This window comes from Anguilla anguilla, chromosome 10, assembly GCF_013347855.1.
Source record: "Anguilla anguilla isolate fAngAng1 chromosome 10, fAngAng1.pri, whole genome shotgun sequence".
NCBI classification, from domain to species: Eukaryota; Metazoa; Chordata; class Actinopteri; order Anguilliformes; family Anguillidae; genus Anguilla; species Anguilla anguilla.
In genome coordinates this window covers 10,306,819-10,369,538 of record NC_049210.1, presented here as the reverse complement: position 1 = coordinate 10,369,538, position 62,720 = coordinate 10,306,819, and the positions used below count along the sequence as shown (strand labels likewise).

Here is a 62,720-nt window from a genome sequence, read left to right as displayed (position 1 = left end):
TCTAATCTTAACATTCCTCTTGTTGCAGGATGTTTACACAGTTATCATTGGAGGAGAGCTATTTCAGTTCAGATTATTGCAAATCAGCAAATAAGCAGCCTAATTTTAATTTTAAAGTATAAATATTTAGTTTTTGGCAGCTTCACCTACAACAATCACAGTGGGGGAAAAAAGTAACGATCTTGTTACCAAATATAGCTTTATTTTGTCAAATGTTGCATGATTTCCCTGCCTAATATGCACTTTGTTAGCTTTTGGTTTAAAAAGCCACCAGAAGCCAAGCTAGTACAAAGGCCAGAGGCTCTAGCCTGATAGTAATGAACAAAGGCCATTTTTGAGACAGCTGATATATGGATTGACATGCGAATGACATACCGTGTCTGCACAGAGGCTCATTAGTGTGATATAAACAGAATATTTCAAAGATGACGAACGGTCGTAAAGCGGGTTATTGATCCGAACGCAGCCGTGCCGCGGCTGCCGTCCCTCCCTCGAAAGTATCTGCTCAATAGTAATGGAGTCGCAGATCCCCGCGGACACAGTTCCCCACCGAAGGAGACCAGCCTGCCTCGGCGCAGGTCAGTTAATAAAACGGTCTGATTCATATGCTGTCGGTGAAAGTGATTGTGAGTGACGGCGTTGCTCTCTCTCCAGACAAGCGGGCAGTGAGCGTATGAATCAAAGAGGGGCGACTGCACGTGGACATTTAATCCTATCAATTACCCATGAGCCATATGCCTCCTTACTCAGAATAATTGAATTGTGTCTGAAACATGATTGCTCGACATAGTTTACATATGGTTCTGTTTAGGCTTAAGCGTATTACATATGAGCGAGGCTATGGGGGGAAAAGGCCTGCGTTGTTCTTTTGGGAAGGGATTTAATGAATGAAGGATTAATACTGTACGGTCAAAGGTAGAATTCTCTTTGCCGTAATGAACAGATGTACAGATGACATGCATTTCCCCATGGCATAATCAGCTGGGTGGTCGGTCCTCATCCGTCAGTATATTACCCATTCCCTATAGGAAAACCTCCAGCACCCTTTAAATATAGATTAATTCCTGTTTGCCCTTGATTCAGTTGAAAGAGGGAAACTTGAGCCAGCTGTTGAATCCTGGGATTGATGTGTGATCCTGTCCTCAGGTGATTAGAGGTGAATCGATTGGCAGATGTCTATCAACGTTTGCACGAGTTTGCTCATCTCCAACCAGGTAGCCTTAGAGACATTATATTTCTGCAAATGACATTACTCTGCTTGGCCAGTGCTGAGCAGCCTGTGGCTCCCTGTGTCTGGTTTGGACATCTTCCGCTAAGAGGTCTGAGTTCTGTCTGTCGACACTGGCATTCAGCGTTATTATTACTGCTGTCACTACTGGTTCCTATGACTGACATCTCTATCGGAGGTAACTATACTGTACTAGTTCTCACAAGTCATTGTAGAGTTTAAAAGGTATTTAAGAACACTTACTGCTCTGAAACGTTTGAGAAAGTACAGAACATACAGTTAAGTGGGACACATCATGCTTTCTACTTTTCTTTCCGTATTGGTACAAAGAAAGCTAGTTTACTGCACAGCAAAAAACTGAAGAGTGAGCAAAGACAGAGTGTCTTTCAAGCCACACAGCCTTGGACTGAGACATGGGTTTGGAAGCTGAACTGAAGAGACATTTTTAAAAGGAAGCCAGTGGGTGACGTACAACGGGAGCGCTCCAAACCTCTCTGGGGACCCACACGTAACAAGCCAGGTATGAAAGCCATCATTGATCACAGTCCAGCACCCAGGTGGGTGGCTGAAAGGCTCTGATTTAGTGTGTGTCTTAGCACAGGAAGTAAAGCCGCAGGGCTTGGAGAGGGGGAGCTGTGTGTTGCCCGCCCAGCTCCATTCAACCCAGTTAGTCTTCTCTTCCCAAGTTTGCTATTTGAGGGGAGATGGATGGGTCTTTTCATTCCTTGTTTTGTTGGCTTGGCAGTTATTTTGGAACAGTGAAGCTTGTGTGCACTTTCCAAAAAGGCAGCTGTTAATGTTAGACCAGCAAAGGCTGTGCTGGCAGAACTGAGGCTTGTGGAAGCGTATGTTCTGTGGGTCTCCCTTTTTGTTTCTACCCCATTACAAATACATTGAGTATATAGTTGTGTGACAATGTGCCCTGCCTTGTATTCTGTTAAAGGGTTAATGAATGAGAATTTGCTGTTATTTCCACCATTTAAAAAAAGAAAGTGACACTGTTCAGAGCTTTTTTAGCCTGTAGCTTACTTTTTAAAAATAAATACAATTACACGTAAAAGGTTAAACAAGCGTTCCAATCTGTTCCACCTGACCTCATTCAATTTAATTAGCAACAGCGGATCAAGGCACTAAAGGATTATTTAACATCGTCGATTTCTTTGGATAACAAGGAGGGCTGTGCCATAATGAGAAAACCGTATGCGTACAGAGGGTGTAGTATTCATAAATGGTTAGCAGAGGGCGCCATTGCAGTACTTTTAATAACCTTCAGCGGCGTTTGATTGATACTGAACCAAAAGAATAACATGTTTATGTACATGAACAAAAACTATTTTGTGGCTATAGCATTCTGTGTAATACCAACAACAATGGCAATAATAAAAGCACAGTCACCATAAAAATTATTTTCTATGGTTTTTGTGAGGAATGTGTACTCACAAAAAAAGATTTATGTCAGCCCTCCTAAGTTTTTTTTCACTCACTTTTTTTTGCCAATTTGTAAACACAGCAATTTTGTTGTTAGCTGCCATCATTTGAAAATTTGTGAGGGCTATTTAAAAAGAACACCATGCACATCAGTACTTTGGCTTCTGTGTAACCATTTTACAAATTCCATGATGACACCAAAACCTCCTTTTTATTAACTGCAGCTTTCAGCTCAACATATGCATGTAGAGTACATTAAGGTTAATCTCTTTGTGTGTTGATGTGAAAATGGTTAAGGTTTACAGTAAGAATATAGAACTCTGAAGTCCAAAATATCTCCACGATTATTTCCATATTGACAGCAAGGAAAATGTACATTACATTACATCTATTTATACAGCTGGACATATCCTTTCAAGATTTTTTGATTATGTATGATTGCCTATATGCATTTTTCAGAAGTGGCAGAAGGACACAAACAATTACTATGCAGAAATCCGACCAAAATTTGGCATTTGGCCCCACTAAACGTCTGCCAGTACAATATTTTTGTGCCGGCAACAGAAACATTAGCGCTAGCACTTGTTATGTTTGTGGTGCATTCTGTTTGCTCTCATTTATTATACATATCTGTACCTTTTAAAGTTCCAAGTCGTGTAAGGAAAGCTTTGTTAAGATCAAACGGGTTGCTGTCACCCGGGGTGTAGATGTCATGGACAACATGTTTGTTCTTCTCTCTTTGAGTCTGAGTGCATCTCTCTCATTTCACCCGTAGGACTGCGGTATCCATGGGGACCTGCTGTATGTGATCATGCTGTTTGGGAAGTGTAAGTCTGAGAGAGACGTGGTGTCTGCTGGTGACAGGAGCTCCTTGTGCAGGAGAGCTGTGCTCTGCCTGGCACCACAAAGCCCTACCATTTGGCATTTCACTGCTGCCATCCTGCCTCTCATTTATGTGGACAATACCACCCCTAGTGGTCATTTGTTGCAACATCACACCAACTTGCGTGAGGTAGCCCTTCAAACTTGTACATTGTAGTGAGGTTTTGCCTGTAGAGCACTTGGAAAATAGTGTGCTCTTTCAGTTTATGCAGACCTTTGGCAAACCTAAAATAAAACTATTTAATGATGTTCTAATGGCCTTTTATCACTTAATATCTAATCCTGAATTTAACTGTGCTTGGCTTTAATCTTTCAGGAGGAACAATTTGCTCATTTTGTTCAAGCAGTTCTGGAAGTTTTTAACACATTAGAGAACACATTATGAAAACAGCATGCATGTTCTGGGACACATGCACCACTGACCTTTCCTTTTATTTCCAGATTTAAAGGTACAATTTAAAATAAAGAATACAGCTAAAATATAATTGTGCTATGTGCCAGAGAGCAAGATTAGTTGTATAATAATGCATGCATCCATCCATCCATTATCATTATCGTGGTCAGGGTCACAGGGGTGCTGGAGACTATCCCAGCATGCATTGGGTGAGAGGCAGGAATACACCCTGGGCAAGTCGCCAGGCCATTGTAGGTTGTGTAATAATGTCTTTAGATATTCAAAGAAATAGATATTCATGGCATAGATGAGGCACACTATCACTATAATCTCTTAAGCGTGCAGGTGAAATCTTCAACCCAGTAAAGTATAAAATAAGTTTATCAGTTGTACATTAGGTTTTTCTTTTTCTTTTTGCTAGTACCCTATATAATTATTGAAATATAACTGTGTCAGGGCTGAGTAAAAGAAACGATAAAAAATACTGTGATTTTCTGCGGCTCTGGAGTCTGAAACGGGGTCAGTGTCTCTGCTTAGTATGCTGTAGCTGCGGCTGTGTGCTTTAATGCTCAGCCGTCCTGTCCTGGCTGTCTATATGCAGACAGTGACATGGAGAGACAGCTCTCACCTCCTCTCCCTTCTCCTGCCTTCTCCCTCCACCTCTGGGTCCCCTCCCCCTGGCGCGAGCTGTTGGGCTGGGTCCGTCTCTGAAAGGCTCCTCCGAACGGCGATAAATAATTCAATGTGAGCGGCGCTGCGTACGAACGAGCCCCGCGACGGGCGGCGGATCGCAGCCTCGCTCTCGGACGCTCGGGTGTGACAGCTGCACCAGAGAGCGCTGGGGAGCAGCCAGCGCCGCACACACGCGCCGCACACACACACATACACACGCGCCGCGCGCATACGCATGCGTGCGCGCGAGTGCAGGCACTCACACAGGCACACTCGCACGCGCGCACACTCAGACACATGCAGCAACCCGGGACTGCCCTCTCTCTTTGCGTCTCCCTCTATCTCTCTCTCTCTTCTCCTTTTAACTGAGCTCGTTCTCTCTTGTCAGGGGAGCAGCATCGTCCACCGCCGGTCGCTGCGAAGTCGCTGTTGGATTTTGGGTCTTTTTCTTTTGCCTGAGAGAGGCGCCCGAAGTTTGAGAAGCCGCGCCGCCTCCCTCTCCAGACCCTCGCCCCCCTCCCCCCCTCAAAGGAAGGATGCCTGAAGCGGGGCCGAGGCGGGTGCCCAGGTGGCCAGGGGTGCCCCACCTGGCTGCCCTGTGCCTGCTCGTGTGCCTGGTGGCGGACTGCGGGGCCAGGAGGGCCCCGAAAATTCCCCGCTGCCCTGCCTCCTGCTCCTGCACCAAAGACAGCGCCTTCTGTGTGGACACCAAGGCCATTCCTAAAAGCTTCCCTCCTGGGATCATCTCCCTGTGAGTATATTCCTGGATACTGTCTCTTTGTCTGTCTGTCTGTCTGTGGATCTCTTACCCATTTGTACTCTTCAGTTGTGCATGCCTTGCTTAAAGAACGCCTGAGAAACATCCATTCTCTGGGAACACTGCATTACATGACAGAGAAGGAATGATCAGTGATGTCACGCACTTAGCTAATGATGACCTCAGCTTCAGTAGGCAGCTGTTCAGGAGTCTTGCAGTCCATTCTTTAAGGATGTGATGTGAGAAACAGTGCTAAAAAGTATATTTGTTATAGCCGCAATCTTATGACATTTAATGCATCAACATAATGTAATGCGGTGTCCTTCTGTTTGTCTGCCAAGAGATACAGCATGATGAATAGCTGAAACAACTCATTTGCATTGATGTGACTGCTGAAATTCTGGTTGTTCTGCACTAACCCGTCCATTTAATTGCACGCTGTGTAATTTATCCAGCTTCAGCTTCAGTAGGGGCTCCTCAGCTGTGGTTGTTGGAGTGTCCTGTTGGTTTCATTAAAACCAGCTATGTTTCTGTGAGGGTGTAAAACAGCAGGCTGGGGGGCCTGGAGATGAGACTCTGGAGAACAAAATGATGGTACATTGGTTGTAAACAAGATGTTTTACTGCTATTTCTCCTGATTTGGACAAGCACAGTATGTTTTCTGTGTAACCAAACACAAAAACACAGAACTACATTAACTAGTTTGAAGACTTGCATACTTCACATTTGTATTTGAAAATTCAAATTAGAGGTTTGATGAGCCTCTCCTTCACTGTCTGGAGAGCAGGCAAAAGAAAAGTGCTTATTCACAGCTGCAGACCTATGATGACCAATACCAACAGTACAGGCACAAATAAAACCTGATTCAGTGCCAGTCCAGCTCTTCACCAAAGATTCAATGTGTGCATTACAGTTAAATAATCATTTACAACTCCATTCTGAATTGCCTTTTAAATATTTTATAAATTAACGTCTTTGGGTAATATTCTATGGTCGGAATGTGTGTGTATGAGTGTGTGTGTGTGTGTGTGTGTGTGTGAGAGAGAGAGAGAGAGAGAGAGAAAGAGAGAGAGAGCGAGAGAGAGAGAGAGAGAGAGAAATATCAATAAAACAAAGCGAGCACCTTCACTGTTCTCTGGGTGATTTGACTGAAGTGGTTGGGGGGACAAGCTGTGGAATGGAAATAAGAGTGTGAGGGACTGCCTCTCTGCGGCTTTGTTCTGCAGCCTCTCTCTCTCCAGGTCCGTGGGATTACTTCAGCCAGCCTGTAATAAGACTGCATTGATTGCAAGGGGCCAAGGGGACTTCAAGCCACAATCCTTGGAAAGACACTGGCCTGGATTCAATCAACGCCTGTCCTTCACTTTGACACGCTGATAAACGAAAGTGTTACTTATGTTCTTCACAGACGCAGTTTAGCAGGTTCGTTTTGGTGATTGCTGAATTTTGGTGACTGCCAAATTGTGTTTTTGAAGAAAAAAATAAAGCAACACTTGAAATTAATCGCAGGTCAAAGTTAAGGATGAATGTTGAATCCAGGCTGCTGTTTTGCTGATCAGACCTAAAGCATGGATTGGTGCAAATAGACGTGTTTTTAGATTAAGATGCCATCCTTAAACTTCAGTGACCCATAAGGCATTTATGTAAGTTGTATCCCAGCAGACCCCATTTCTTTTTAATTCATGGTGGATCTTTTGGGGATCTTTCCTCATTGCAGTGGGAATCAGCCTGTGGATATGATCATTAGAGTTAACATAAACAGAAGATAATTCAAGGTGGAACTGTCCTGGTTTCAGAATGGGGAAGTTGTGAATGTTTGGAAAAAGGGGATGCTTCCTGTCCCAGTTTAAACCCATCAAACCTTTCTAACAAATTGAAGCTGTCAGAAAGGTTCAATCCAAGTGCAGCAGGCAATTACTTAAGAGATGACGTGCTGACTCAACACACAGATTGCATTCTGGGTATTGATATTGAGGGCGATTCTTAGAAGCCTGCATCAAAGTGGCACAGCACTGCCATAAAGACCTCCTAATGTCCCCTTCTGACGCAAGAATGACCCTGTATTTTAGACCAGAGGGACATCTAACAGATGTTGTTCCAAGCGGACGTGCCAACAACAGCACTCTGCCTGCTTTTGTAATGCCCGGTGAGGCTCAACCCATTTTAGGATTAAGGATTCGCAATTAATATAATTAGCTCAATGATTTTCAGCCACAGCTGTGGACTTGACACATGTCCTTTGTGTAAACATTTCACTGTAGTCAAAAATAGGACTGCACTCGTGCTGGTGTATACAATTGTTTAGAAACCTAAGCCAAGGTAAAAAAATAAAAAATAAAAAAAAAAACCAAAAAAACCAACCTGGTCCTCTAGGATTAGCTGTTTGCCTCTGGCCTAGATCTAATTAGGATCTAGTTCGATCAGCGATTACACAATGCATCCCAAAAAATAGCCACGTCTTAAACTGGTATTAGACACAGACATAACTTTGCTTTTGTAAATGTACAATTTAATTTTTCAGGTGTCTACTCAGTTCTGCATCATATACAAATCTTATTTGTTATTTTTCTCATTTCCAATAGCTTCACTCTTTGGAGTTTGGTATTATCTGCAAACTGAACTATTTTATTTCTTGTGTCTTTATCAAAATCTTTTAGATAACAATCTATTGCTAGCCTGTGTTCTACCTTCAGACCAACTTTCATCCTTGCTGATTTCTATTTAATAATGGGTTGCTCATGAGGTACTTTTTTAAAGGTATTTTTAAAATCCAAATATATCTTAACATTATTTAGGTCCAAACTGCAGGTTTAAAAAAGTCTTTACATGGTTTCCCTCTGTCAGTGCAATTCTGGCTATCCCTTAAGATACCCTTTTCTCCTTTTTTGACACTTCATATTGCATCCCTAAATATAGGTTCCAAAATATTTCACAAGAAACAACAATAATAACCTGATTTTTGGATTCCTGGATCAGTGTGATCAATAATCTTCCTAATCTACCTACAAACAGTCCAGGGTGTATTCCTGCCTCTCGCCCAATGAACGCTGGGTTAGGCTCCAGCACCCACCGCGACCCTGCTCAGGATAAGCGGGTATAGATAACGGATGGATTGATGGATGGATTTGTTTTATTCTCAAACACATGACATTTCTAAATTCAAATGAAGAATCTTTTTTTAATTATTTAAATATGTATTGCATCCAAGTCTGGAATGCAGCCATTTAACCTGTTTGAAATGATAATCATTTTAAATGCAAATAGCTGGATGATCATAAATAATTAATAAGACATTCATTATTTTTATTCATTATTCTGCCAGACACCTCTAACCACTGCATTGGAGAATCAGAAAATATGTTGTATCAAGTTAATAGTAATGAAGAAACATGAGTGCTATATTCTGGAGTCAGTAGGTACCAGAGAGACAAGATGCACTATGATGGTGGTAACAATGATGATGATGGAGATGATGATGAGTATATGATGATGGCAGTCATGAGCATAAGAAGGACAGGGATGATGGTGACGAGGAGGAAATGAACGACAAGGATCATCTAAATGATGGTCAAGATAGTGATGTAGATACAGTGTCAATGCTGGTGAAAAGTCATGATGATGATGTATGAAGAGGATGATGATAAAAAATGTAGGAATGATAATAACGCTGATGTGGATGAGAATAAAGAGAATTACAATGTTAATAATGCTTATGATGAAGCTAATGAGAAGGATGATAAAAATCATGCTGGCGGTGGTTGTGATGGTGATGATAATGATGATGGTGATGATGCTATAACCTTGAACAAACAGGGAATTTGTTGTGGTCTCCCCTGCAGGACGATGGTGAATGCGGCGTTCACAGAGATCCCAGAAGGAGCCTTCTCTCACCTTCACCTCCTGCAGTTTCTGTGAGTACACTCTCCTGCCCTCAATTCCCATTGCTCCACATTCACAGAAAGGCAGCAAGTCTTTGCGAATGTGATGTCGGGATTTTCTTCATATTAATTCAGTGTGACAAAGCGATGGTTCCCTTTAGTCGCCACCAGCCAGATGACCTTTCTGAATCCATTTTGAGGATTGCAACAGAAACTGTGCATACATTGACAGCTTCAATCTTGTGAATTGTTCAGCCTCGTCATCGAAACCTACTGCAGTTAGCTGCCCCCCCCCCCAGGTCCTTTGAGAGATGGTTATCAGCAGCAAGCACCATTCCTGTGATGAGACTGGTGCTCTGTGTCAGTGTCCATGTCAGTGTCAGTGTCAGAACTGATGACAGAGGCCCTTCAGTATTGGCCTGCTAAACAATAGGACAACTGTGCCAGCTAATTTCGCAGGCTATGGGTGCATGTGTGTGACCTTATGGTTCTCTACCCTGTTCTCATCTGAAAATTTTGGCAATTTCCCAATGTATAAGGTCACAATCAGATGTTAAGACCACAGAAAACAAAAGGGCTATGGACATTGAAAATATTTTAAAAATATTAAACCATTTGATCATTATTTGGGGCTAATGTACATAATAAAAGAAACATAAACCTATGGATGAAATATCTGTCCTGTGTTCATAATATCTTGAATATTCATAATTATCAGAACTATCGGAACAGTTGGGTTTAAACAGTTTACAGGTGAGTTTTCATGAGTTTTTAAGGCATAACTCTAAGGCATCTCTGATGAGGTACAACTGAGCTGTTCCCCAATACAATTTCTGTGGCACCGATATTGCACAGTCCACTGAGACCACAGATCACTGTTCAGCACTGATTACTATGCAATAGCATTATGTACCCAAATTTATGAGAGCACTTCCAGTAGGTTTATCGTACAATTGTGATTTGCGCTGAAAAGCATGCCCATTATCAGTTATCACTGCTGTCATGGGTTTAAAGCCCCTGTGCTTCAAGGCTGAAAATGAATGCATGATGAATAAATTACTGGCCCAGAAGGAGGACTTCACATGCTTTATAGCAACCGCAGTGCTCTTTTTCAATTTTAACAGCCTAAAGACCTTTGTTATTATATCTTGTTTATGACTATGACGATGATGATGATGATTACAGTGATGATAATGATGATGATAATTATTATTATTATTATTATTATTATTATTATTATTATTAGTCCTGGTAGTTGAAGTAGACACACTAGTATTAGATGTAGTGGTACTCCTGGTGGAAGTGTTATTAGAACTGTTTAGCCTACTTGTTATAGCAAATACACCATCAAACAAAATCTAGAGTGTGATGAGTAAAAAGCGTGCAAGAATGAAATAAATCCAGAACCCGGCATGCTTTAATAGAAAATAAATCAAAACACAAGCATTTTCACACAGTTCAATTTTAAAGCAAGCAGATCTGCAAGGGGGGAGATGCTGCACTCCACGGGAGAAATCACAGATAGTTAGAAATACAGAAGTGAAGTAAATTGAAGAATGTAATGGGGCGTGAAAAGAGGCAGAAGAAGCTAGCCGGGGAAAGGCAGAGGCTTTTCTGTGTAAATGGGGATGTCTTCATTCTCCTGTTTGAAAGAAAGAAAAGCAGAGGAGTGCATTAAACAACTCACATATTCCACGCAAGACGTGCCCGGCTCCCTGTTCCCTGGTGTGTAGTTTTGCAGCACATTTCTTCTGTATGGATGTATGAATCTCTTTCTCTCTCTTTTTCCTCTCTCTCTCTCTTTCTTTCTCTCCCCCCATCTCTCTCTCTCTCTCTTTCACTCTCTCTCTCTCTCTCTCTCTCTAGCCTGCTAAACTCCAACACCTTCACTCTGATAGCTGATGATGCATTCGCCGGTCTCGCCCATCTGCAGTACCTGTAAGTGTCTGATCCCATTCAAAGCCTGCAAAATCATGCATGCACTGCATGTGTAAACACACATTGCAGTGCGTTTATACAATTTGTGTTCATGTAAAATAGACTGATGCCAACCTGTTGTATATCTATGGTGAAAATGTTGTATGGATATTGTATTGTCTAAGATATTTTAGCATTTTAAAAATCTCACTGCACACGGAGCACATATCACAGGGTTGTTGACAGTATTGCTTGAAAATTCAAATTAGATAAAGGTCATTATCTTGAATTATTTAAATATTTAATACTGAATACATGTCTGTGAAACACCCAAAAGCACCCCATTTTTAATTCTCCCAGCGTATCCTCTCTACCAAGGGAAGATGAATGGGCTATTATGCTAATTGATGGGCATGGGGAAATATTAAATTGCTGACGGTCTCGGGCTTGCCTGTCTCTGCGTGCCAGAGGGGCACAGAAGCAGTGCATTAAGTTCCATAAAGAGATTGTGTGGATCTGGCCGCGGCCCAGTTCTAGGCTTCGGTGGTGCCAGCAGCCCCGGGCAACTCCCCTTTGTGAATGTTAATGAGCCCGGATTTTCACATCCAGCGCGATGCCTGGCGCGTGCGGATGCAGCCTGGGTATTAACAAGCCCGCGACCGTCCCGCTGGTGCACGCGCTCAGTACCGGGATGGGCTGAACCAGCAGTGTGGACTGCCCGCTGGAAACACACTTAGAACGTACAGCCGAACCAACGGTGTCCTGTCTCGTAGCTTCCGCAGGGACACAGTCGGATAGTGAGTTGTTCTGTTGATTTGTGCTGGGGTCAATTGATTTGTTTTTTTGTTCAAATTCTCCAATAAGTATTTCCTGTTGGTTATCATGTTTGGTGATGTGATTTTTATAGCATGTTGCATCATCCTGTTGGTATATTTTGAGAAGCAGGTCTGCTTTATTGCTGAAGTTATTTGGGATGGCTTGTTGATGTTTCTGTCCTATAGTGTAGAATTGAATCTACCACCTCTCGAGGCATGAAGACATCTTTAGGATTCTGGTGGTCTAAATCCAGCTATGGACTGCTGAACATTGAACCAAGGGTAGCCGTAAACTTGCTATTTAGACATTCGCTGTGCTATCGACATCACGTCAGCTCTTTAATTGTACAGCCTCAATAATGGATGATAGCAGCAGGAGGAAAGCGATGGGCTGATGTGCTGACCAGCCACTTTTGCCATCAACAGGTTTCACCGAGACATATCAATCGGTTGCTTTAATGCAGTGAACGACTAGCGTGCTTTTCACAGTTCAAAATGACAGATTTCTACTCCCTCTCTTTCTTAGCTAACATTCAAGGTCAGAACTGCTGGTACAGTATCCCTTCCTTCGTGGCTCCCATCAAAGCTATTTAAAATTCAGGTGGTGGTCTACTCTGATGCCATGAATCCCACTTAATGTCTGCAGATGATGATCAACTGAGGGGAAAGCTTTTAAATGGAAATAAATAAATAATAAATAAACAAGGAATAAATACAGACATCATTAAACTAAAATGTTTAACAAGACAAATGTTACTTTTTAAATGAGGGGTGTAGGATGTATGTGCTTGGTAAGCCAATCTATTAAAATGCTCTTAATTGAATTATGCTCCTCTGCTGACCCATAGCAGTGTCACTAAGAGGTGGAAGCATTTCTTTGAATGTGCACTGTGAATGCCAATGCAAGAGAAGATGCTGCAAGTGATGGAGGACCGTGTGTTTGATCGATCCATTTCTCTTGGGGCTGTCGGCAGCTCATCAATCAATTAAGCTGTTTGGTGACTGGTCCACCTTGTCAAAGACAGGTGCTGTGCGTGCATTCTCACAGAGCTCCAATATATCTTCTGCTCAGGCGTGATAAGATAAGATTTTAATGAAGTTATCCTTTTGAATTATGCTTTAGCTCATATATTTGCCATAAGTACGTCCTGTGTGCTGACACGCTCTTTCCTTCTCCCTTTATATTTCAGGCTTATATATTTGCCATAAGAATGTCTTGTGTGCTGACGCTCTCTCCTTCTCCCTTTATATTTCAGGTTCATAGAAAACAATGACATTCAGGCCCTGTCCAAGCACACTTTCCGGGGACTCAAAGCACTGACTCACCTGTGTGTACCCCCTTTCCTCCTTTAGTACTGGCAGACTTGGTTTCAGAGAATTCTGATAAGTCTTTACTCGCATTAAGCTCTCTAGCTATTAGGCATCCTTTGAATATGCTGGACCTAACTCAGTAAAATGAAACCTGCTGTTTATGAGTGGAAAATAAAAAGTGAAGGAAGGTCTAGCATGCTTTTAATTACTTTAGGGTCATCAAGTACAACAATAGTAAACATTCTCTGCCTATATATGTGACATCTAGCAAAATATGCTTTGAAGGTATTGCTTTCATGGCAGTTAGTCACTGATTTTGCCTTAGGACACATGCTTGATATGAAAATATACAAGTTCATTGCTGTAATATGTGAAACCGATGTCCCAAATATGTGCAGCGGCACTTTACCTAATCTGTGCTGTAAGAACATTTTCCAGCACACGCTTCTGAATGGAACTGCACTGCACTGGGAAGGCTCATTTTAGGTGTAACGTATACAGCAGCGAATGACTCCTGAGGAGTCAAATTGAGTTGCTGAGGATTCAAACAGCCAAATAGAAAGCACGTAGAAAATGTTTGGAGGAAGTTGTGCAGATAGTTGCATCCAGTCGTTGAAAGCTTTAGAAATCCCATGACTACATCACAACTCAGATCCTTTAGCTCAGGATAATCTACTTAACAAAGATGTTCATCCCAGTGGGAGTAGAGGTCTGATTGTTTCAGGCCTGTCTGTTTTGGTCTGAGCAACAATGGTTTGTGTTGGCCAGGGAATGTGTGCATGGATGTTGGGATTTAATCCTGGTCCTCTCCACTTGCAGATCCTTGTCCAATAACAACCTGCAGGTCCTTCCTAGAGACCTCTTCAAACACCTGGACATACTGACAGACCTGTAAGCATGCATCCCTCTGCATACATTATGTGTTGCCTTGAATCTTCACTGAAGGCCTGTCCTATTTATAAACAGCATGTTGGCAAGTAAACTGCATGGTGTGGATGAATTCTTAGCAATGCTGATGGCACACATGAGTGATAATCCTCTGTTCATCATCCTGAAGTTTTGTTGCCTGTTTTGATAAGGCTTTTAGTAAGGGTGTCTCTGGAGACAGTGGCTGAGACCCCCCCGGTTCTGTCCTGTGGGTTTCTAGAGATCTGCGGGGAAACACTTTCCGTTGCGACTGTAAGATCAAGTGGCTGGTGGACTGGATAGAGAAGACTAACACCTCAGTGCCAGCCATCTACTGTTCCAGCCCCTTCGAGTTTCAGGGCAGGCGTGTCCATGACCTCAGCCCACGCGACTTCAACTGCATCAGCGCAGGTCTCTTGGGGAATGCAGTGGGAAAGTGACTATTTTGGGGGTGTGAATATGTATAAAGTTTTGTATTCGTGACTGGACAGTTCTCCTCTCTTTTGTATCCCACTAGACTTTGCAGTGTATGAGACCTTCCCCTTCCAGTCAGTGTCCGTGGAGTCCTACGAATTCAACGATGACCAGTTTGCGGTCTTCGCCCAGCCAGACACAGGAATGTGCACGCTGTTCGTCTGGGACCACGTGGAGATGGTCTTCAGGAAGTACCATAACATCACATGTGAGTCTTCATGTCAAACAAGACCAGGTCAAAGCTAGTATATGGCTGGACCTAACACATATGATCTGGCCGACCAATGGTGTAACTTCATCACTCACTCAGTCACTCACTCAGTCACAGACATTTGCGTTTGTAGGGCTGGCCCCACTGCTGCGGTCCAGCCAAAAATAGCTTATTTCTTTCACTGATTTCTCCAGAGCAGTATTTTTTAAATGAGTAAGGTCTATCTTCTCCATGTACATATTTTATGGTCAGCAAGTTTTGGTGTTATGAAGGAAAGTTTCGTGATGTGATCAATAAATAGTATTATGGCAAGAAAGATGCTTGACACTGTTATCACAACACCACTGCTACCACATACCTTTTTCATAAGCCCTCCATAAGTCCTGTGACCATTATCATGCATGATAGCTTACATGCAATCAGATAGCTATAAAAGCACGGGCTTCATCTTTCATTTTTGCCTGCAAGACAGGGAAAATCGATTTATTTTTTCTTTGTTCTGAAACCAGAAAACATCCTGGTGTTTTAGATTGTACTTTAGGGAAAATACAGTCCTACGCCCAAACTCTAAATCATCTTTGCTGGTCATGGCTGGTAAAATGCCCGTATAATCTTTTTCTGTCTAGAGTAGATGTAGTCTTTTTCAAACTAATGGACTGGAAGTTAGGCTGAGGGTGGGGGGAAGGTCAAGGTTTCCAGGCTGTATCACAGAGGGGCTGGTGAAGAGAGATAAGAGAAATGGAGAGAACCAATCACCCGCTGTGTACACCCATCAATCACACAAGGGCTGCAGAAGAGCTCTGAAACTGAGTACACTTGTCAGGGACAGAAAATGTCTGCAGCCATACAGAAGACTACTGTCACCAATATCCATAATTCAAATATCTTCACAAGCATAGCACAAGCAAGTGGAGATACATATGCCTTTCCCTACCACTTTCTCTTAAAATTATATTTAAATGTCTGTTCTATGAAAAAGGCACATCAATACTTTAAGTGAGAAACACAGCGCACTGTATACTGGTCTTCTAATTCACACATTCACAAATTGAACTTTTGCCTGCTCATGAGTTCTGGGGATGATGATGACGATGATGATGATGATGTTGCTGACTATGCTGATGCTGATATATGTCTTTCTCAGCTCGTTCAGCCATCTACTGCAAGCCTGTGGTGATTAATAACACTCTGTACATGGTAGTGGCTCAACTCTTTGGTGGATCCCACATCTACAAGTGAGTTCCCACTGCTTTCACTTGTGCCATACAAAAAGCACAGTTGATAGTTCAGTATGTATTCCTTGTACATGTGTTCATCTGACAAATTAAAAAAGGGGTTGCAGTTGTTTAGTCAGTCTGTGAAATCATGGTATCTGATGGAACTTAGCCAATGACCACTAACTCCATTGGCCCACACTTGGCAGGTGGGAAGAAGACCCTCAGCGATTTGTTAAGATCCAGGATATAGACACTACTCGTGTCCGCAAGCCCAACTTTGTGGAGACCTTCCAGCTGGAGGGTGACTGGTATTTTGCAGTGGCTGACAGCTCCAAAGCTGGCTCCACCAGCCTATACCGCTGGAACAGCAATGGCTTCTACTCCCATCAGTCCCTCCATCCTTGGCACCGCGACACCCACGTGGAGTTCCTGGAGGTGGACGGTAAGCCCCGCCTCATCCTCTCCAGCGCCTCCCAGCCCCCTGTTGTCTTCCAGTGGAACCGCAGCCAGCGGCAGTTCGCCTTCCACTCCCAAATCTCAGACATGGCGGACGTGCAAATGGTAAAGCACTTCCGAGTGCGCAAGGTGGTCTACTTGTGTCTCACACGCTTCATTGGGGACTCTAAAATCATGCGCTGGGAGGGCCAGCGGTTCGTGGAGGTTCAGACGCTGCCCTCTCGCGGCTCCATGGCCGTATACCCCTTCACCGTGGGCACCCGCCAGTATCTCATCCTGGGAAGCGACTTCTCGTTCTCCCGCGTGTACCTGTGGGATGACCTCACCCAGAAGTTCCAGCCTTTCCAAGAGCTCAACATGCGGGCCCCACGAGCCTTCAGCCTGGTCTCCATTGACAACAAAGACATCCTACTGACTGCCAGCTTCAAAGGCAACACCCTGGCCTATCAGCACCTGTTGGTAGACCTCAGTGCCAAGTAAACCTTTCACTCCACAGAGCAGAGAGTTGGGGTGGGAGGCCTACTGTCTCGGTGTTGGAGGAACTAGGTCAGTGTTGTAATAATTAAATCCATTTGGGTGTTGGTTTGTTTATCTGTTAACTATGTTTCAGCAACATAAGAAGATCAATTTAATCCAACTATATTCTTTTTTCCCAACATGCCTGATAGAAAACAAACAACAATGGTCTGTAGTTTTCATTTCATACATGTCAACAATGTCATGTATGTAATCCCATCAAAGTAATGCTATGACTGTGAAAGGTCAAATAACATATCCAAAGGCACTATAACATGTAATATTTTATTTTATAGAGAATCAATGGAATCTTCATTTTAATGTATTATTAATATTAAATTAACTTTCTCTTCTTGTAAAGAAACATATTTAGGAAAAATTACAAAGAGAGAACTTATTTTTCAAATCACAGAGAGAATTTGTAGATAGTGTTAGTACTGCTTTAGACTCCTTTAATTGCTAGTGATTGACCAGTGATATTATAAAAGGTATCAACCAAATTTAAACCTTGAATTACACTGAGCTGAATATATATAAAGAGACAACACGAAGAGGAAATTCTTCATAGATAAAAACATGCTGAAGTACTGAATGTCCAATCACTTTTTATACTTAATATTCTTCAATTATATAATGAAAGCATGCCAAACTATTGACCTATTTTCTACTGCAGTAGACTGTTAAAAATAGGCTGTAGAAGTCCGTCACTATGCTCATGGACCTCTTATATAAAATGACTATAACACCTCCTTAAAAACTAATTAATTATTATGACTAATAAACAGAAATATAGTTTGATCTGCATATATTAAATTCACAAAGTTTACTTTTCAGAAATATGAACTCTTGGTTTACAAGCCATATTAATAGTGCTTGCTCATTCTTAAACACATACAGGGAGAAAAAAGCAATATTTTACCTTGTGTTTAATTTTTTGTTTTACAATTTTTTTTTCAGAAGATCAATTGATTTTATGACTTATTTTTTTAGAGTCATCTCCTCCTTAATCATTTCCGCTGATGACTGTAAAGCTATAAAAGAGTTTTGCAGCTTTTCCTAAAATGCTTTTGAGCCTCAGACCTCAAAGATTTTGATATAAAAGTACATTCTGTTCATTTAATACTTGGAGCTACGAGCATGTGTTTGCTTGTTTCCAGCAGTAATAACTATCCTCTCTTCACAGAAACATGTAATCTAAGTGCAAAGAAATTTAACCCTTGCGATGAATAACAATTTTTAAGGCTTCGTGATTTTTTCTCAAAAATTCGCACCACAATTTTATTCATCCAAGCTGAAATGATTGAAAAATTTTGTGAACATAATGAAAAAGAAAAATTGTCTTGTGCTTGCTCTACAAGGAGCCAAACCAATACTTTTAGTGAACTTCCACCGAAGGAACACATATGTGAAACTGCTTAATAATCTTTACTAATTTTATATGTGTCCTTGGGTAACAGGACATCTGTAATTGTTGCTTAGTGATAATGTTGGTTAATATTGTTCTGTATCACAAGCATAATATCATTCACTACAATGAATGTATGCAATAAATCCACATACTTATATTACATCAGCAGCATAGTTTTTGCACATCAAATGTTAAGAATTAATAGTCTATTTGTTCAGTAGCAATAATTTCAAGTTAATTTTACTGTTCAGGAGATTAACTGTCTGTAATAAATGCTGTGAATTGCATGGTGAGTTATGTTGTTTCCTCTGTAGACGAACTGTTGTGTTGGGTTTAAATGTGTGATATGTGTTTCTAGTTGTCATTGATTATCCATCATTCCACACATCTGCATTTTCTAAGAGCAGAGAGATATACAGACCGAATGATTGTATTGGAATATGAGCATGCCATTTTAAAATTAGGCTTGAAGAATACATTAAAACAGAGCTATATGACTATTAGACTTTAGAACTGTACTATGTATACACTGTAAGCTAGATACAGTATGTATTGGTACAAATTTATGAAAAACCAACTACATAAAAACATCCCTATCACAATGTCACAATTAAAACACTGGAAAACTTTGTCTACTCCTTCTAAAAAATATATATATATATATACTGTAGATATGTATGAGTGTAACTCTTTGTTTGAGTACTGATTGCACGGAACTATAATATATATAAGTTTGTCTCTACAATTGTGTTCGATGACAAGGCAAGAGTAATGAATATTTGCTTTGAATGTTCATCTGCAAAGTAGCCTGTTGTCACGGCTTGTGCTTTCTGGTGTGCAACTGAAAACATACCAAGTAATGTTGCTATGGTGACTAATAAATATATGCTTTATCTATCCAGCTGTTTCTCTGTACTAAATTGTAACTTGCCATGAGATCACTGATTTTCTGTCCATGAGGTATTCAGTATAGTAACACAATATTCCTCATTTTGAGCAGGGACTAGATTATTATACAGCATGCTTTGTACTTCAGAATGCTAAGTCTTAAAATGAGGATCAGTTGTCAATTTGATTGTTCTTAGTTGTCTCCATAGCAGACTCTGCACTTTACAGGATTTTTTCCCCTGTAAAATAAAATTAAAAAAATAAAAAAATTAATTAACAGCCCAGCTACGCCACACACCCCCCCCCCCCCCCCCCCCCCCCCCCAAAAAAAAAAATTTTTTTTTAATCTTAAACCAATGTATCGATTGCTGCTTGTTACCAGAACACCAGAATTTCTTGCAGCATCGCTGTCATTTATGTTTAAGTGACGGATATCCAATATCCCATCCAATATCCCATCATGGTGCCACTTTCTGGGAGTAAGCAGCACTCCCTCGTGGGATCATCTCGTTCACCGAGTGCCCACTGTATGGTGACAGGCATACGCAAATCGAGTAGGCTGCGAAAGCTCCACAAACAAGCAAAATGAAAGCTATGCAAATAGAAATGTAAATTAACGGAATGAAAAAGAATGACATCCCCACAAAGAAATGTCTATTTGCTACTACTTCTGTTTTGCGATTGCTTTTTGATTTTCGTTCGAATAAGCCACATATGGATGCAATACAAATGAGCACAATGTTCAATTGAATCTTGCACGTGCAATTTCAATTTGTCAAAAAGGCTTTATTTGTTCGACTGGTAATCATTTACACTTGCGAGATTTTTCTAAGTCATCAGTGAGATCAAGGTAATGTATCATTCTCCAACAGATACACGATCAGTAATATTCAGACTCACTGTTATTGGGACAGCTTCTATTTTCTCCAGCGAAACTCTGCCAGATTACAGCTGTTACAAGTCGAAATAAAAGTATGTTAGTCTTTATTGTATTGTTAAGAAAAATATCTTCGTTCTATTAACATCTTTCACTGTAATAAGACAGTTCGTTTGCATTTATTACATCAGTGGGGCGAAGCTTCGATGGTTTAGTGAGATATTATTTAAGACAATAAGATGTACGAAGGTGGTAATTGGAAAAGAAATCATACACTTTGCTCCGTTAATCGCGTGATGTCTTTTCACAGTAGTCCCTGAGTTCGGAAGACTGTTCTGAATTTCAATTGGTTAAGAGGCCAATCTCTTAAATCCGTAGACAACAAGAACTACAACGACTTCCGGGTCCATGCTTCGACGATATGTTGAGTAAACAGTAATGATTGACTGTATGGAGTGTTTCATTCGCTCTTTGTTCAAGGCCAAATAAAGTGGTAGCGAGAGAAAATGGCACTTTCGTCGATCTTTTAAAAGTTCAGAAAAGCTGTGAGCTGCTAACGTGTACCCTCGGTCAGTTAGGTAGCTAGATAGCTAGTTATTCGATTCAGTTTCGGTAAGTGAGGAGGGCCACTTGGGGTATCGTTTTCTCTGAACATTGAAATATTGCTTGATATGTTTGCTTGTTTACTGTCTGATGTCGGAAGACAGCAGTGCTGGATTTGGCGTATTTCTTTTGTTTACATGTCGCTAATATCGCTGAATAAGTGGTTGGTTAACGTTGGACATAATTTAACAAGCTTCCAGAACCTCGTAGCTAGCTATCCTGGCAGCTAACTAAATATTAAAACGAGTTATTAATAGGTTGACTAACTATCCTGTCACTGCGACGACTTCACGATTTGGCAGAGAATTAATTTTTTATTCTATTAGTTGATATGTGTTTAGCGCCTGGTACCTTTTTACAGTCGAGTAGTAGCTTACAACTGCTGTGTCATTGTTTCATTTTAATTTAATACTGTCAGGGACAACAGAATGATCTTAGCATAGCTTTAAACTGGGGGTGTGGTTTTGTTATTATTGCTCTATGACTATACTTTCGTGTTTGTGGTATCGTTCCTTTTCAGGCGATATGTCTATTCTGCTAGGGCGAGAAGACGAGTCCACGGAGTTTCCTCCGGATTGGGCAGATGATGAGCGCATGTCCTTCTTGTTCTCGGCTTTTAAAGAGAACCGGGAGGTCAACACCGCAGACTGGGACAGTAAAATTGATTTTTGGACGCCGCTGATCATCAGCAGTTGCAGGCGCCGTGGAGCCGTTTGTGTCAGCTTGAATGAACTGAACCAGATTTTTCAGAGAAAGGGCAGTATGCCTCTGGGGTTGGGTACCGTAATTCAGGCCATGACCAGGTACACAGACTTCTAATAACAGTGTGCATACACTACGAATGTGCTTTACAGGAAAAGTTGACAAGAACCTGGGGCAAAGGTCCTAGTTTTACTTTGGCTAAATGAAAATACATTATTCCTTTTTAAATTCCTACATGACTACTATTTGTCTTATGACACACGATTTGTCAACATCAGATATACAGTATTGTAAATGAAAATAACTATATTTTGGTGTCTTGGCAGACACCCATTTCGTGCATGCAGTGTTACAGCATGTGATGCTTTGCAGCGTCTGTTTGTGCCCTGCAGGTGTGGCAAGGTGCAGAAAGAGTCAGAGTTTGCGGCAAACGTGGACTCTGGCTGGCTGTCGTGGGGTGTGGGGCTCTTACTGGTGAGGCCGCTGAAATGGACACTGTCCACCCTTCTGGGCAGCAATCGGGTCCCCCTGGAGGAGTCCTTCGTGGTCATTGAGCTGGTTAAGGTGTGTGGCACAGCACAAGCCAGGTGAACTGGTCTCCTGTTCAGCTGAGCTTCACAGTTAAACCCAAATAGGATTCAACAGTGCTCTCTCAAGGATACTGGACCTGTTCCTTAACCTGTTCAGTAACTGACTGAGGTGGTAGAGCTCAGTGAGAGCTCAATGAGTGATTCAGATGAAAGTGAGTATTTTAGACTCACTTTCTGTGGGCCTGTGTTCCAGGAGAAGGCAGCGGAGTTGCTGGACGCATACCGGCGCTCCCCGCTGGCCGGCCGCGCCCTCCTGTCCTTCCAGGAGCTGCGCACGCTGTGCAGCCACGTGTGCCAGGACGAGACCACCCTGTGCCTGGCTCTGCTGCAGCTCCAGAGGGAGAAGCAGGTGACCGTGTCCCTGCATGAGGGAGAGAAGGTGAGCAGGCTCACGAGGGCTGGGTGTCACATCGCATGTGAGGTACACGAAGCCACTGGACATGGGATTCAGTTCTGTGTGTGCGTGTGTGTGTCTGTATGTGCGTGTGTGTGTGTGCGTGTGCACATGCAGATTGTGAAGTTCTCCCAGCCCGGCCAGGGCCGCGTGTCCCCGGTCAGCGATGTAGACCTGGGGATCTACCAGCTCCAGCGCAGCGAGAAGCTGCTGGGAGAGAGGGTGGAGGAGCTGGGTCAGGAGGCCGAGAGGTGAGCCACAGCTCTGGCTGTACTGAGGGGTGAGCCCGGCACAGCCGTCAGATTCTCTTAAAAAAGCCATTCCTCTGCTAGCTACGTACGTGCTAACCTAGCTCGTGAGAAATGCAGCCTGCCTGTTTGGATGCCCGTTATATAGCTCAGGTTTGCTATTGAGAAGCTTTGACCTTGTCCACAAAAGACTGTAGTGGGTGTTGAAATTGTCGTGATGTAAGAAAGCTTGTGTTTGTGGTGTGCAGATGCAGAGATGAGGCAAAGGCATTGCTGCGAGAGGGGAAGAAATCTCAGGTACAGGAAACGTGTCATTCTGTCCCAGCAGGGCCCTTCAGCATTGTCTCACTGTGTGTGTAATCGCAGTGGAAAATGTCACACGCCATGCTAACACGCTTCTCTGCCCGGCAGGCTCTGTGGTGCCTGAGGGGGCGGAAGCGCATGGAGAAGAGGGCGGACCGTCTGTACGCCCAGCTGGAGACCATTAAGGGGATTCTAGACAGGATCGCACACTCGCAGACCGACCGCCTGGTGAGGGACTGCGCACTTACTGCCGCCACTCAAAGCACTCATTATTTATTATTGGAGTTTTAATTGCACTTCAGTGCTTCATTTTGCCCCAGTATGATCACATCTGAAACCCGATGAAGTGGTTTCCTCTGCAACTTCTGGAATGGAACGGGGGTGTCGCAAACCCTCGGTGAATAAAAATAGACCTTTCAGGAGCTGTGCTACTTTTAGTCATGACATGGCATGGCATGGCATGACATGACGAGAACAGGCCATTCAGCTAAACATTGCCCGCCATTTTCCTACCACTAAAGGGTACCTAGTGCTTACCTTTTACTTACAAACTAGATAATATCTAGCACCATATCAAGCCTGGTCTTGAAAACTCCTAGAGTTTCTGCCTCTACTACATGACCTAACAAGCTATTCCACACAGTGCCTACTCTCTGTATGAAGAAATACTTGCTGATGTCTGTGCAGAATTTACCTTTTGCTAATATCAGTGAGGGCCTGGCTTGCTTTAAGAAAAATATGTTTCTTGTGAGAGTTAAGATGGAAAAGAGCCACAGGCCTCTGTCATGTGACCTCAGAGGAAGGTGTGCTGAATATGTTCTCTTGCTTGTTCACTCTTCGCACAGGTTATGCAAGCGTACCAGGCCGGAGTGGCTGCCCTCAGAGTCTCCCTAAAGGACGTGACGGTGGAACGAGCAGAGAGCCTGGTAGATCAAATCCAGGAGGTTAGTCTCTCATGGTGGAACTCGGACAGGAGTTATGCTGGCGTTTCTGCGTCGTCAGGAATGCTTCTCTTCCGCGGTTACTACTCCAATTACGTACTCTCTGTGGACTGTTCTGGTCTGCTTTGTGGTCGTGCGGACGGCTTTGATTAATGGCCGCTCATCCGCAGGTACGAGGTGCATGGGGAATGTCGAGTGTTCTCTGGCTCACCCGCTCTCTCCCGCTCTTGTGAATTTCAGCTGTGCGACTCTCAGGATGAGGTCAACCAGACCCTGGCAGGGGCAGCGCTCGACTCCTCCGGTATGTCTGCTCTGCCCTCCTTATTTACACTCAGCTCTTCTTTACTCACTGTCTTGTGATTTGGCATCATAACCAGGTTTGGACTGGAAAAACTGCTGCCGTAGGTAATTGTATTGAGCTCTGTATGAAAGCGTTTTTTTTTTTGTACTCTCGATGCGTCAGGTTGTAATTATGATTTGCTTTTATTTGTTTTGAATCATTTCACATTTGAATTCAGCAATAAATAATAGCATATGGATTACATCTTGGTATCCACAAAATCTCAAGTCTTTTTTTCAGCAAATTGCTGGTTCCATGCATAATTTATATGATGCTTTGAATGGCCAGTCTTTTGAACTTGTTGTGGCTGTGATTTAACTCCTTTGCGTTGTCTTGTTAGGTGTGGACACAGACGAGCTGGAGGAAGAGCTGAAGTCCCTATTGGACGAGTCTGCCACAGACGAACAGCCCGGACTGCCAGAAGTTCCTTCTCAGCCCCTCCCATCCAGAGGAGCTCCAGCTGCTCTCAGTGACAGTTTCCTGAGCTCCCTGCCCGCTGTACCACAGTCCTCCTTTGGAATCACTGACGAGGAGCTAGACAGGGAGTTGAGTCGCCTCACTCTCAGTGACACAGGTGTGACACAAACCAGTCTGTCACCACTGAAGGAATCAAAGTGACAGCACAATTTCTGGGGGTTCGATTTCAGGTTTAGTGTGTGTTTTTGGTTGGTCCAGACAGTGCTTTATGTGCAATGAAGGATATTTTAGATATTCACAAATGTTTCTGACATCCACCCGACTTTACCATGGCTGGTAAATGGGCATTCAGGGGTTCATGGTCTAAAGCAAAAATATGCACTTTAGTAATTCTTAAACATCTCCTATAGCAACATTATTTTTCCAGAGGCTGTGGATGTGAACACATTATATTTCTAGCATTTATTCACTGTTCTAAATATTAATGTCAGTTTTTATATCGTGCCAGTACTTCTGTCTTTAAGTGCAGTAGTCTCGGGTTGCATACACTGTTTGAAATGATTCCAGGGGAAAATAAGCGTAATTTTTGACAAATAATCAGGATAAATATGCAGGTACAGTCTCTGGTGGCATAATAGGAAAATGTATAGTAACATTTAAATAATATTGAAGAAGCCAAGAGTGAACTGTCCCTTTAAGAACTTTTAAAACTATACTGCTTCTGTATGTAGCGGCCTTTGTTTTTCAGTTGTGTGAACTGTGCGTTCACCCATCTCACTTTTCAAGCTCTCAGTCGTTCACACTCCCTCTACTCTCCAGTGCATTCTCTGTCTCCCTTGTTGTCCCATTTCTCCACCCTGCCTGTAGTGCATATGTGCCCTATATCATTTGTGAGCCTTTTGTGCCAAAAGCACGTCCCCTAACCTCAGCCTGAAGTGGGTCACGTGTATTCAATTTTCTTGAGAGATCAAGAAGGATACACCGGTGTCGATTTTGAATCCAACTTTGTTCAGGTGCATGATTGCAGATAAATAACTTGGTGAGGTCTCCCGGCTGAAAGCAAATCAGATCAGTCACGCTGTCATGAAGACCAAGGAAGTGCCTTTTGAACTTTGAGATGAAGTTGTTTGGTGAAAAAAAACCTGGAGAAAGTTATTAAAGATTGGCAAAGCTTTGAACCTTCCTATGGCCGCTATTGACAAGTAACAAAATGGAAAATAGTTAGGTAGGACAGCCTGATCTACCAAGACCAGGCTGTCATAGCAAACTGAACAACTGGACAAGATGGGAAGTCATCATAAATGAGACCATGAGGCCAGCTACAACACTGACAGTTGTAGTGTATTGGCTGAAATGGGGGAAATTGTCCAGAGATCTACAATCTCTTCAGCTGTTAAGTGTAACAAAATGTGGAAAAGGTTCAAGGGAAGTGAATACTTTCTGAAGGCACCGTGAAACAGGCTTTACCAATTGTGTTTTTTTTCCGCCTCTCTCTAGGTGTATCGCAAAGAGACCGTATCTCGCCCGTGAAGAGGCCTGAGACAGCTCAGTGACAGGCCGAAGCACACTCGATCCCAGGGAGTGCCTGAAAAGACCAGCCCTGAGCACTGAGTCTCAGGAGGCTGCGAAGAGTCATTGGAAAAAGCAATCGAAACAATGTATTTTGCAACATGTATATCTCTGTTTGTTATATCTTTGATTTATTATATTTTTCCTTTTTAAACTTTCAATTTTAAGAGAGGCCTTTTGAAAATTGTATCTGTATCTGTCTGTTTCTCTGTAATAAAATGACTGAAAAGTAAGACGGGAAATAATACTGGCTGCTGATTCTAATTGATGCTGGGAGCTGGTAAGAATGTGATTCTGTTTTCTTCAAATTTTTAGGGGGATTAATATGCAAATATTATGTCATCTACAGTGCTGTGAAAAAGTATTTCCCCTCTTGATTTCCTCTACTATTGCATATTTGTCACTCTGAATGCTTTCAGATCTTTAGACAAAATGTAATATTTCACGGCACTGTATATTTCTGTTTTGTTCATCATCTTCCGATTGAGCTAGTCTGTTGTGCTGCAGAGATGTTGTATGACTATGCAGGTCAAATATAAACACTGAACTACAGGGCTAGTGCTCCTGGCCTCATTGTATTTTATGACAGTGTGAGCATACTACTTTTTTCTTGGAAGCTGAGGGGGCTAATTGCTTGTAAACAGGAGAAATAATGAAAATTGAAACTTGATTGAAGTTAGTTGTCATGCTGCAGAATGTCATTCATATCAAGACCACCATGTCAACCCACACAGCCAAGTCATGGCTCCTCAAGGTGGTTCTTATGAAAACAAACTTTTGGGACAGATTAAATTTCAAACTGGAAGGCGCCTTTGCACGTTACTGCCACAAGATGGTGTGAAAGATAACACAAACATGTTTATTACGGCAGATTGAAATACCAATGTTTTGATATTTTTTATTATTAATTACTTTAGCTTGAACCTTAGCAAAACCAGAAATTATTCGAGGAATGCGGCCGCTTTGCTGTATTTTTCAGATAAAATTATCAATGTTGGACCTGGTAGGTCGGTCACCCAGCCCTAGAAAGATACATCAGGCGTGCGTATATTTATTCGCATTACGCATCGATAGCTAGCACTTGTGAGCACAAGTGTTATTCTACATTTAACTTAAAATCTGCCTGTTAATTTTACATGCTTCTCTTCAGCTAGGGCGAAGCTAGAATACTTGTTTATTATCTGTTTGATATTGGCGACGGTTTTCATGTTACCAAATATTATACAGCAATTTTACCTATTATAATCGATAGGCTAACTGATTATGATCTTCTCATTCCTGCACATTTTGGTATCTAATATTATGGATACCACACAGGTCTGTGATACTACCTGATCGCCCTCTCGGTGGAGTCGGAAATCAAATACAGTAAATCAATAAAGTTTGAGAACGCTGCAAACATGCGCGTGCGCACATGTGGGATTGAGTCCTCCTGCCTCGCCTACATAATGCCTGGTCCTGCCCCTTCGCGTATCTGATTTCAGCTCAGCAGTAGATACGTCGCTGAACGTGGGGGAAATGACCGTGGTCGCTAACTTGAACGAAAAATGAGGACGAAAACATGTCGAAACAGTTCTCTCTGTTGTCAGTGTATCTGCTTACACTCAACTGGTAAGTATTTACTAACTAGCTATCCAGTTTTTAGCTAGTGTCGACGCCGGTCATCAATTTAAGAAGCTAGCTAGCTAGGTAGTTTGCTAACGAAGCACACCGATCAACGTAGCAACATAATAGCGGGTTGTAAATCACATATGGAGGATTCAGTTTCCACGTTACTAACATTTGCTACTAAACTACCTAGCTGACTAATTACCTAGTGCTATGTTGGACTGTAGGTGATCTTTGTTCAGGTACCACAAAGCCATGTAAGAGTCAGGTACCGATAACGCTACTCCGATAGCATCACAGGAAGTTTGACATCCTGAACACCTGAAGGAAAGCGGACACATCGGAAGACCACGTAGCAGGCTGGTTAGCTTGCTGGCTAACAGCGGCTTGTTATCTGCCTTTCAAGCAAGCAGGCAAACGCACATTACATTGACTATTTGAAAAATTGTCATCAGTGTACCTAGCTATAAATCCTGGTGAGTTGGCACATCGATGAGGTAGCAGACGTGTCATATACCTAGGTGAACTTGTATTATTTAGAATATCCCACGACCATAGTCAAAGATACAGCTGTGTCAGTATACTATACAGTGCCACGAAAATTCAGTAAACATTGTTTCTGTTGTAAGGTACGAATGAATGGCTGTTTACCTTGTTGACAAGCCATTTTTTGTGTCAAACTGACCGCGTTTAGCTAGATCGTATTTTGTTCAGGTAGTAACAATTTGACAGTCTGTTCAGATTTTTATGGAATTACAAGCATTATAAACATTTTAATTTGATTATTATTCCCAACACCAAAGTTCCATTAGTATCGAGCAGAAGCCAAAACATGAATGTTTTTTCCCCCCTTTTTGTAACAACTTCCATTATTCCAGTTAAGCTAGACGAACAGCATATTGACTTGACATCTTTGACAAGATGTGATGAGATCTCATTTAAGCACATTCCTGTCCAGGTTAATCAGGATGAAATTCCTAAGAAGTACATTGAACAGAAGGAAACGGTAAGGGTGTTTGCATGCAGACACCTTCGCCCGTTTGTTTCCTTTTGGACCTACACCTCGGAAGATCATTAAGCCATGGGAAGGTAAGCTCACCATCACAGCGGCTGTGCAGTGAAGGTGTCACTGCAAACCCTGTTGCTAGCGGCAGTAACAGTTGCCTTCCTGTTCTGGTCAGTTCCAGTTGTTTCCATTAAAATGTGGATGTGTACACATGACACCAGTTCCTGTACCAACCATAAGAGGAAGCCAACTGTTATTGCTGCCCACAGCAGGTTTTGCAGTGACAGAGACAGCAGTCATGTAGTACAGCCAGCCTGTCGGCGTGGGACTGGTTTTAAATATTCTCACCAATATTCCAATTTAATAAAGACTTAACTTTTTTCTTCCTCCAATGAACGTGCCTTTAACTGTACTGAAGTAAGCCCTGTTTCACACTTTTTGCACTAAGGCACCCTTCGTTGTTTTTTTTGCTCTTTGGTTCAATGAGCACCTTGTTGTTTTTCCAGGTCTCTGGGGCTTGATGATTTGGTTAGACTGTGAAATGGCTCTAAAGGTCTGAATTGTGGAGGTGTGCTAAGCTCAAGCTTGTGTCCCGTCTCTCCCCCAGGATCAGCTTCTCCTGCCTTTTCCCAGCCTCCTGGCATTTCAGCCTGTCCCCTGTGGGGCTCCCCCGCCTCCTGCTGCCCTCCTTCAGACAGCTGCTGTTCCTGGGCCTGCTGGCAGGGCTCCTGGGACTGCTCTACCTCCTGCTGGTGATGGGCAAGGGCCAGTACAGCTGGGCCAGCCAGGAGCACCCGTCTCATAGGTGAAACTTCAAAGATCCTCTACCTGGAAGATATTCCACTTGCGTTCAGTAAAGTGTTCACATACAGATTGTGCGCCAGGGATAGATATGACTAGCTGTGTACTGTATCTCCTGTGGCACCACAGTTTTTAGAGTCTGGGACAGGACACACTGGCCCTAGATGCTCATTTATAGTAAATTGCACATATCCATTGTAAGAAACATTGGGTCGCCTGAAACATAAACTCACTGTTGTAATATCCGAGCTGTGGGAGAGAGCTGTGTACTGCACTTTCCTGTTCTGTGGCCTTTCAAGTATTCCCCTGAGGATAATTTAAAGCCTGAATTGCAATTCATGACAGCAGTACCTTTGGCAGCCTAGTTGGTTGTGAATGGGAATGTTAGGTGAATATGTCAAATAAACGGCAAAGTAAAAAGCTTCTCACCGTTTGCTCTGCAGATTTCATTCTGCAGCGGGGCCTAGTGTCTCTTTGCCTCATGTTCTCAGGTGGCACTCATGTTCCTCTTCACACACACACACACACACATCCACAGGCACTTTGCGCGCGTGACGGACGTGGACGCCACCGACACCAGCAACCCGGACCTGAACTACGGCCTGGTGGTGGACTGCGGCAGCAGCGGCTCCCGGGTCTTTGTGTACTGCTGGCCTCGGCACAACGGCAACCCCCACGACCTGCTGGACATCCAGCAGATGAGGGACCTGCACAGGAAGCCCGTGGTCATGAAGATAAAGCCCGGTGAGATCACCTGCTGGCGGTGGAAGATGTTATGTGTGCGGTCAGGAGAAGCGGCAGTATAAGTGGCATTTTATGCTGCATAATCCATTTTTAAATGTTCCAGAACTTAGTGGGCTGAAGTGATCGATTAATGCGAGCAATCGCTAAAGACATGTTTCCATCGCAAAGTGCGCTGTGTAAATGGGTTTGCGCTGTTGATTAAACAAGGACACCCATTATCATTGATGCCAAGCTTCATTCAGCTACTTGAGTGCTAATAGTTCCCCCATTAGGATCTTGAGCCTGCTAAGTGTGAGTGTGTGAGTGAGTTACAAATCAGGTCCATGAGGTGCTTTGCATTTAAAAACAAGACCTCTCCAAGTTTTAAGTTGGGAGTGTTCTGCTCTTTCCTTCATCTTCATATGGCTTGTGCTTCTAACTATCACACATGCATTTATACTAGACTCAACGGGATTGTTAGGCCTGGTGGCTCGGTTGGCATTTGTTGTTTAACTGTTTCTTTGATTGGTAGGTATCTCAGACCTGGCCACGACGCCAGAAAAGGCCAGTGATTATATCTACCCTCTGCTGAGCTTCGCTGCCCAGCACATCCCCAAGAGCAAGCACCAGGAGACCCCTCTGTACATCCTCTGCACTGCAGGCATGAGGGTCCTCCCAGAGAGGTATTGGCTGCACACACTGCTGCACTCACTCACTCACGTCAGAAGATCTTCCAGAACCTTCTTCCAAAGGCCTGAGTCCATCTCAGTGTGGTTCAGGTTAAGCGCAGACCTTAAAAACAATTGTGCCAAATCAGGGGATTTATGGGCAGAAGATTGTAAGCTGCTTGTACCCTCAGTAGATTTTTGATATTAGCTTATTTCTTCCATTAAAGTAAAATTTATATGGGTCTTATAAGAGTTTCATTACATTACATTACATTACATTACAGGCATTTAGCAGACGCTCTTATCCAGAGCGACTTACACAACTTTTTACTTAGCACTTTACATTGTATCCATTTATACAGCTGGATATATACTGAAGCAATGCAGGTTAAGTACCTTGCTCAAGGGTACAACGGCAGTGTCCTTACCCGGGATTCGAACCTGCGACCTTTCGGTTACAAGCGCAGTTCCTTACCCACTGTGCCACACTCCGTCCTGTTTCATATCTGTAAGTGCTAGCTCTGGTAGCCTGGTTAATCCTGTTGAGGCCGCGCTCTGTTTCCAGCCAACAGGAAGCGCTGCTGGAGGATCTGCGGACTGACATCCCCGTGCATTTTAACTTCCTGTTCTCGGACTCCCACGTGGAGGTCATATCTGGCAAGCAGGAGGGTGAGTGCTCCTGTGTGAGGGCGTGGGCTTAGGCTGTGAGAGACCCGTGTGCATGTCATCTCCTCTCTGAGGCAGTGGTAAATGCGTGCGCAGTGACTCCACTTTCCTGTGTGCACAGGTGTGTACGCCTGGATCGGGATCAACTTTGTCCTCGGGAGATTCAACCACGTGGATGATGGCAAGTATCTTTGGATCCTGGGGATACCATTTGGAAATTCGCTACCTATATCACAAACACAGTGACCTGCAATCAGACGATCTGTTAAATAATCATGAATTGTTAGTCTCCATTGTACTTCAATTAGAAAACGTAAATAAAATGGGTTCCTTTCTCGCAATGAAAATACTAAAATATTTTATGTTTTCAAAGTGATGACAGCTGTTGTGAAATTGCAAGGCTTGAACCCGAGCTCTAACGTTATCTTGTTTTTTCGGTTTATTTTTTCACCTATTTAAAAAAAAAAAAATGTTTTGTTCTTTCTTCTTGATCCCCCTCCCATTATTATAACCTGTCCTGTGCTGGCTTTCCCACCTGTAGAGAATGAGGCGGTGGTTGAGGTACAGGTGCCCGGCAGCGACCAGCAGGAGGCGCTGGTGCGCAAGCGGACGGCCGGCGTGCTGGACATGGGGGGCGTGTCCACGCAGATTGCGTACGAAGTGCCCAAAACTGTAAGCTTTGCCTCTCCACAGCAGGTTATTATCCTACGACGATTTCCCTTCTTTTACGTTTTCCTTTGCCTTTGTTGCTCACACCGTTTCCTCCGTCCCTCCCTCCGTCTTCCCATCCCATCCTGTTACCCCCCCCAACCCCCCCCCCCCTCCCCCCCCCACCCCCACCCCAAAACCAACCAACCACTGTGAGTGGAAGTTCTGGAACATTCTGGAAGTCTAAGGTTAAGATAAGCATGCTGCATGCCTCTGCTGCTGGATGGGGCTACAGCTTTGAAATGCTAATTTCACCCACATACTTTAGACTGAGAGTGTATGATGCTACAGGTGATGGTGAGAAGGGTGCTGTGGGAAATTTAACATTGATTGAAAGCAGTTAAATTTTTTTTCCGCTTCTCTAAACTGATAAATCATTCACCTGCTATGAACCGCAGTAGATAACAGAACTGGTTCTCTGCTGGCACGATTGTCATTCGCAGCACGTTAGTGTCGTCCACGTATGATTCTGCATTCTTCTCTCATGTCTAACCGGGCGCTTCCATTGTACACAGCCGTTAATTACAGTTAATCACGTTGTGTTTTCAATGTGAATACCGGGACTGCAGTGGTGACTGCTAACACAGGGCAGGACTGAATGTCAATATGAGGGCGGTAAGGGGGCTGTTATCAGACACCATTGGGTTGATTAATTCCTCTTACTCGCATGCGCTGATATTGAGTGCTTTTGTTTTCCCGGCTTGAATTTACACATTTTTTCCTGCGTGAAAGCCATTAATAGATTCCCATTAGCAAAATTAGATTGAATTACTGGTGCCTCTTGGGGGGGTTGCCCTTTGTGGGGAGAGAAAAGCGATCTGGTGGCGGTAAAATGAGAGAGGCGCTCTGCGCGTGAATGGACCCTCCCCGCGGGCGGAGGAAAAGGGAGGCTTTTCTGTGGCTGATCGGCGTCGTCCCCGCAGGAGGAGGTGGCCAAGAACCTGCTGGCCGAGTTCAACCTGGGCTGCGACGCGCACCGCACGGAGCACGTGTACCGCGTCTACGTCTCCACCTTCCTGGGCTTCGGCGGGAACGCCGCCCGCCAGAGATACGAGGAGAGCGTGGTCGGGAAGACCCTGGCGCGGAACAAGTGAGGCTGCGCTTGCACACACGGACACGCACAGACACGCACACGCGCGGACACGCACAGACAGGCACACGCACGGACGCGCACACACACACGGACACGCACAGACAGGCACACGCACGGACGCGCACAGACGCGCACAGACACGCACAGACACGCACACACACGGTCACGCACAGACACGCACACACACGCACACGCACAGACACGCACACACACGGTCACGCACAGACACGCACAGACACGCACACACACGGACACACACAGACAAGCACACACACGGACACGCACAGACACGCACACGCACAGACACACACAGACACGCACACACACGGTCACGCGTGTTCCTGTTCCAGCACGCACCTGGTCTATGTGCCGTTCTAGCTCAGGGTTTCATGTTTATAACCGCATTTTCCAGAAACACTATAGTGAGATATTTCTCCTCTTCGAAATAAAAAAAGTCAGACCATTACTTTAGATCTGTTATGTAGAAATAAGGAAAAAATGATTTAAGCTAAATAAACAATTACGGTACTTAAGGTATCATAATAGGCTTACAAGGTGAAACGTACATACAGACTTCCAGGAACTGAACTGTAGTTTGTAGTTTGACATTCCTGTTCCTAGTGTGTTCCGAGTGTGGTGGTGAAGTTCAGGTTAAACATTCACTGTTGAACATACAGTACCTCTGTTTGTTAATAAGCTCAGTCATGGTGTGGTCAGTGCTCAAACACACTTTTGAATGGAAGTAGCGTGTTGTTGAAGATTTGCATACGCTTATCTTGGTTGGGCTGGGCAGGCGGTAGACCAGGTTGCGGTTGTGTAACTCCCCCTGCCCCCATGTCCCCAGGCTACTGGGCCAGCGCCTGGGGGAGACGCCCGACTCGCCCTACCTGGACCCCTGCCTGCCCCTGGACCTGCAGGACGAGGTGGGGCCCCCCGGGCGGAGGCTGCACCTGCGGGGCACGGGCGACTTCGACCTCTGCCGCCAGCTGCTCCAGCCCTTCCTCAACCACACCAACGAGACGCAGGCCTCGCTCAACGGGGTCTACCAGCCGCCCATCGACTACCGCAACAGCCAGTTCTACGGCTTCTCCGAGTTCTACTACTGCACCGAGGACGTGCTGCGCATGGGCGGGACCTACAACGCCACCAAGTACAGCCGCGCCGCCAAGGTACGCTGCCGCGGTAATGCCTGAACCCTGACCCTAACCCTGACCCTAACCCTGGCACTGCTGATACCCCAAAACCTGCTCTCTAGCATTAAGGGCTCTGCAAGCTCCAGGTCTCTGTCAGCTGTGAACTCTTCTAACTGTGAATCTGAAGGATTTACTTGGGACTCCCTTCTAAAATGAGGAAGTAATAAAATAATAGAACAATAAAACGTAATCTTATCTGCAGAGATAACATCAAAGTGATACATCCTTATCACCATCCCAACCCTGCTATGTTAAACATGGCTCAAACACCCCACCCCCCACTCCCACTCTCCCACCCCCCTCTCCCCATAGGGCATTAGGTCTGTTTCGAGAGTGCTGTTGCTCAAGCCTACTGTGCTTTTCTGTGTTCCCTGCAGAGTTACTGCGCCACCCAGTGGAGAACCCTGAAAGAGCGCTTTGATCGGGGGCTGTACGCCTCCCACGCTGACCTGCACAGGCTCAAGTAGGTCCTTCCCTACCGGCCCAGACTCTTACTGCAGTCACATCACCCAGAACTGCAGATCATCACCGATGGCGTGTGCTGGCTGTCCCCTGCGAGAACGAGAAGCTGCATGACACGCGCGCTCTTTCGCCTGCTCCCGCAGGTACCAGTGCTTCAAATCGGCCTGGATGTACGAGGTGTTCCACTCGGGCTTCTCCTTCCCCGCCGCGTACGAGAACCTGAGGACCGCGCTGCTGGTGTACGACAAGGAGGTGCAGTGGACCCTGGGAGCCATCCTGTACAGAACGCGCTTCCTGCCCCTGAGGTACAGGGCCCCTACTGCCGATGCTGTTTATCCATCAGAGCTCTCTGATTAACATGAATCGCGTATAGTTGAAAGAATCAGTTAAGAACCTGTGTAATTAGAAGATTTGATGCACTATGTGAAAGCGTGTTTCTGGACCATTACAGAGAATGTTTCTGTGTATTGACAGCGGATATAATCATGCTCTCTCATCCCTGCTTTCTCTCCCTTCTTTTTCATTTGCTCTCTGTCTCACTTGCTTTTTCTATGTTCTTTTCTCTCTCTCCCTCTCATTCCTTCTGTACATTTTTCCTGTCATTCCCCCTTCTTTCCCTCTTTTTCTTTCTTGCTTTCTCCCTCTTCTCCCTCTCTCTCTTCTGTCTCCCTTGCCCCTGTGGCTGTGCTCACCTCAGGGACATTCAGCAGGAGATCCTGAAGGGGGCGCACTCCCACTGGCGCCACAGCTTCTCCTTCGTCAACAACCACTACCTGTTCCTGGCATGCTTCCTGGTGGTGCTGCTGTCCATCCTGCTGTACCTGCTGCGGCTGAGACGGATCCACCGGCGCACCAACCAGCGCGGCGTTGCCACGGCGTCCTCCCCGCAGTGGGCGGAGCAAGGCCTGGCCACGCCCTCTGTCCTCGTCACTCTCTAGCCTGCCCCGCCCCCCCTCCCGAACGGCAGGGCCACCACGTCAAGGCCTCCATTCACTTCTCTCTGAGGCACTGTGGGACTTTGGACTAGACAGGGGGAGGGGCTCCTTGTGTGACATCACGTAATGCTGGCAGCTGGGTCGGCGATCCCTTTTTGAATGGACTCTTTGATGCTTTCGCCAGAGCGAGTTTGAGATTAGACTACTGCGACGCTGTGGTCGCAGCCTTTACTGAAATTAAGCAATGAGATTTTTAATGTTTTCTTTGTTGTCCTCTGTGTTAATTTATTTTTTTTGCCAGGATCAAGTTTGCCTTTTAAGAAATGTGACTGAGTAAGAGAGTTGTGTGTGGGGTGGCTGAGGTTGGCACTTTCTCACAGGGGCCAAAAAGGGAACGTTTGTGCCCCTCCCCTGAGTTACGGTGCCAAAGAGAATGTGCCGTAGGAACGTTTGAAGCATCTTGACTGTAAAAGGCATTTTTGCATCCCCTGATACTGCCACTAGGTGGCAACCTCTCCATTCAGATACACTTGTATGTAACAGTGCAATGCACCATTACGTTTAGGCCTTTTCATCAAAGTCAATGCGCAGTCAGAGGGTCCTGGGAATCCTGTGTTCTTGACTTGTGAGCATGCATTCAGGAGCGATGGCACCATTTAATGCAAAGTAGAACTATGTGTGCATGACTGAGAGTAGCTGGTTTAGCATGTCTTTAAGAATGACCGAAATATGAGAAACCGTATGAAAACAAGGCAGAGTGGGCCATCCCGAATGTCAGTGCAGAAGTCCTGAAGCAGCTGGGAGAGGAAGCTGAGGAGCAGGGGTACGCTCCTCCTCTGGAGAGCTCCTGCCCACCTGAGACTGCCTGGAAGACTGTCACGGAAGAGCCATGTCGGTGCCTGTTTAAGGTGACGTGTGGAGTGAGAGAGCACCGTCCGCACGCGAGCAAGAACCGAACCCTTGCTGCCTTTTCTCACACTAATGCTCGTTTTTACTGTCTGTTTTTAGCATTGGAAAAAGGCCTGTGAACTACAACAACGGCTACAATACACAAGCCGTTGCCAAGAACTGCCTTTGCGGTGAAAGCCTTTTTTCCTTTTTTTTTTTTGTAACACGGAATCTTCATTCTGGTGTCTCCCCCCCGTCAGCTGTACAGGTAGCATTTCTCTAAACAAAAACAGTGCAATAAGTTTTCATTGTTGTCTTATCACTGTGGAGAGGGACTCCCTCTGGCATCTGCTTTTTGTGAAAGCAGGAGAGCGAGAGAGAGAGTGGAGAGAGAGAGAGACTGAAGGCCAGTGTGGTTCAGGGCAGGTCGGGTGTGTGTGGATCCGCACCTTTGGGTCGTTGGGTCCGTTGGCGGTTGTGGGATAAAGCGGATGTCAGGTGGAGACTTTCTCTGAAAAACTCAAACGCACCCAGCTTCATTTTTAGAAGCTGCGGTGTCGATGCTGTACGGTGCACATAGTTTGTGAAACACAAGATGCCATATTTATAACAGATGTACATGGTTTGCACGAAGGAGTGTCATTGGTAATATTGCTGACAATCTTGTTGCTGTTTCAAGGAATAATAAAAGAAAAATTCAGCTGGTTTTAGTGTTTTCATTTCACTGAGTAGAAGACAAATGACTTGAGTGGGTTTTTACAGCCTATAGTAAAATAGGAAATATGCTGTCGGTGTAACTGCCCCTTTACCTGTTAAAATAAAAATAGAGTGTGATTATGAATGTATTAATGTACAGATGAAGGTCATTTGGTCCCAGACCTTTTGTTTTTTATTTTAAGTGAAGAACCTTACTCGTGTACTTAAGTGAGTACTAAATGGCAGCATTCTGATTCTAAGGCAAATTCTTCATCTACAACTCTGCCATTTTGTTTAAAAGATTTATTTATTGCTACATAAAAATTAGTATAGGCACTGGTTGGGAGAACATAGTGGTTACATTATAAGGAAATTCTACCGTGGAAGGAACAGAACTTCCGAGTGATTTGTGTTTCCGTTCTTGCTCTTGCAGGTGGAAGGATTGATTTCATTTGCTGTTTTCCCTGGATTAGTCTTACAAAGCAAACAGGCAGTATTACTGTGTTGACATGAACAGTAGCTGGCTGCTCGTCTACTGACCCCTGTAATCGACTCCGCTTCACATAAGCAGCTACATAACGGGTTGATCTGGAATACATCCCAGTTCAGCCTTGCCAAGATGGACGGAAGTAGTTATGATACTGCCTTACTTTTGTCACGTTGATATGTTGAACTATATTGGTTTTCTAGACACCAGGAAATTGACTTATCTTGCTGAAATATGACCTTATGTTACTTAAATTTGTATGTTTGTAAGAATTTCAGGCATGCATACCAACTCCAATATTTTCATCCATTCATTTTAAGCCAAAAAAATATTACGGTCAATTTTATGTTAACGGATGTGGCTTAATTTTAAATCCGAGTGATGTATTGGGTGAGAAGGGTGAATGTATGTATTGTCTCTGAGAGGAGGCGGAAATTGCGGAGGAGATTGTGAGGCCATCTTCTGGTGATGTGCAGGCCGAGTAAACAAACAAACGCATATTTACGGTCGTCACGGTCAGGGTTTACAAGCCCTCGTTGGGGGGGGGGGGGAGGATATCAATCAGGCACAGCTTGCCACTGACAGCCGCTAATGACCATTTCACCTCCGCCGCAAGTAGCCGACCCCTCATTAGAGGACGCGTTTGTGTAACGTCCTGTCTCGGGGCCGCTGGGTGGCCCTGTTTTGGGTGCGCCGTGGGGGTTTGTTTTCGATTTGCCGCCCAGCTCCCGCGCGCGTGTCGGGTTTCGGGCCCGCCCCGCCCCAACGTAGCTGCTGACGGATGAGCCGGACGGGAGCCGGGTCGGCCGGGGGGAGGAGGAGGCGGAGGAGGCGGAGGGCGCAAGGCAGGTCCTGAAGGAGGAGGTGAGAATGATGAGATGCGAGAACCCTCCTCTGCTCACGCTCAACCGTTCTTACTGTTTACCTGAATTGTCTTCAAGATGGTTTTTACCCATCTGCTTTGAATCTTAGCATTGGGGTTTTTTTGGGTGAATATTTCCTGGTTCAGTAAAAATGGAGGGAAGATGTGCTTTTCTAACTTATGATTTCTGAGTGTCAGGCGGAGCCGAAACAGCAGCGTTTATCAGGTCAGGCCGGAGGCCTGTGCAGCGGTAGGGTAAGGGCGTCATTAATCCAGTGAGCTGTGGGCTAGGGACGAGTGCTGTCACAGCCGGCTCCGTGTCCGCAGTCCCAGCCCTGTCACAGAACCAGAGAATCTCTCCACCCCCAGTCCTGCTACAGAACCACAGGATCTCTCCACACTCAGTCCTGCCACAGACATCACCCCATCTCTTCCCCCCCCCCCCCCCCCCCCCCCAACAACATTTGTCATGGCATGTCTTCCATAGACTGGTTGGCCCCATCCTCTCGAGGTGAAAAGGTACACTCAGCAGAGAAAACGCATGTCTGTATGCCCTCTCCCTCACTCTCCGTCATTCTCGGAGTGTACTGGTCCCTGTGCCAGAGAGAGACTGGCACTGCCAGGCCTGCTGTCTGCAGCCATGGGTCACTGCACTCTGCATTCACCCTTCATGTTCCGTACCACACACCGCCGGACCCTGTTGATTAATTATCACCTAGATTCAGTAACTATTCTGTCTGCTTTTAATTGTTTCAACGGTGACTTTAAAGATAAGTGTTACTCCTCAATACGAGTGAAAATCAAGTTTTTCCGTTGATTTTGGTAAGTGCTAAACTGCACTTAGTTTCAATATTTTCAAATATTATTTTTTTCAATGTTAATGTTTCATTTACTTGCATGTTGGTGCTAAGGGATGATTTTGACTAAGTCCAGGCCTATGATAGATTTCGCAGTATGAATTGTACAGTCAGTCGCAGTGACCCCGGTGTTCTCTGAGCAGTGATTCATAATCTGATCTTCCCCGTTTTCACATTTCCCCACTCAAACGTTTTACTCCAGCAGGTGGCACTGTGCTGCAGATGTAGCTTTTCTCCCCAGAGTGAGGTCGTTCTCTCTTGAAAGTTTTCATTGTCTATTTCTTTTCACGTTTTCATTGGATCCTTATGAAATTATGCGCGTTATGCAACCAGGCAGAAGCCATTTTTAACTTTTTAAATTTAAAACTAAATGACAAATTCTCTTTCTGCCAAGCTGTACCACTGATATTAATTCATAAAACATAAATTTAAATGTTTAAGATCAATTATTAACCTATTTAAACTGAATAAATTCAACATCATTTGATATTGTGCTTTCATGTTCTATATATTATGACTTACCATTTGTATTTTTGTGACGATATTTCTGCATCTCATTTTATGCCTATGATAATGTGTATATTTTCTCCTGGGCAATCAATTAATGGAGAATTTGAGTGGCATTAAGTGTTTCTCTTTTATCTTCTTTTTTGTAAAGGTGTGCAGCTGATAGGGTTTGCTCTTCCAGTAGCTGAGTTATTGACCCCTGTCTCTCCAGGGGGCTCTCTGGCTCTCAGTGGGGAGTTCAGGAGTGTTGGTGCAGCTGCTGGGTAAATCCCCCACCTGGCAAAGCAGTGCGGGGAGCCAGGGAAGGAGAGAAATGCAGCTCAAGCTGTTGAATTAGCATAGCCTGGCACGTAGCATCGAGTCATTTCAGAGGAGGCCTTCTTCTTATTGGGTGGTAACTAGTCTATTAGCAAAATGGCTTGCATACTCTAGTAGGATGTCCCGAAATGTGTTATGCTTTCTAAAACCAGATTTATGTCTCACTTCCTGGTATGTGGCTGGTGTGTCCTTCACTTTTGCCCCTAATTGCTGCTCCAGTTACCTCTGCCCCTGTTGTAAAGGTGGCTATGGAAGCCATGGCATTTAGAAAATGCTGGCAATTCTGGCTGATATTATGTAATAACTAATCAAAGCAGAGGCATTATAGTTGCTCAGTGAGAGAGTGCATTGCGATTGGACTCCTTTTTCACCCTGCATGGTGTGCTTTGTGCTTTTGGTGATGGGTGGAAGTCAACACCCTAGCTCTGATACTGCTCGACCCCATCCATTTATGTCTATCTAAAGAAATACATGATCATGGGACAAGAAGTATTTCTGGTCAAATGGACAGACATTCCCTTTACTAAAGGGAATCTAAAATATTGATACAGGTTTATTAGCAAGTAGTACAAAATGCATAAACTTCCAGTGCTTCTCAAGGGGAAATAACATCTAGTCCAGAGAGATAGCTGGATAAGCAGCCTAGTTTCAGAAACTAGCATTAAGGAAGTGTCCTCTTAGATTTGATGTAATTATAGATAGAACAGAATCATGGTGATCTTACCACAACATTAATATGATGACTCAGGAAGGATCATTCAAGTATCTGTCCTCAATCTTCAGGATTTTCATTGTATATGTGAGGGTCTGGGGATCAGTGGAATTAGCCATCCTGTTACCCCTACCAAAAAAGAAGTAGTCATAGATGGGTTGAAGTGCATCCAAAGCGAAATTTGAACTTACCATTTGCAACACTAGCCATTGAATACTGGAATGGGGTCAATTGATAAATTATTGAGAAAGCTGGTGGAAAAAATCTGAAAAATGGCTCTCGGTGGAGGAAAATAAGCCTTTGCACCCTGGAAATTCATTCAGTTATGTGGGTCCAGATCTTGAGTAGCTGTCTTAACTTTTCTTGCTTAATTGTGAAAATGTGAAAAGAACTTTACATTTATGTCACATTGCAGCTTCTATTATTATTTTTTTTATCATTTAGCAAAATGATCTTTCTGATTGGTTTGCTACAGAACTGCAGTGCATTGATGGCTCTTCCTTGTGTTACCCTTCCACAATGTTAACGTTGTGGATTACAGAGATACAAGAGATTTAAGGGATAGTTACCTTGTTTTTTTATATATTAAGGTTTTCTGTATGTTTTTTATTAGCCCAGAAAGGTTGCGAGTGCAACGAAGGATATTTTATATCTTTACAGAGGTTTCTGGTGACACTCCTGTCAGGGGCACCATATGGTGGGAGGGGTTAAGATAAATCCAAGGGCCCTGGCTGACAGGGGCCCCTCAAAATTGTACTGCAGTTGTGTAGGGATGGGGTGGCCTGGGGTCCTGAGGATGTGAGATCTTTTTGTGGGAAAACTTATTTTCTAGAAAATTCAGTTCAGGTATCTCCAAAGCAGCTTGTACAGCAACATTATGACTCCAGAGGTTGTATGAGTCTATATTACACAATTGCTCAGAAACTTATTTTTTGATGGAATTTTTTTTATGGCACATGCAAAATCTGAAACCACCATGCTCAAGATATTAAAAAACTGATGTGTTTATTTACAATTGTAAATAAAAACTATAAAATTAATCTGTTCGGGTATAACCTCTGGAAACATAGCATTGCTTAGAAAACCTCAGAAAGTGAACTATTACTTTAACAAGAATGTGTATTTGTTCAGCCATGGAAAAACCAGCTACTTGGTTTGTGATCAGTTGGTGTGCGATAAGTACAGGGCTTTCCCTAATTCTTAGGGAACAATTTAAACATCCTAGCATTACAGAAAGAAAAATAGTGCATATTGAATAGTAAATTAATTGATTATTATCATTCAGAGAAACAGCCATGTCATACTTAAAATGGATTCGCCAACATAGAATGTACATACAGTATTTTAGAATCCACCTTTTATTTAATTAATTTATGTTTCATGAACAGTAATAAAGTGCAGAGCCATGGAAAACCATGAGGAAATTACATAAACATGCACCAGGGTGTAAGGCGCTTATAATGTGAAGGATGAGGTTGCAGAGCCACACGGCAGTATCATGATACTCTCTAGACCTCAAGTGTCTTTGTTACCTTTCTGTGGACAGATGCTGCGTGATAGGAGAACCATAGCCCTGCTAATCTATGAAACACACCCCGAAGCATGTTCATCCGCATTTGCCTCCTTGGTTACACCCAGTCTGATGCTGCTCCATCCAGATTAATTTTGGAACCCTTGCGATGCATAATATAAGCTAATATAATATCATTTTTCTTAAGTGACCCAAGACTAATGTAAAAAGAAAGATAGTATAGATCTGTTAGTTTGTTTGCTTAATTGATTAGTATTTGTTCTTTGTACCTATTTCATGCTCTATCAAAGTTGTTCAGGCTATGACTGAACCATAGTTATATGTTCCTGAGCTGGTTTCCAACAACCATAAAAATTTTGCATTTGCATTTTTTCTGTACGCTGTGTTATAGTGAGAACCCAAGACTGCTTTAATTAATTTTTACATGACAATCATTTTGACCTTGTTCTTCCATATCACTGTATTAATTTTTCCACTTCTCTTTGTAAAGAGTCTCAAAATCCTCCCTCTCCTCTTATTGGATTATTCAATTTTGGTAGATAATGCATACAGTTCTTGTTTTTGGCTTGCGTTCCTAAACTGTTTTAAAAGGCTTGTATGTTAATTACTTTTCCCTTTTAACAAATAATCTGCCCAATGACATTTAAAAGTTCACTTCAGAGTTTTTTTTTTCTTCCTTTTTTATTTAATGTTCTATTTTTCATCATTCACTTTAGTCATACGTAATACATCACCCTTGGATAGTTAAATAACAGATGAAAACAATCATCTGGGATGGGCTATCCCATCATAATTTATCTCTGTCCCATTACTGTAGTGTGGTCTATTAATTCAGGAGGGTATACACATCCACTGAAGCAAGTCCATCCTTCAAAATGCTTACACCTACCTACAGCTATATTCTACTTCTACTTCAGAGCCGTTCAGTTACTCCACATAGGAATATGTAAGCAGTTGTGCAGGCAAAACAAATGAGTACCAATTGTTTGATCGGGAGGGGAAGATACTGCTGACTGAAACCCTCCCTTGGTCATATCACAGGAAATGTAGAATTTTGTTATGAGACTCCCACAATACTGTTATATGTTAAGCTGATTAGGCCTGCACTTCTGTCGTATCCGGATCAGAGATTGTAGGTCCGGATATTACCGTTTGCCATGGGACATAATCATTTGCATTGTATCAAATTGTCCTTTAAGTAAGTACGTTAGCCAAGTAGTTATTTACATGATACATTTTAGCTCCGGTTACAACCCTACAGTATATGTTTAGCGGGCACTGAACCATTACGATGAGTGTCACTGAATGTTAATATACAGTATGTATGATGATTCCTCCTCTACTACGCTAAGGCTCGGTACAGTTTCATAGGATGTTAGACTAACTAAGTGTATAAACTCAAACAGCCACCCGCATTAACCCCATAGATAATAATCACATTACAACGTTCGATTAAACTTGACTTCCCGTTTGCAGACAGACCATTTACGAAGCATTTGAAAACCTACACAATGGGCAAGGCCGCATTTTAATTCTGCGCCCTTTAAAATCGGGATTTATCTAATTCACTCATGATCTGATAAAATATGCTACAGCTGATGTTTATTTCAATTAATATTCAATTTCTTGTAAAACAACTGCTTTACTTTCTCCATGTGCTGCACTTAGGACAATATCAACTGCGTGAGTACTTGAAATAATTTACGCCCGACTTCGAAGCGTTTCATTCGCAAATGGTCTCCTGGGTCACGTCACTTTTAATTGGTTGGTTTGTTAGCTCCGCCTTATTTTATAATACATCCCGCCTTAATTTTTTGACTTAGTTTTTTTATTGCTCGAGCTAGAGTAGTGTGTTGCTAGGTGGAATTACGTCACATCGCGCTGGAACGCAGCGATGATGGTGTGGCTATCCTTGCCGCCGTCTCAGTAGTAGTGTGTCAAAATCTCCTGTCCAGCTTCTCCCGCATGGAGTTGCGCACTGATCCTGTAGTTACAACCTTGGACATGTCGAAGAGTGAAGACATCAGAGATGGCAAGTCATTGGAAGATGATGACTACGAGAGTTTGCCACCCACTGCTTCCTTGGTGACACACATGACAGCAGGAGCCGTGGCAGGGATATTGGAGCACACTCTGATGTACCCCGTGGACTCTGTCAAGGTAAAGGCTAGCTAGCTAGCTAGCTGAATGAAGTTTGCCGTATTAATCACGCTGGCTATCTCGCTAGTAAACTGCGAACTACTGCATCTGGACGGACTGCACTTATTTCGTCTGCTAGCTTTATAGCTAGCTATCTTGCTAGGTACAGTCATTCGCTTTTTTGCTAGCTCGCTAGCTTAGCTAACAAGCGACAATGAACTAAGTTGTAGCTTTGGTAGCTATCTTACATTAGCTTAGTTGCTGCTAAGAAACTTGGCGAGCAAGGTAGGACAGAACCGGAGTAGTGCAACGTTCTTTAAAGTTACTTCCTCCAAACCCAACGAGATTCATTTCCAGAACATAAGTTATGACTAGTTTTAAAACTATCTAGCTGGCGAGGAGAGCAACGTTTTCTTGCCGCTTACGAATCTGTCAGTTGCGCTTTCCTCATGTCAAAGCACACTGAGCCACATCAAGAACCTCGTGTGCTTGGAAAGCGCCAGGTGAAGGTCACGCCCCGGTGGGAACAGGGGGAACAGTTTAAACTTTTCCTTATTGATTAGGCGAACCTCTAGCCATTGAATGAGCATCCCCTCTTGTTTGCCAACTCAACCAAGTTCAGGTGAAGTCGTATTTAAACCTATGATTTAAACTAGTTGATGTTCCTGGGCATGCTTTCGGTTTGTGACAGTTGTATAGAAATTAAACTGAAACTTTATTGTGCCCTTCTCAGCAAATTAATGCACGTATCGGTTATTTTTACTTAGAATTTTCTGAATGTAGTAACCTAATTGCGTGCAGCATTATTTGAGAGGTGTCAGAGCAAGGCTCCTGGTTTTCAATGCAATTTGACCAATGCTATTCTCTTTTGTACCTTCCGCCTGTCACCAGGCTTCACGGTTACCTAATGAGTCTTTGTGACTTTGTGCTGATGTCATGATCGTGTGGTACAACACCCCTTAACAAGAGAGACGAATTATTCAAACCAGGGGACCAGTCGTGCAAGTTTAAAAAAGAAAGAAATACAGTTTGCCTTTTAATTGTGATACTGACTGAAACTGGATGACGTTGGTGCGTCATCCCATCTGCCCAAAGCTACTCTCTCTTACAACCTGAGTGCTGATTTTTAAAACAACAGTTTACTTAAACACACACAAGGCCGCTAAACCGCTCGGATAGTGTTTCCTCTATAGAGACCCGGTCTGGGACGGTAGGGTTCCTTTCATTGGGTAGCCGTAATGTGAAGCTTGTACGTGTGTGAAAGAACTTAATGTCTGAACTTTTTGTCTCACTTAAACCGTTACAATTAAGTGACCTGTCGTTGTGCCAGGTTACCCTGTCCTTCCATTCAGACGCCTTACTCAGGCTATTGTGGTTGCTTCCTTCTCCCTGGCCTGAGGGCTTTGATTACTGGTCAGTTTGGCACAGTTCACCTTAATGCTACGAGTCTTAGAGCCACACTCTATGTGACTAGACCGCACACTGTTGAAAATAGCTGACAGGCCTTACTAAGTTAAGTTTTTTACAAACAGGATTGATTCTGTGCTGGAATTGGTCACAAAGTTGCTTTTTTACATAATGTTTCTGCCCTCTGATGCCCTGTATCACTTAACATCTTGAATGTTAAGATATGTCAGTTTAAGATTTCTTAAGTTAAGTTGGGTATCTAGAATTAACTCATTCCACTTGATATTACTGTCTGTTACCTATATCAGGAGAGAAGAGAGCCCCTTTTGCATCTCTGGCAACAAACACTGCATTTCTGCAGGTAAATTACTGTTTTGTGTATTTTTTCCTGTTGAGTTATTTTTACTGAGGGGTTCTATCCAGAAAGCCACAGCCTAATCATCTGAAATGCAGTCATCTTACTCCTTTGACTTGCAGCAAGATATTGTTTGCCTTTTATCTGGCATGCTAGCCTACAGAATTAGAAAACGCTAATGGTTCACCAGTGATGAAGCAACGGATGTGTCCTTTCGTCATATTTAGTTCCTGTCATCATTTAGCATATGCACCATACTTACAGAATACCTTGTGTGGCTTGCCGCAGTGAGTCATCCTTGAGAGCAAGGTGTGAGAATTTTTGGCACCTAGCATTTATCTTTAAAATGTCATGGTCCTCGAAAGTTTCTTCGTAGAGCCATACTTCTGTCCTGAGTTTGTCTAATTCTGTTGATGTCTGACTCCTGTAATTGAGCACATAAATCAGCTTTTCTGGGATCTGTGTGTTTTGGAATATTCTACTAATTATTTCAGGTGGAGAGTAGCTATTATACAGCATATTACATTAAAGATACAGCAGTAGATGTGTATACTGTATGGATATTCAATGGCACACAATACCATGGTAAAAAGGGCAGAACTTGAATTTGAATATTTATACTGAATTGATGCCAATTCAGCTAAATAGAATCTTACAACTTGAGAGGGTCACACACAACCTGAAGCTTCTAGGCCTGACAATCGCACATATTTTGTAGTTTTCAGGTGTGGAATTACATGACATATGACATGTGTGTCAGGTATTTTCTCGTTAGTAATGCACGAGAGATAGACTCTGCTATGTGTAAGCAATTTTTGTAAAGCGTTTCTTGTAAAACTGTTTTTAGAGATAGAAATTAGCCTCATTAAGATCAAATTTTTAAGCAAAGATATGTGGTAAACAAGTATATGAACCAATGTATTCTCTTTTATTTCTGTTTATTATTAAAAGTGTATTTCAAGGATTAAAAAGCCAGAGGGCCTCATAATGTACAACTACGTGATTTCCTAGTAGTTCTAGATCCTCAGAATATTTAATACAGTTCACGGGCCAATAAAGTGAATTTGACATGTGTATCTGAGAGACAAGGAACGGGTTTCTGTGAATTAGTTAAAGAATTGGTTAAAGAACATGGAAAAGTTCCTTGTACATTTTTATCTCATCTTCTGTGAATGATCAGTCCTATTTAGAGAGGGCATAACTGTCTGGTCAATGATTCACTGTAGTGAGTGTACCGTAGTTTACTGCTGGGAGCGTCAGCATGTACTGTACATAGCTGTACGTCTACAGTACTGAAGCTACAGAAACGGCGCAGAATTAGGTGTGCTTGTGTTGTGTATTGCTTAATACTCAAGGCACTATCATACCGACGAACCAAAATCCTGTACAGTAAAAGAGGTGCGGTTACAGTACAATAAATTACATCGTTTCATCCGGGGGTGGCGGCGTGCCGGGGGAATGCCGGCATTGTGAAAGGCAGGACTGCAGCTGAGACGGGCCCGTGGTTGTGCAACCCGCACGTGCCGGCGGGGCCGAGTGCCTCGCCGTCTCTGTGAGTGCCGCGCGTCTTCAGGGAGGCGCGTGGAAACCTTTACCCTCTCCTGTGAAAGCCCGCCGTGCCCCAGGAGGGCTCGGGGGTAAACATTAACCAAGGCCTGAGCCCCTCTATGAGAAGACTCAGGCATGTCAGGAGGGAGCCTGTCCTGTGTCCTCTACCCTCTGTGCATAGATTCATACTCGCGCATACTCACATAATAAACAAGCATATACAATGGTGTTAAAATGCACATTGTTTTGTGTGTTTTGTTTTCAGATATCTGGCAGCGTACACTGGATGTGGTTTATGGTGAGATGTCAGTGTGGGGGAAGCAGAGCAACCAGTCCCTGCTGAATTTTCCCCCCTGCAGTGAATGAATCTGCTTTACTTCCTGTCCGACACAGTGGCTGATTCACGGTGCAGCCTGAGAGATGATTCAGAGGCCATTAAGTAATTATGGAAGGGCCCGAGTGAGGAGAGAGTGGCTAGTACGGGGGGGGTGGGGGGGGGATGCTCTGTATGGGCTGCTGTACCACGCAGATGCACTGCCCCCGGCTGGGTTGGATCAGGGACGAGGACGAGGAGGAGGAAGAGGAGAGCTGAAACGCTGGCCTGTGCTTCAGAACCGTTCTCTCTTTGCGGAGATAATGGGTGGGTTTGTGGCGCGATACCCTGCTGCTCTGGGCCTGGCAAAGGCGTGTGCCGTTATCTGCTCCAGCCAGCATGCGCTGCGTGGAGTGTGCGTTTGTGTGTGTGTGTGTGTGTGTGCGTTTGGTATTTGTGTGTGTCTGTAAATGCGCGTGTATGTGTGTGTGTGGTCTGTGTGTCTGTAAATGCTTGTATGTGTGCATGTGTGGTATGCGTGTGGTGTGTGCGTGTGTGTGGTGTGTGTGGTATGTGTGGTGTGTGTGTCTGTGTATCTGTAAATGTGTATATATGTGTGTGTGCACACGCCTGCCTCTTTCAGTGCAGCAGTGCTGGGAATCAGACTGGTGCAGGCGGAGGGCGGGCTCGCTCCCCTCCTCCTATGGAGCTGATTAGCAAACTGTCCGTCACGCGGCTCCCGGCTGCTGGCTGTGCTGGCTGCTCGCCCCCTCGCTCGCTCGCGCACGCACACACGCGACCGTGCCTCGTCAGGAATGCGGCCCGCGTGTTTCCCCCGTGTTTTCCCCCGTGAGTTCCGCCAGGCCCGTGTGCGCCAAGGCCGCCACACGCAACGGGGCCCCCGCTCTCAGACTGCGGAAAAACCCGCGCGCGGAAACAAGGCCGCCCCCGCTGGGGCGTGTTAATCAACCGCGCTCTCCGCTGCCTTCCATGTGCTCTGTGAAGGCAGTGAACCCCCCGCGGTGTGTCAGAATGGTACGGCCCGTATCGCCAATCCACAGCCATTCACACACGGGGCGGGGGGGGGTCGTAAAGTTGAGCGGCGCTGGTGGAGAAGGCAAATGAATCCTTCCCAGTTCACAGCGGCTTCTGACCCTGCTTTTCACTCCCGCCCTGGCCTAGGGCCGGATGAGTTGCTAAGGTCTTTCTGCTCCAATGCAAAACGAGCTTCTTTCCTTTCTCCTGGAGAGCGAACATGAGAGAGAGAATTAAAACCACAGAGATATGGTTCTGCTCTCTTCACTTTGAAGTCAGGAAAAAAAATCCTTTAGGAAAAACAAGCTTTAGCTGGCTTGATGAAAACTGTGCAAGGCACACTTGTTTACACCGTGTTATTCAGCAAACCTAAATCTGAATTCTGCGGATTTGCATATTCAAATATGCCAAGTACCCAATTGTATTTATTTATTTCATTTTCCTTCCTGCATCTATCTTTCGCAAACAGTAAATTTTAGCGGCTTTCTGCTCAGTTGCACAGAGATCGGTGGCTGCGGTCTGCATACCTCGCCCTGAATGCGCTCTCGCTGTCCAGTGTGCGACCTTTCCGCCCGCTGGAAAACGCCGGCGTTTTCCGCTGTTTTGGCGTCCCGGGCGTCCGGCGTTCCCGCCGCCGAAGCGCGCCTTAAGCCCGTCTGGAATGCGCTTCCTGCTGCAGAAGCGAGACCCGCGGCAGCATAACGCCAGCAAGCGTTATGCTCTTTGTGCATGACTCAGCACAATCATTTCACCTCAGGTTTTGTTTGCTCACTTCCTGAATTATGAATGGTCTTAACAGGTAGGCTTTCCCGTGTGTCCGCGAGAGGGACGCTTCCTTTCATGTTTTTAAAACGTCGTTCATTCAGTTTTCACGCTGAGTGCACGCACTGTTATTCAGTTTGCCTTGCGGGAGTCGGACAGAAGCCATTGCTTTTGGCTCTCTCCCGCCAGTATATTTAGGCTCATTTATATAACCCGGGTTTTGTGGGTCATTGACTGATTCTCCTGGAAGAAGAGTCCTCTCTCACGTCCCTGAAATGTTTGCTCATCGCTCTCAGTTATGCCTCTCTAGCCTTGCGTCCAGTTTTCAGACACAAAGAAGGAATCTTTGCTAGCATTCGCATTTTGTTCAAGAAGCCCAGCCGGCTCGTCTCCCCTCCTGGTTTGCTTTGTCATGCTAGCGGTTAGTAGCCACATCAAGGAACCGAGGCCACACCTTAGTAATCGCTTAATGAAAGCTGTTATTTGGAACCACCAGTTTCTGGGCTCCTCTCCAATATGTGTCAGGATACCGCGTAGAGTAATGTTGGAGGTTACTGTTTCTGTGGCAGGTCTACGTGTGGAGCTTCGAGTCTCTTCTCTCAAAAGAACCCCAAGCCACCATTGGCCTCATCTCTCCTGTTCTCCTGCATCGACCGCTTTGGTCTGTTTTGTCCCCGGCTGGACCTGACAGGCGTACTTGAGGCTGACATTTCTGCAGGCATATCTGTCATGTGGAGACCTTGAATGCCATGGCTTATCATAAGCGCGCCAACTAGAACCGACAGGGAAATAACTAGCTCCTTTGGGTAGCAAATTTTCAGAGACTCCTGGCTGATTTGGCATAGTCCATGTTACCTCAAGGCAGGTCGCTATGACTCACAGAAAAGGGGGCTCTGGCCACGACTTTAGCCCGCGGCGTTGCCGAACGCGTCCGCTTACGCGGGCGTAATTTTGGGAAACCTTCGAGCTCGGCTCGTTAAGCCTTGGGTCTAATGATCACTTTGTGAGTGAGATAAGCCCCCAGCTCATTCCCCTCTCGTGTGCTTTATCTAGTGCAAAGCTCCTAAGCAGGGGGAATTACTGGGACGAGGAGGCTCCAAAGCTTATGGGACTCTGAGCTAAGCCCTGGTACACAGCACCTGGCTTCCAGGAAGTAATTCTTGAGGGACGACTTCATAACTGAAACGGGCGCCCTGCTCCACACGCTGTACTGTACTGTACTGCACGGCCTCCAGGGGTTTGACACCTCTTCGGCTGGGCGACAATAGCAAGGGCAGCATTCTGCGATTCGTCATACACTTTTCCTCTGTAGTACCGCAAGACTATTCGCAGAAAGGAAGCATAATGTTGTGTAACAGTAATGTAGAAAACTAAGAGGAAGGGGAAAAGGTCATTTGTTTGAAATGTCTGCATCGGCGTGGTTATGCAGAAATACTGGTAGTAAACTGGTAAGTTTTTTTTTTTTGGGGGGGGGGGGGGGGGGAGTTCTCTGCCTGAGTTTGGCTTAATTACAGCACCCCCGTGTCTCTTATCCTCTCTGTTCACTCAGCGAGGCCATTGGGACAGCACTGTTCTGTGTGTCGCCAGGGCGATCAGGGATGTGTTTTCTGAACTGCTCTTTCGGCGTAGTTGCTGCCGTTCGCTCTGAGATGCGGGCTCGGCCGGTCCTCTGGGTTCGCGGTAAGCTAGTCGTACGGCCGCCGCTGATTCCGCCATGAGAGGGGGTCGCCAGGGCGGACTGCGACCGCTTCGCTCCCACGTTTCGGTGCGGCCCTGTGTAAGAGCGCTCTCCTCTCTCTCGAGTGTGAGAAGCCCTACTGAGCTTGTTTACCCCCCTGAGAGCCCCCCCCCCGATTCTCTGGCAGGGAGACTCGGTACAATGGTCACGTGCTGTATGAACTCACTGCCCCAGCGGCTATTCTTGCAGCCCGAACTCTGGACAGCAGGTTATACTGTACTTCTGCTACCGAACGGGATGCACGTGTTCTTATTGTTTTACATTATTTCTGTACTGTCTGAGTATACAGAGATAAAGACGGGATCACAGTACAGAAAGTGCCGTGAGGGAACTCAAGCCCCTGGCCGCGGGGGGGGTGGGTGGGGAGGGGGGGGAAGTGGCGCAGAGGATGAGAGTCGGCGGCCCCCCCAGGCTCTGCCACGCGGCCTCCTGTTCTTTTATTCATCCATTGAGAATGAAATGTTTTCCGGTGGCTGGTATGTGGCAGTTGGCTGCTCGTCTTGACGGTCGGTCTTGTGCCTCCCGGGTGCTGAGCTGTTTGTGCTCTTTCCGGCACTCGTCTCTCTGGGGTAAGAAACGTCACAGGGCGGAGACTTGTGAGTGACGTGTGTCTTTCACAGGGCGGGGACTTGTGAGTGACGTGTGTCTTTCACAGGGCGGGGACTTGTGAGTGACGTGTGTCTTTCACGGGGCGGGGGCGTGTGAGTGACGTGTGTCTTTCACGGGGCAGGGACGTGTGAGTGACGTTGGTCTTTCACAGGGTGAGGGCGTGAGACCCAGGCAGGCCCTTTCGTTGTACTCCACCGAGCCAAATTGTGCCCATCACACAAAGCATGTTTTTTGTTTTGGGAGAAAATGTAGGGCAGCCACAGATACCGGCTGTTTCTATCTTCCCCAGCATACTGCTTGTGTTTCCTTCCCTTTCCCTAACAATAAAATCTAGTTTTCATTTCCGCCTGATACTTCTGGAGGCTGTGGCGTGCAGAGTTTGGTTCTCTTGTTCTCTCATTTTGTATGAAACGCAACTGGACAGAGCTTCCCTCAGTCCAGTCCCGGAGAGGAAGTGTTTTTTGTTACTGGGTTTGAATGATTCTTGTTTATTTCAGAATATACAGACTGGACCCTTTGTAAATATTAATCACTTTTCCCAATTATTCATTCTTTTTCAACACCGCAGTCTTTCTCCTCCATCATTTTTCGATACCACCACTTCTACATTTCAGCCTTCTCTCTTCCATCACCAAACCTTCTCCTGTCTGTCTGTCTTTCCTTCTGTTCCATCCGTTTACCTGCTCCCTCCCTCCCTCCCCCTCTCTGGTCTGAAACGTCTCTCTCTGGTTCCGGCAGACCCGAATGCAGAGCCTGCAGCCGGACCCCAAGGCCCAGTACCGCGGCGTCTACGAAGCGCTGTGCCGGATCGTCCGCACCGAGGGGCTGATGAGGCCCCTGAGGGGCCTCAACGTCACCATGCTGGGGGCCGGCCCCGCCCACGCCCTCTACTTCGCCTGCTACGAGAGGATGAAGCGCTCGCTCAGCGACATCATTCAGAACGGCGGCAACAGCCACATAGCCAACGGTAGGCTGCCGCCGCCCACAGACCACACTGCCATCCACACTACATTACATATTACCAATCTGATTGGCAGGGCTGGAAATGGAAATTGAGTGACAGAGGGATAAGTGAATGTGGTGTGACTCTTGCTCATGAATATTAATTTTCCTGTTCAGGATTGGCGGGCAGCTTGGCCACTGTTCTTCACGACGCGGTGATGAACCCAGCTGAAGGTAACCAACGCATGTAAACCTGATTAATATGAGCGGCTAGTCTCTGCTTTGTGTGTACGTGTGTGTGTTTGTGCAGATGTGTGTGTATGTGTGTGCATGCATTCGTGTGTGTCTGTTTGTGTGTATATTGCTGTGACAGTATTTGCCCCCTTCTGATCTCCTGTATTATTGCTTATTTGCCACATTGAATGTTGTTAGATCTTTCCACAGAATGGAAAAAAACATTTAAAAATTATTAAATAAAATTTTTTTTAAATTTATTTAATGAAAAAAGTTATCAAACACCCATATCACCCATGTGAAATTTTAAAAATGAAAAGAAATGTGTTTTGTGTTTACTCAGGTTGCTCAAATCTTTTTCACTGTATGTGTCTCTGCGTGCGTTTGTGCATGTCTGCTTTGTGACGCTGCCTGGTTCTCACGGTGTGTTTCCCTCCCGGCCCGGCTGCGCAGTGGTGAAGCAGCGCATGCAGATGTACAACTCGCCGTACCGGGGCCTGCTGGACTGCGTGCGGACGGTGCGGCGGACGGAGGGCCTGGCCGCCTTCTACCGCAGCTACAGCACGCAGCTGACCATGAACATCCCCTTCCAGGCGGTGCACTTCATCACCTACGAGCTGATGCAGGAGCAGCTGAACCCGCGGCGCCAGTACCACCCGGGCAGCCACATCCTGTCGGGCGCGGCGGCGGGCGCCGTGTCGGCCGCCGTCACCACGCCGCTGGACGTGTGCAAGACGCTGCTCAACACGCAGGAGAACGTGGTGCTCAGCTCGGTCAACGTCAGCGGGCACCTCTCGGGCATGGCCAACGCCTTCCGGACGGTCTACCGGCTCGGGGGCCCGTCGGCCTTCTTCAAGGGCGTGCAGGCCCGCATCATCTACCAGATGCCCTCCACCGCCATCGCCTGGTCCGTTTACGAGTTCTTCAAGTACTTCCTGACCAAGCAGCAGATGGCGCGAGAGGGCGGGGCGGGGCCCACCTGAGGAGGGCCGGCAGAGCCGTCGACCCCCCTCGAGAGAGAGAGGCGGCCTCCGATTGGAGGTTCCCGCCGGGTTTTTTGTTGTTGTTGCGTTTGTCAGTGTTGCAGTGGTGGTGTCTCTGACTCGGCGTGTTCATCGCTCCCATAGGAAAGGGGTCTGGAAGCCTGGCCAATGGGAGGTGGGCAAGATGGTCTCTAATGCTGAGACTCAACATGGCTCTCTAATGCTGAGACTCAACATTGCTCTTCTGCTGAGACTCAACATTGCTCTTCTGCTGAGACTCAACATGGCTCTCTAATGCTGAGACTCAACATTGCTCTTCTGCTGAGACTCAACATTGCTCTTCTGCTGAGGCTCAACATGGCTCTCTAATGCTGAGACTCAACATGGGTCTCTAGTGCTGAGACTCAACATTGCTCTTCTGCTGAGACTCAACATGGCTCTTCTGCTGAGACTCAACATGGCTCTTCTGCTGAGACTCAACATGGCTCTTCTGCTGAGTCTCTACATGGCTCTTCTGCTGAGACTCAACATGGCTCTTCTGCTGAGTCTCTACATGGCTCTTCTGCTGAGACTCAACATGGCTCTTCTGCTGAGTCTCTACATGGCTCTTCTGCTGAGACTCAACATGGCTCCATTCTTCCTGATCCTTCCCATCGTCCTTTTCTTTCCAGTTTGTGTTTATTTATTCCATGAGTGTGCTGTTACAAAACACAAAAAATAATTTAATAACACTCCAAAGCCTTTTATTAGGGACGGGAAGAGCATATCTTTTTGCATGGCAGCTGTGTGTGTGTTTGTGTGTCTGCGTGTGTACGTGTACGTGTGTGCGTGTATGTATGTATACACGTACATAATATACAAATATCACCCACTACACTTTCTCACTCCCACATCACTGACTCAGTATGTACTTCCAGAAGAATGTTTTGCTTCATCCATTTGTTTATAGATTTAAAATTTAGGAAATTTTATTTATTTGACTTGCTTTCCCGAGCTAGCATTTCAAGGTTTCGGAAGAGACTTCCGGGTTATTTTTTTTATTTCCTTGTGTTGTTATAATTGACTGTCATTTAACACATTCCTGGGTCTTGCCACGCGGCAAACGTGGAACAATTGTGCTTTGAAAGTGCCTCTTCGATGCTATGCTGCGTGCTACTTCTGCTTTAAGGCTTTTCAGTGCAGATCTGTGTCCGAGTTCAACATCGTTTGACAGCGTCTGCAGCCATTGAGTGCTCCTAATGATTTTGTGAAAAATGCAAGCGCACTTTAAGACAGAATAGTTCATTGGACTCTTCTTATGGCATGTCGTTTAGCACAACTGTCCTGCTGTGTCATGAAAAGCTACGTTGGTCCATATGTGTCTGACCTAAGTTGGCCATAAATGAAACCTTAGCATTTATTTATGTGTGTATAAGATTTTAGCCACTTGAAATTGAAAAGAGCAAATTCAGTTTATCTTAATGTGTCGCGGGGTTAAGTAAACATTCTTTCGATTCTCTTTTACCTTATTGTGTATTGTTTTGTGAAGTTGCCCTTGAGTAAGACTGATAAATTCACTCGAAATCAGAGAGCGATGATTGTTTGCCCCTGCAAATGTGAGCAGGGGATTGACAAGAGACACAACTGGAAATTACAGCTTCATTTCTGTTGAGCTTGGTGCTCTTCTTTAAAATAAGTGCCTCTTTCATTTGTGAATCCGGATACTAATTTTTGGTGCAGTATGGACATTGGCAAGAAACTTTGGCTGTCATGTCACTCCTACACACAAACCACACAGCACCCGCCCTAGCAAAGTATTCTCTTCCTCGTTGTACTTCCTTTCAGTTAGAATGTGGGCCAGTAATGGCCAAACCCTATTGTATAAATCTGAAATCACGCACAAGTGTTTGTTTTTTTGTTGTTAGCATATTGCTCTATTGCAGCTAGCATTGCAGAGAAATATCAGTTTGAAATTTTGTTTTTTGAAAGCTTGCTAAAAAAAAGCATCAATTTTAGCAGGACTGAAAAAAGGAACTTTAAAAATGTCGATGCTTTATGCGCACACACCAAAAGGGGGCGCTGGTGCTGCAGGCAGGGACGGGCGCGTTTCACGGCGTTGGAAAAAAAGAAAAACATCTGTGATGTTTTCACGTGCATTCGTTTTTTCCCCCATATTGCATGTGCATTTTTGCTGTCTATTCGGAGCTGTGTGAGCGTAGAATCCTGTCCTGATCATGACCTAGGTGCCCCATGACCTCATAGCTTATTTTGCTGTCCGTTGTCTGGGCTCTGTAGTTTACCAGCACTTACAGGGATGTTGGAAGCCGTTGCATGGTGGCGCAATGCGATTGAACGGGCTGACGCAGAAATGCTCAGCAGGTTGGAAGGAGTGCATGCTGGTTACCCCTGTGCTTCTGTCGGCAGTCCTCCCAACCTCTCCACCTCTCCACCTCTCCGCCCTGCATCCTTTCCCTCGGAAGCCTCACATTCCATTAAACATGACCAGAGTCTTCGGCAGGCTGCAAGTTCTGTTTGTTTGGTTTTAATTAAATACTTAATGTATCCCTGCAAAGGCACATAGTTTTCCAACGATATTACTACTTTCGGAGTCCCCAAAAATGAAATGCTCCATTTCATAGTGCTGTGTGTGTGAGTGAGTGTGTGTGCATGCCATTCGTGTGTGTGTGTACATTGTGCTTGCAGATCTGGAGCTTTAAAGGTATCACAATCAGTTTACTTAGTATTTTTGAGTACATAGTGTATATACTGAGTATTTAAGTTGCAACGGATTTAATCCAGTTTGCCTTCATAACCTTAATGGGACACTGAACTACTTCAATCTCACCTGCCCAGGCTTGCATAAATGGAATATACTCTAATGTATTGTAAATATGTGAACATTGAATATATATATATTTTTATAAATTAACAAATAAAATAGGTAATATATTTTATTGTATATTTACCCGTATGTTGTACAGTGTTGTAATATCTTGACATATATTATTTCAATATATTTTCAGTATATTCAATTTCTGTAAGAGCAGGAATGGGCTCTCCATAGGTATGTTGGATTTCAGTGACATTAATGTGCTTGTTTTATCATTTGAGTCACTCATTTTGGGGGCATAGTGCCTCTTGCCTTTCATGTCCGCACATATATGTTTTGGCTTGGGGCTCAAATGTGCATCATCACCATGGAAACAGTGGCCTTCTTTATGACTCACATGACTCACACTAGGGAGCTGATACTCTCTCTTTTTCTTAACACTTTGAAAAAAACATTTTTTTTTTTTTTTTAACTTTTTTATTTATTTATTTTTTTGAGAGGAGGGGGGTGTTGAATTGTAAATTGTGGTTGTAAGTCTCTTAGCTGAAATGGTGGGGGGCTTATGCAAGACTCGAATGTACTCTGCTCCCAGGTGACAGATGTTTGCTGGCTGTTTGGAAATTCTTTGATATGTTTTAGCTTGTTTCGCTTAAGAATTAAATGCACCTTTAATTGTTTGCTGAACCTCGCAGCCATTTCTCAAAAAATGAAAGTGAACTGCAGCCATTGATTTACCTGACAGTCGATGAACGTGTACATGAACAGCTTGTTTAGAATAGTTAGTACGTTAAAAAGAAAACCTGCTAATATATTTAATATACAATTCAAAATGTTCTCATTGTATTACTGCAGTCTAAGATGTGTTTGTCATAGTGGCCATTTTGGCATTTTAGATTCATTTTTAGTCTCTGATAATGCTGGACAAAGTGTATATCGTCAGTCCCGTTGAGATTTTATTTCAAATCAAGTGGAGTACCTTTAAGAATATATTAAAACATGTTTTCAAGATGATTTGGCGAGACCGAAAAGAATCCTGCTATAGAAATGATATTTGTACACTTGCGCTCCATGTATTGTTGGATATAAGGACTATAATGCGAATAGAGAGGTATACTCCTTAATTCTTTTCATGCCCTTTTTTTTTACTAGCCCTCTCAATCAGTTTAAGTTTTCCTGGTTCAGTGATTGGGAATAGTGAGTTCTTTCCATCTATACAAGCCTGGTTCATTTACAGTACTCCTTTCAAGTGGCCTGACTACATTGACCAATTGCTGTGAGGAGAAACCAAGAAGCAAGACACTTCAAGCCTTCCTCCTAACTTGATATGTGAAAGATTTCATTCTCATAATTATGCAAACTGTGCTGTACATTGTTTTTGCCCTTTATTTTATTTTATTTTATTTTATTTTTGGAGAAATGAAGAACTTTGGGGAATTGTTTGTCATGTAACATTTAATGCCGCTTTCTTGCGCACAATGAAGGGAGGGGAAGAGTTGGACGTTATTTTTTAAACATAGAGTGCCATTTATAGAACAAGGATATTTTCTATTTGCTGGTAAAAGTGAGATGCAGATATTTTATGATTGTGGTAATGCTGCTACAGTTTATAACACTGGAGCTGAAATAAAAGTACTAAATAATCATGGGTCTGTATTCATTAGCTTCATCAACATAGGGGTGATCAAACACCAACACCAATGTGTCTGTCTGTATGAATCTGTATAAATTCTGGGTGGGTTTGGATGGGCGGCATGGTGGTGGAGTGGGTAGCACTCGCCCCGCAGCAAGAAGGTTTTGGCGGGATTTGCTGCGTGACCAGGATGTATTCCTGCCTCTTGCCCAATGCATGCTGGGATAGGCTCCAACACTACATGACCCTGCCCAGGATAAGCGGGTATAGATATTGGATGGATGGATGGATGGATGGATTTTGATGATACTTGGTGAAATGGGGTAGGGGCAGCGTTTCCGTCATTCCTTGGATTCTGGCTGATAGGATGCCAGATTTTTAGCAAATGGAAAAAAAAAAGTTTTTTTCTGCAACTTTTCATGAACATGTACACTTTTATGACAACCGTTTGAATATGGCGGATTTTGAGATTTTTTGCGTGACACTACGACAATGATATGACAATACTCGCGGGTCGGGGGAGTCGCATGTACTCAACTACTAAACTGATCAGTGTTTTCCAGCCAATATCCAGAAACTTTTGCAACTTGGCAGAAGACGTTGAGTGAGTCCTCGCATTTATGCTGGAATTTCACCACAATTAATGAGCCAGAAGCACAGACCGTGGAAAAAAAAGGCCAGAACAGTTATGGGGTCCATTCAATACTTGTGTCGGCGTCACGTGGGTTCCCCCTTTCTTGCGTATATAAATGACGTCTCTACCAAAGATGGCGGCATAGCAGGGGTCGCAATGTGTTCAGGCCACGCTGGAAAGCAACTAATCACAAATTGCATGTGAGCCGCTTATTCCCAGTGTGGAAGTCCCAAGATTAAAGAAAATGCTTCATTCTTAACTTACTACTAGGCCTGCTCGGCGAAATGTATTATTTGGCCAGCGCAAAACGCGCAAAACACCCGCATACGAAAACGTCGGTTCGTGCAATTAACAAAGGTAAGTTACAGACATTTTTGGAGCCATGAGAATGCGATTGTGCACTAGTTCATCGAGTTAATTGTGGCAAAACGTTTGGCTCGGAGAATTAAGTTTTTTCTGTGCATCTACAACAATATTCAGTAGAGGGCGATATTGGCAAAAAAAAAAAAAAACATTTTTGCAGCCCATCAGCCAGTGCGTCCAAGTTCTTCATATGCCGTGATATGAAATTATCTCAGAATTATTCCCGCTATTACTTATGTGTTTATATATTTACATTGTTAATTTTGCATGACTGCTCATTGATCTCAAACCTGACAGGGATGAATCCTTGAGTAATAAGAACAGTACATGAATTTTGAATATTTGATTATTCCTGTGGTGCAGGTTGTTTTTTGGCCTATGGTTTAAATGAGGCGACCAAAATTGTATTGAGTACCTTTCATATACACTTTACTGAGATATCTGCGTTTGTGAACCACTGGTGTTGGAGACATTAAGCAGTTGGCAGTTCTGACCCCTTTATGTGATATGTAAAATAAAAAATATCTATTTTAGGGAATACCTTGAGCTGTGATTTAAACTCAGGGTTTTTCCTGTGTAGAGAAATCTTTGCTCTAGCCCAAAGATGGAGAGCACCCACAGTTCTGTGGGAGCACCAAAGACCCTTTTCCTGCCAGGAAAAAACCCTGTTGTGTAGCCCAAATTCTTATTGAGAATGGGTTGTGGCCTTTTTTTCACATGCTTTCGACCCATTACACAAATTTAATTTCACCCCCTAATGTATAGAAATAAAGGGCATATGGACTCAAGATGAACTCTGATTCTATCTAGTCAAGGACTGACTTTAACTCAATTCCCTTCAGTGGAATGGCAGGTGGAACAGCTTAACGGTGCCTCCTCTACTGTACACAAAGATGGAAACCATGCATATAATGATATATTTCTAAATGTATGGAATTTGGAAAAGCATTAAAAATTCAGAGGTTTGTAAATGATTACTTTTATATCTGTCTGTGAGTCAGTGCACAATTCCAGTCTTTTATATCTGGAATATTCCAAATGTTTTATGAATGCTGATACACGCAACTGTGGTTTGAATGTCTTAGCTTCAGTGTTACGGCCCTCACCTCTTTCTACACTTTTACATATTTGCGGCTGAATTTATTGGTCTTCTATAGAGCGTCTTCGTTCACTATTCAGTAGTTTGACTATGCTTGCTGCAGACCCTTTGTCTCCACTATGCTGTTATATCTGCCCCCCCTCCTTTGTGGTGACTTTTAAATAAATTGCAGTCCCTTTACCTGTCCTGGGACACGTAGACACCTGGTGGAATCATCAAGTCTCTTTGTTTGTTGTTTTGCTTCTCCCGCTCTGGCTGTTTATCTGGAGCCCGTGAATGAGAGTCCCTCTCTGCTGGTCCCCGGCCCGCTCGTCATGCTGCTCTCCTGTCTAATCACCTTTTATCTGCGCTAAACTGTCCCACCACTTTGTGCTCCCGTCTCCCAGATAAGGCCGTTATTAGCAGGCTTTGACAGACTGCGATCGGCGCTCGCGGTCTCCTCCGCCAGCTCCTGCGGTGGGGGGGCGGGGGCGGGGGCGGGGGCAGGGGGGTGGGAGAGGCGGGGGGGGGTTGGTATAATCATAGCTACCCATCTTGGCTAGTCGGATGCGAGGGCTGTATCTGCGGACTGAAGAAGAATAGACCCGCGCTGGTGCTTGTAACATGGGAGATCCCGTTTCAGTGGGCCCCGGCCCTGGGAACTTTATGAATCCCCCCTTGTGCGCCGCAGCGGGGCTGTTTTAAAGTGACTTATCAGCCACTGTAAATTTGTCAGCCTGTCACGGCATATTGGAGCGCGGACAATGCCGCTCTTTGTGGAAGGGCTCGGCTTTTCCCCCGGCTTTAAAGGAGGAAATCTTGTTTGTTTTTCCTGAGCCTGAATGGACTCCGTGAAGAGATGCATGATGCTATGGCTCGACGGTCGCGTTGCCGCATGGTCTTAAGAGCCGGGCAGATGCAGAGGCAGATACTGTGTGTGGGATTCGAGCGCTTTAGCCTCGGGAAGCTTGTATGGGACAGGACGCCATTGACATCACATGCAGGAATGGCACGCTAAAGGAATGCTAAATCTGGGCTGTAGAAAGCCTTAGCACTATCTAAACAGAAAATGGATGGT

At 44.4% G+C, this 62,720-nt stretch overlaps 4 protein-coding genes across 10 annotated transcripts; all 4 read left to right on the top strand.

Moving 5' to 3' along the window:
• Positions 1 to 4,753: 4,753 nt before the first annotated feature.
• lgi3 (leucine-rich repeat LGI family, member 3) lies at positions 4,754 to 19,371 on the top strand. Its single transcript, XM_035435717.1, has 9 exons — positions 4,754 to 5,355; positions 9,201 to 9,272; positions 11,106 to 11,177; positions 13,228 to 13,299; positions 14,102 to 14,173; positions 14,430 to 14,599; positions 14,706 to 14,870; positions 16,018 to 16,108; positions 16,297 to 19,371. The coding sequence occupies exons 1-9, from the start codon at positions 5,141 to 5,143 to the stop codon at positions 17,024 to 17,026; spliced, it is 1,659 nt and encodes a 552-aa protein (XP_035291608.1). The 5' UTR covers positions 4,754 to 5,140; the 3' UTR covers positions 17,027 to 19,371.
• A 1,229-nt stretch (positions 19,372 to 20,600) lies between these two features.
• On the top strand, positions 20,601 to 26,894 carry chmp7 (charged multivesicular body protein 7). Of its 2 annotated transcripts, none has more exons than XM_035380337.1 (11): positions 20,601 to 20,658; positions 21,359 to 21,641; positions 21,933 to 22,104; positions 22,324 to 22,509; positions 22,642 to 22,775; positions 23,021 to 23,069; positions 23,184 to 23,303; positions 23,921 to 24,019; positions 24,257 to 24,317; positions 24,697 to 24,930; positions 26,271 to 26,894. In XM_035380337.1, exons 2-11 carry the CDS (start codon positions 21,364 to 21,366, stop codon positions 26,324 to 26,326), a joined length of 1,389 nt encoding a protein of 462 aa, XP_035236228.1. In that variant the 5' UTR covers positions 20,601 to 20,658; positions 21,359 to 21,363; the 3' UTR covers positions 26,327 to 26,894. The 2 variants fall into 2 exon arrangements, with proteins under 2 accessions (XP_035236228.1, XP_035236227.1); XM_035380336.1 differs by having other exon boundaries at positions 20,624 to 20,847.
• A 902-nt stretch (positions 26,895 to 27,796) lies between these two features.
• Positions 27,797 to 37,798, top strand: entpd4 (ectonucleoside triphosphate diphosphohydrolase 4). Of its 2 annotated transcripts, none has more exons than XM_035380026.1 (13): positions 27,797 to 27,953; positions 28,909 to 29,039; positions 29,564 to 29,761; positions 30,296 to 30,501; positions 31,013 to 31,163; positions 31,714 to 31,817; positions 31,936 to 31,995; positions 32,356 to 32,486; positions 33,446 to 33,612; positions 34,460 to 34,784; positions 35,186 to 35,271; positions 35,414 to 35,575; positions 35,968 to 37,798. In XM_035380026.1, exons 2-13 carry the CDS (start codon positions 29,032 to 29,034, stop codon positions 36,206 to 36,208), a joined length of 1,839 nt encoding a protein of 612 aa, XP_035235917.1. In that variant the 5' UTR covers positions 27,797 to 27,953; positions 28,909 to 29,031; the 3' UTR covers positions 36,209 to 37,798. The 2 variants fall into 2 exon arrangements, with proteins under 2 accessions (XP_035235917.1, XP_035235916.1); XM_035380025.1 differs by having other exon boundaries at positions 32,356 to 32,510.
• Positions 37,799 to 44,905: 7,107 nt separating this feature from the next.
• On the top strand, positions 44,906 to 59,580 carry slc25a37 (solute carrier family 25 member 37). 5 transcript variants are annotated; one of them, XM_035379493.1, is made up of 6 exons: positions 45,142 to 45,223; positions 46,918 to 46,970; positions 48,778 to 48,810; positions 53,708 to 53,936; positions 54,089 to 54,145; positions 54,599 to 59,580. In XM_035379493.1, exons 3-6 carry the CDS (start codon positions 48,799 to 48,801, stop codon positions 55,126 to 55,128), a joined length of 828 nt encoding a protein of 275 aa, XP_035235384.1. In that variant the 5' UTR covers positions 45,142 to 45,223; positions 46,918 to 46,970; positions 48,778 to 48,798; the 3' UTR covers positions 55,129 to 59,580. The 5 variants fall into 5 exon arrangements, with proteins under 5 accessions (XP_035235382.1, XP_035235383.1, XP_035235384.1 ...); XM_035379491.1 differs by lacking the exon at positions 46,918 to 46,970 and having other exon boundaries at positions 44,906 to 45,223; XM_035379496.1 differs by lacking the exon at positions 48,778 to 48,810.
• The last annotated feature ends 3,140 nt before the right edge of the window (positions 59,581 to 62,720 follow it).

Bases quoted from the DNA above. Each gene is read 5' to 3' on its own strand.
- slc25a37 (XM_035379491.1), top strand. From the start codon at position 45,029: ATGGAGTTGCGCACTGATCCTGTAGTTACAACCTTGGACATGTCGAAG. The intron at 53,937-54,088 runs GTAGGCTGCCGC...TTTCCTGTTCAG, and splicing joins CAACAGCCACATAGCCAACG to GATTGGCGGGCAGCTTGGCC. The intron at 54,146-54,598 runs GTAACCAACGCA...CCGGCTGCGCAG, and splicing joins GGTGATGAACCCAGCTGAAG to TGGTGAAGCAGCGCATGCAG.
- entpd4 (XM_035380025.1), top strand. The intron at 30,502-31,012 runs GTGAGATCACCT...TTTGATTGGTAG, and splicing joins GGTCATGAAGATAAAGCCCG to GTATCTCAGACCTGGCCACG. The intron at 31,996-32,355 runs GCAAGTATCTTT...TCCCACCTGTAG, and splicing joins ATTCAACCACGTGGATGATG to AGAATGAGGCGGTGGTTGAG.
- lgi3 (XM_035435717.1), top strand. From the start codon at position 5,141: ATGCCTGAAGCGGGGCCGAGGCGGGTGCCCAGGTGGCCAGGGGTGCCC. The intron at 14,600-14,705 runs GTCTCTTGGGGA...GTATCCCACTAG, and splicing joins CTTCAACTGCATCAGCGCAG to ACTTTGCAGTGTATGAGACC. The intron at 14,871-16,017 runs GTGAGTCTTCAT...TGTCTTTCTCAG, and splicing joins GAAGTACCATAACATCACAT to CTCGTTCAGCCATCTACTGC.
- chmp7 (XM_035380337.1), top strand. From the start codon at position 21,364: ATGTCTATTCTGCTAGGGCGAGAAGACGAGTCCACGGAGTTTCCTCCG. The intron at 23,070-23,183 runs GTACAGGAAACG...TCTGCCCGGCAG, and splicing joins GAGAGGGGAAGAAATCTCAG to GCTCTGTGGTGCCTGAGGGG. The intron at 24,318-24,696 runs GTATGTCTGCTC...TTGTCTTGTTAG, and splicing joins GGCAGCGCTCGACTCCTCCG to GTGTGGACACAGACGAGCTG.